The sequence below is a fragment of the Corticium candelabrum genome, chromosome 8 (genome assembly GCF_963422355.1).
Source record: "Corticium candelabrum chromosome 8, ooCorCand1.1, whole genome shotgun sequence".
In the NCBI taxonomy this organism is placed as follows: Eukaryota; Metazoa; Porifera; class Homoscleromorpha; order Homosclerophorida; family Plakinidae; genus Corticium; species Corticium candelabrum.
Genome location: NC_085092.1, coordinates 4,110,692 through 4,182,780, shown reverse-complemented (window position 1 = coordinate 4,182,780; position 72,089 = coordinate 4,110,692). Strand labels below are relative to the sequence as shown.

At 42.9% G+C, this 72,089-nt stretch overlaps 5 protein-coding genes across 5 annotated transcripts; 3 read left to right on the top strand and 2 right to left on the bottom strand.

Annotated features, from left to right (window-relative positions):
- The first annotated feature begins 7,367 nt into the window (after positions 1 to 7,367).
- LOC134183490 (lysosomal-associated transmembrane protein 4B-like) lies at positions 7,368 to 9,058 on the top strand. Its single transcript, XM_062651040.1, has 7 exons — positions 7,368 to 7,497; positions 7,963 to 8,032; positions 8,084 to 8,178; positions 8,245 to 8,343; positions 8,398 to 8,454; positions 8,596 to 8,682; positions 8,758 to 9,058. The coding sequence occupies exons 1-7, from the start codon at positions 7,408 to 7,410 to the stop codon at positions 8,803 to 8,805; spliced, it is 546 nt and encodes a 181-aa protein (XP_062507024.1). The 5' UTR covers positions 7,368 to 7,407; the 3' UTR covers positions 8,806 to 9,058.
- Positions 9,059 to 40,080: 31,022 nt separating this feature from the next.
- Positions 40,081 to 42,132, top strand: LOC134182891 (zinc finger MYM-type protein 1-like). Its single transcript, XM_062650333.1, has 3 exons — positions 40,081 to 40,314; positions 40,436 to 42,074; positions 42,124 to 42,132. Exons 1-3 carry the CDS (start codon positions 40,253 to 40,255, stop codon positions 42,130 to 42,132), a joined length of 1,710 nt encoding a protein of 569 aa, XP_062506317.1. The 5' UTR covers positions 40,081 to 40,252.
- A 1-nt stretch (position 42,133) lies between these two features.
- LOC134183745 (zinc finger MYM-type protein 1-like) lies at positions 42,134 to 42,953 on the top strand. Its single transcript, XM_062651337.1, has one exon. It carries the CDS (start codon positions 42,141 to 42,143, stop codon positions 42,807 to 42,809), a length of 669 nt encoding a protein of 222 aa, XP_062507321.1. The 5' UTR covers positions 42,134 to 42,140; the 3' UTR covers positions 42,810 to 42,953.
- A 3,726-nt stretch (positions 42,954 to 46,679) lies between these two features.
- On the bottom strand, positions 46,680 to 49,826 carry LOC134182890 (uncharacterized). Its single transcript, XM_062650332.1, has 3 exons — positions 49,707 to 49,826; positions 49,149 to 49,655; positions 46,680 to 48,261 (listed from the first exon to the last, which is right to left on the bottom strand). Exons 1-3 carry the CDS (start codon positions 49,824 to 49,826, stop codon positions 47,314 to 47,316), a joined length of 1,575 nt encoding a protein of 524 aa, XP_062506316.1. The 3' UTR covers positions 46,680 to 47,313.
- Positions 49,827 to 65,619: 15,793 nt separating this feature from the next.
- Positions 65,620 to 66,489, bottom strand: LOC134183764 (uncharacterized). The gene has a single exon (XM_062651352.1). It carries the CDS (start codon positions 66,143 to 66,145, stop codon positions 65,765 to 65,767), a length of 381 nt encoding a protein of 126 aa, XP_062507336.1. The 5' UTR covers positions 66,146 to 66,489; the 3' UTR covers positions 65,620 to 65,764.
- Positions 66,490 to 72,089: the final 5,600 nt, after the last annotated feature.

Sequence of the window (72,089 nt, the reverse complement as noted above, 5' to 3'; positions counted from 1 at the left end):
CCTTTGCCCCAATCAGCAGTCTATGGTCACTGACTATCTAGTATGTAAAAACCCTAGTGTGTGTGTGTGTGTGTGTGTGTGTGTGTGTGTGTGTGTGTGTGTGTGTGTGTGTGTGTGTGTGTGTGTCTGTGTGTGTGTGTCTGTGTGTCTGTGTCTGTGTCTGTGTCTGTGTCTGTGTCTGTGTCTGTGTCTGTGTCTGTGTCTGTGTCTGTGTCTGTGTCTGTGTCTGTGTCTGTGTCTGTGTCTGTGTCTGTGTCTGTGTCTGTGTCTGTGTCTGTGTCTGTGTCTGTGTCTGTGTCTGTGTGTGTGTCTGTGTGTGTGTGTGTGTGTGTGTGTGTGTGTGTGTGTGTGTGTGTGTGTGTGTGTGTGTGTGTCTGTGTGTGTGTCTGTGTCTTCTGTGTCTATGTGTGTGTGTGTGTGTGTGTGTGTGTGTGTGTGTGTGTGTGTGTGTGTGTGTGTGTCTGTGTCTGTGTCTGTGTCTGTGTCTGTGTCTGTGTCTGTGTCTGTGTCTGTGTCTGTGTCTGTGTCTGTGTGTGTGTCTGTGTGTGTGTGTGTGTGTGTGTGTGTGTGTGTGTGTGTGTGTGTGTGTGTGTGTGTGTGTGTCTGTGTGTGTGTCTGTGTCTTCTGTGTCTATGTGTGTGTGTGTGTGTGTGTGTGTGTGTGTGTGTGTGTGTGTGTGTGTGTGTGTGTGTGTGTGTGTGTGTGTGTGTCTGTGTGTGTGTCTGTGTGTGTGTCTGTGTCTGTGTCTGTGTCTGTGTGTGTGTGTGTGTGTGTGTGTGTGTGTGTGTGTGTGTGTGTGTGTGTGTGTGTGTGTGTGTGTGTGTGTGTGTGTGTGTGTGTGTGTGTGGTGCGATAGCTCAGTTGGTTAGAGAGTCATCTTATGGAGTGTTTACATCCGGGACCTTAAATGGTCGCAAGTTTAGGTCACAGTGATGGTGAGCTATGGCATAATTTCCTTAAGCAAGAAAATAAGACACATTTGCTTCTCTCGACTCAGGAGTATAAATGAGTACCTGGTCTTTGACTGGGGTCCTAAGCGGTCATCGCCTGTGACGTGGCATCAGCCACTGGGTCCTGGTGAGACTTTGGGTGCTCACACCACAGCAGGCTTCACAAGTCGCTGCTCCTGCGAGTGCCTGGCCCGTCTCCAGGAGTTTGCTACTGCAGGCCCAGAGTTTCCTGAGTAGCGCACAGAGCCCAGCTTAACAGCTGGAGGGCGTGACATCTGAGAGGCAGCTCCTGACATTTAGGCATTTTAGGTGTGTGTGTGTGTGTGTGTGTGTGTGTGTGTGTGTGTGTGTGTGTGTGTGTGTGTGTGTGTGTGTGTGTGTGTGTGTGTGTGTGTGTGTGTGTGTGTGTGTGTGTGTGTGTGTGTGTGTGTGTGTGTGTGTGTGTGTGTGTGTGTTCTCGATATGCGGCCACATCTTTTGTCCGTTCGTAGCCAAAATCGGCACGCATACTCGGCACTCAAAGGGAAAATTTTGCCTTCGCCTCTCCAAATTATGATTCCATTTGCACCAAATCCAACCTAAACGTTTTGTGTACCAAGCACTAGACGGGGAGTGTGTCGATTTCTATCGAAAACAGCGGGAAGAGTAAGATTCAAAACCATTCAACACATCCGGGACCTTGTAACAAAGATTGCACATAACGTGTCCACACACGTTCAAACTGCATCTTCCGTCAGAGTATTACTGTCTTTGGTCCTTACGAAGAACGCGGCACAGATTTAGTAATAACTATGCAATCGGGAGGTGGGTCGCTTGCTTAAGGCTTTCCTTACTCTTCCGGTTAACATTGCATGCTATGGCAGAGCGATTTTTCCGAGTTCTGAGGAGTTTATAAACATATGACTCAACAGTGACTGAATCATGTTCATCTAATCCTTGCTCACGAAGATGTATCATAGAGACGTGTTAGACGTAGTTGACGTAGCTAAATCTGTTATGAAAGCAAATGATTGGAGAAAGTTGTACTGTGGATCATTCGGACAGCAAGTTAAAAGTTTCCATGTGTTTCAATTGTCAGGATCAGCATGGTATGTGTCTGCCAGATTCTGTTGCGTATAATAATCTATTAAAGCTAAACGAAGTTAGTGCAATGTGCATGTATGTGCGACACTCGGTCGCCAGAGGTTACATTCAAGTTATACAATGCCTTTACCACGCATTAAGGTTGGACCCCAAAATGGCTGCTATTCGATTTTATAAGTATATACGCCACTGTTACGTATACCAAGGGTGTCTAGGTTGTCGCCATGTCACCAAAATTGGCGAGGACTTTTCATTTTGGCGACAAAGACGTGAATTTTACGCGACAGACATCTAGAACGACTCAGTCTAGGGAAGCACGCAGGCACCCGTTGCCAGTAGACTTCTGACTCCAATAGTAGCCTTGGCGTGGCTAGACCTGCCGATAACGGTCTGGCCACGTCTGCAAAAGATAATGCTGTCTACTTAGATAATAGAGCGCGAGGTACCAATTGACGGACATGTTGCGAAACCATGCCGTTTTCTGCACGTGTTCTGTGCTAAAAGTATAAGGTGTCTGCACGTGCATGCGGTACAGAAGCTGAGCTAAAGTAGTAAATGTGAGAGAGGTTTTAGCACAATGGTCTCCTAAAGAAAATGAACTAGCTAGTAGAATATCATACAAACTGTATGTATGGCCGTTGGTCTTGAAGAGAGATCGGTTTACAAGTTCCATTTTGTAAACTCTGCGTGAGTAATAAGGTATCAAGAGATATACAAATAATAGTAAAGACATTGTTCTGGTCTCGTGATCCCAACCAAGCCCGGATTATACCTCACTTAATTAAATTAGCCATTTGACGCCAATGTCCATTCTGTCGCCAGTACTTGTCAATTGTTGGGAGTCAGTCCTCAAAACCTTTGACGCCCTTGCATACGTGCATGGAAACTGCTTTGGCGGATAAGAATTAGAACCATATTACTGCTGTTGAGCTGTAACAGAACTAACAAAAAAGAAGTAGCTGAGACATTAACTAGTAAACAAAAAATTGAATTAATCTACATATAGTTACCCTGAATTTGGTTTTTGACTAATCTAGAAAACTCCCTGTTGATGGTACCATAGTTAATTAATTTAACTTAGTTAATAATTAGATATTAAGTTTGTAAAATATTTTCTCTGGCATTACTTTAACCACACAGAATGTGCTCGGATACAGCAACGTGCTGAAGAGGTCATCGTGGGAGCAGTAGGCGTTACGACCTCCCAAATATGTATCAGAGCATAATCCAGCCCTAGAAAGCACACGAACCGTTGCATTCTCGTTAATCAATCAAATAACAAGCAATAAGGAGCACCGGTTCCACGGTAGTTAACAACCGTGTGCAAAGCAATCGTATGCGGAAACTCACGCCTGAAGAAGTCTGTCGAGCACAACGGCGTGGAATTGAAGGTAAAAAGCATTGATCGCCTTCGCCAAAGCAACGGCAAGGCCGTACAATTTTTGTGGAAAGTATCGATGTCTTCTCTTACTTTATACAGAGCAGTCTTGACGCTATCAACTTCAACATAGGCGGAGCAGATGTCTTGGAATCTGCCTTCAACTTCCTTGCAAGGAAACTGTCAAACTCTTTAAAAACCAAAGGAGGCATGTGCTACTCCTAACGCAATTATAAACTCGAACTGCGTGATTGAAGACAGAAGAGCTGCAGCTTTAGTAGATGACTCTGCATTCCAATCTTGACTAGTGCTGACAACTTCCAGTGTAGTGACTACCGAAGGCAATAGTTTCATAAAAACTTGGAAAGACTCAATTCTGGCATCCCAACGAGTTTTACATGTGTTAACCAGTTTTGTTCTTCGACGTTTATCTACATGTAGCTCTTTTATATGTACCTGAAGCTCTTGTACTCGTTTTAGAGACAAACTGAAGAAAAGGTATATATGATCTAGAGTGCCTTGTATATTGCGAATTTCCTGCACCTTACAAGCAGCCACGATACATAGGTTGATGGTGTGAACTGCACAGTGGACATAAATTGCTTTAGGATGATTGCACTGAACGCTAGCAGCGGCTCCTTGATACTTTCCTGCCATGTTCCCAACTCCGTCATAACCTTGTCTACGTAGATTATTGACATCAAGGGAGTGCTTTTGCAAACTAAGCAGTAGATTCTGGGCAATTACTTCGCCACTAACGCCAGAAGCACAACGCAAAAACTCCAAGAAGTGTTCATGAACAAGACCTGATTTATCAACAAACCGAATGATAAGTGCAAGCTGTTCCTTGTTGGCCGCATCAGCAGCCTCGGCTGCACATACTGCAAAGAACCAGGCATATTTACCTTCCTGAACGAGTTTTTCTGTATCCATTGGCCAGTAGCTGCAATTAACTCATTTTGGATAGTTGGAGAATGATAGTGTGCATTTATAGGTGCAGTTGCAAGGTGCTCACTGAGAATTTGATTACCAGCATCCATAACAAACCGAAGAAGTGCTTGAAATTTCCCAGTATTGCACACATGCTTGGACTCCTCATCTGTTGCAAGCTTGCTCTCACGATGACCTCTTAGAGCAATGTTCTGCTACCACAAAATATAACTGCTTTGAGAATACTCCTCAAAATGTCTCTGTTTCTCTGAATAACATCGAAAGCTTGAGTTTGCAACTGCTGCGTAACAGACGAAAGTCCACCCTCCCATTTGACATATGTATGCTGCAGAATCCTTCTTTGCTACTCTGTGAGTCGCCTGCACATTGACTTCTTGAAGAGTTTGTTTCGCAGAAGTAAAACATGTCATGAGATTTCTTAACTTTCTAAGGGACGAGCGGCCCTGGGCAAAGAGAATACAGTTCACACAGTAGCCCCCATCAAAGTTCCGAGAGTAGGCCAACAAGGGTACTCTTTTAACCATGGATGCTGGTTTTACCGCACTCTTTCTTGCTAGAAACCTTGAATTCGGAAGTTGGCCGGAAAATCGTTAATGTGAAGCCTATACTTCGTTTCATCAGTGAGTGAACAAAGATAATCCGTACTATACTTTCCTAGTCAGGGCAATTGTTAGACTGTGAGCAGCAGGCTGCTGAATGAACCGGGTTGGACTGTTCACTGCAAGTCGCTCGAGAAAGGACGGAAGATGACGGGGAAGACAAACGGAAACAACTGCCGAGGCCTGTTGCGACAAAGATTGATATAAACTCTATTTGATGAATGAAGTGCAGGTCAGCTAGCCCGTATAATACATACTTCACAACTGACCGGCAAATAACCTAGTAGCGCAAAATAAGGCAACAAACCAGCGGCGTCGCGTAATAGGAGCTAGAGGGAGCTAAAGCTCCACCACTTTTTTGGGAAATTTTCAAAATTTTTAATATCAAAGACCGGAGCCGAAGTCTCAGCAGCGAGTCAGTCCCGCCAGTATTTGCGCTCACGTGACGCCGCTGAAAAAACGAGTTACTTGTTCTGTCAGCTTCGTCTTCTGTCCTCTTGACAAAACCAAACGACGGTAACAGTGGCAACGACTGTCCTGTTTCTTCATTGTAATTTATTTTTCTAGAGACCTACAGTTTCGCGAATCAGAAGAGGGGCATACGCGGTGCAGTAGACACACCCACCTTCTTGGGGGTTTCCGAGCAACTTTGAAACATGCCTGGCTACGCCCCTGCCGTATCAACAGTTCTTCAAAAGCATGTTCATTTCAAGACGAAGTCAAGGAATCAGTGAAGGGGAGCTACACATTATGGTATTGCAATAGTTGGAAAAATCTACCAAAATGCAAGGAAATCTTTACTAATCTGAAACTTGGATTTTAGTTTATCTAATTAGGTAAGTCAGTCGATCATTGCCATGCTTAACGGCCAAAATTTATTTGTCTGCAACCACCGCGTCTTCCTGGCAACGAAAAACAAAGAAATTCAAAAAAGGTATGACCATTCTGTGTTGACAACCGGAATTTGGGAATTTGAAGAAACGCCAAAGACTGATAAATAGTCAGTCGGATATCTTTCCAGAGTACTCACCAACTCTAGAAATGCAAAATCCGGCGAAAACGCACCAAATCGTAGAAAAGAGACCTTTCTAACTTCTCTTTGATTATATGGGGATTCTGCTTCGACAGTTAAATTTAAATACCGGAAATAACCGCAAACGCCAAATTTCTTGCTTTTGCGACGTTTCGTCACCACGAATTTGAGTTTAGAAGAAGCGACGTTGACAATAACAGCCACATTGAGAACAGGGAAAGTGAAAGTTTTTCTACGGAGGCAAAGTTCTCTCGTTGCTGAGACTAAGGAAATCGTAATTTTTTCGAACATGGAAACCATCAGAGAAAAGTAAAAGAACGTCTCCCACGGTTGACGGCAACTTTTATAAAACATATTGATAACTTGACGGCGATAGTGAAGGTCAGCCATCAGCAAGTTGGTTCTCATACGCAGTCATTCTGAGTGTTTTACTCGGTGTAATATAGCTAAATGTTAAAGATAACATCTGAACTCACGCCGAAGACAATAATATAAACGATGAATTTGGGCTTAGAAAGGAAGGGCTCCATCACAGGGAGCGACCTTGCCTTGAACCTTCACTAGCGTTAGAATCGTGAGAGCTTATGTGTAACTACTGTTGCGTGTACAAACAACTTATGCGTACAAGTTATGTGTACAATACAATACTAAGGTGCATTCTGTTAGCCAAAATCGTTCAAGAGTATAAAATGGCAAACTTTGGATTCCAGATTTGGTGCGGTTTTTGACGTTTCAATTTTTGAAACTTGGCATGATTCAACTCCAAAGATCAAACTATTTATTGAAGTAAAAAAAGAATTTTCAAAAAGATTGTCCATTACAGCCCTATAGCAAACGTGTGGGTCCTCTGATTAAATAAAGCAAAAGAAAACTTCCCCAAGACGAGAAAACTTCTCATACCCAGCTGGGTAAAGTTTTGGTTCGTCTCACCATCTCGAGCTTGATAGTGACAAATCCGATGAAGGATCTTTGTCCGGCAGTGGAGCTTCTTTTGTGTTTAATTAATTTCTATGTCAAGTGACTATCTACGTGTATTAGATAATTATATGATTTGTTGTCTTGTGTTGAGTCAACGACATACTAGTAGAGATTGCACTCGTATATCGCAGTAGTTTTGTGTGTGTTGTTGTTGCTGTTGCACACGTATCGTAATTTGTTTTATTACTTTTGCACTCAATCATGTAGTAGAATTAGCGATGGCGTCCACAAGAACGGGCTGATGTCAGCCCTAAGATTGCTAGCCTCTGTCAGACCGTCGTCCGTGACACCGGGATGATATAGAATTATCAGCCTACCGGCTCTTTTAAACTTTCCTAGCAACGGGATGCACTACAGTCAGGTATTGCTGCGCATGCGTCCAGCAATCACGCGTTTCTTCTGGAGGTGTTTGTGTTGTCACTTTCTTCAAGCGAGATGCAGGTTGTCGTTCTTCCACAAATTCCCACTTGCTGCTTCTGTTTGGATCGTAAGGCTGGATCGATTGGCATAGGCATTTTCTACTTGGTAAGATGCACATTAGCTAATTAGCTAAGAAAACTTTGCGCTCTACTTATGGGTGACGAAAAAGACGGGCAGGCAGTGTAGGAAAATAGCTAAGAAACCAACGTACGTGTCTATTATGAGGTAAGAGCAAACTCCGTTTGCTGCCCTTGTAATCAACAAGAGGTGCTACCGCATAGACCATCGATCATGCGCACATTGTATACCCACGTTGCAGTTACGTTCATTGAAAAACATCGCGTCATGTGTGATTTTCCAAAGCCTTCGGTATGTTCGTCTAAATCAAAATTTGTAGCGCACCTGATGATCACGCGACAGTTTTACTATGAATAGAAGTGGGCGTGCCAGTGATCTGCCATGATAATAATTGCCTAGGGAACACGATCATACGTAACTGTCCCGCGGATAGGACGTTGCATTCCTATGTTCTAGTTTGCATGCTCATTCGGTATTTTTCGTTCGTTGCAGGTTGCATCTGCAGTGGCCATCATTCTGTTACCTCAATTTGCCGCTGCAGAACAATACTCCAGCGTCAACGGTCTGTTGTTATTCTAAACACCAAAGATATTATGTGACGTTTACCTACTAGGTACGGTGAGGTTCGAGTTGTTCGTGAAAATTGGACTGTCCACTAACATCGTCTGTTTTCTTCTGGCGTTACTGCTCATTATTGGTGTTTACAAAGTACCTCTTAAAACATGCTGTTTTGCACGTGTTGGGCTATTTGACTCTTTCTGTCTTGACGTCTAGAATTTTTTGTGGTCAATATTTCCTCTACTCATCTATATTGTTCTAGAGCAGATATCAACTGCTGTCACTTGCATATTGCTACTTCTACACGTTTCTGAGGTTAGTTTCGAGACTAGTGCTCTAATCAACTGACAAATAAAATTGTTTGATCAGGCTCCAGTTCCTGTAATTATAATTGTGTTAGTTCTCTTCGTCTTGGCCATACTCAAAGTAAGTAGCCTCGCGTAGCCAGACCTCTTACCTCTCGCTCTCCGTCCCGCCAAACAGAAGCAAGAGGGGAGTGTGTTCTGGCCACGCGAGACTATATTTTACTTGTAAATAAAACCAGTGCTGACGAGTGTAAACTTTTAGATCTATTTCATCTACAATCTTCAAGCATATTACAAGTTGGCTAAGAGACAGCAGATGATGACACTTGGTGCTAGTGCAAGGAAGATGGTTAGTATAGGACCCAACTTGTCTAATCTGATATAAAAATCTAATCAATTATCTGTGGCTTGTAATTACATGCAGGAACCCCTCCTGAGTCACCAAATGCTTCCAGCAACAAACCTTGACTGAAGAACGTTTGCACACACTTGATGTGTTTAATTCTATAAAGGTAGAGTTGTTGTTGGAAAGTGTGGACCAATGTACGAAGGATCCTTACAGTTAGAATCTGAAGTCTAGATAACTTGCCTGCAGTGGAAACTGCTGATGGTCGTAGTTGCTTTGCTTTAGTAACGTAGCTTGCTAGCTAATGTGCTTGGGTATATAGTAGTGTTGTTCACGTGATTGGGAAAAATGGCGTATGAATTATTGTGTGTAGTTACAACTGGCATATGTGTGACTTACAAATTTCTTGTGGGCGGGCGTCTTATACACTAGCACAAGAGCAAGTAAGACAGGGTACTGATTGAAGCCCCTTCGCTTAGAGAAACACTTTTAAAATTTGTCTGCCACACGCATTATCAACTATGGCTTTCTCTGTACACTCTCAAACCGCCCGCCCCTCCTTACCGCTCCTCCTTTAGCACACAACCTTGGCTACTAAAATATTTAGCCAAGCCTTTCTCGTGCTCACTGAGCGACTTCACGTGCTATTCGCCTGTTTGCGCATGAGAGGAGGTGCCTGAGCCGAAACAGCTGGCTGTTTTCGAGGCGCGACCGGTCTCCTTCCTGGTAGCCGGTGCCCTGTTCTACGCTTTATGCCTGTGTTCGTCTGTAGACAGTGACGTCACCAAATAGTTTGTTCCTTATGCCCGCCTGCAAACCACTGCACTTGTGCCAACACAGTGGCCGTGTCTTGAAGAATTTTCACATATGCTCTCACTACTCTGTTCAAAATAATGTCTTATGGTGTCAAGCTATAGTCGTCCTCTAGAGACATAAGTAAGGCATATAAAGATGTACATAGGATTTGCCATGTGCTGCAACATTTCAGAGACAAGGTATCGGAACCAATGACTGATGGTATAAATGAATATGCACGCGAAATTAGAGGTTCATGAAGCTGCATGTATACATATAGTTGACTGTGTGCCGTCGTTACCCTGTGGTTGTGGTATAGACGAATGAACATCGCAAATGTTTGGTTAGAGACAGTAGAAGAGTACTTTAGAGATGAACTATTGATATTTCGTTCTTGCATAGAACACTTCCTTAAGTTGGTCAATTAGAGTAAATGTTTTGACTCAATTTATGTCGTTGTGACCCTGAATATTTCTTTGTTTGTGCAATTGCGCAATGCTCGGGTTTCTGAAACACAGAAAAGTCGATCAGTACTTGGACTAAGCCTTGTCCCCCTATTTTATTAAGCGTATTCAAAGACACTTTCTTGAAAGACACGCGGAAGACATTGAAGAGTTTAAGTGTCTAGTCCAGTGACTTTTACGATGAGCTGGTATCGGTCAATGGCAGGCTTTTGAAATTGAAGACTTGTCCTCAACTCTGTAGCAGGCTCTAGCAGCCGGCACAGATAAACAGTATTTTCCAATTGTATACATACACTCTTGAGAATTATTTACACATCACCAGTAACCACTTGTATATAGTTGTGAGAGAAGCGTCAGTGAACTACAACGACTTAGATCTTACATGTGATCTACAATGAGACAGACAATTAACGGTCTCGCCTTGTCACACTTTCACTACTACATAGAAAGAGTATACGAGGAATTCTCATCAATGATTATAATTTTGCTAGTAAACTTGCCCAAACAATGGAATTAATTCATATTGTAGACTCAGGTTACTAATTGGTAGCTTAGTGCCTTTATTGCCGTTTTATAACTAGCAAGCAAACGTTTTGTGTTAACATAAATTTTTAGTTGTTGGTACTAATCGTGCATGCCCATGAGGCTGTAGAAACTCGCCTGTAAGTTGTGTACTTGTTACCGGAGACAGGAAAGTGCTAGGTACGTACGTACGTGGAATTTGCAAAAGAGAACGTGCATTGTCCATGGCAGCGGGCGCCTGTTTGTTGGAGGAAGCAACTTACAGCTTTGCACCCTTTGTTTATTAAACGCCTGCATTGGAAACCTTAGACCAGTGGGTTGGGTTGAACATCTCAGCATGCAAACATTATCAAGTAACGAGACATGATTACACACAAAAACCGAGAGTTTAGAACTGCAATGCTTTTCTATTTACTCTAATTAGCAATAGTTCTCCGCTTGTACATATAAGTTCAATTGAGTTCAAAGTAAAGTGAGTAACTTTTTGTCTAAACTGCCCAACTTGCCCGTCTCGTTTCTTGTTTGATAGACAGCGAGCTCCAAAAATATACTCTCGCACAACTAGCCCTCTTTAGCATATTTCTTGCCTCTACTGATCTCATCAATCTTCCAGACTCAGGATCTGCTGCCTTGTGCATCTGGTTGACAGAAAATACTCTCCTCAGTGATCGTCTTAGCTTAAATTTTCTTTGTGTTTTTTTATTGCAAGCGTTGTCGATGTCCACTTGCCCTACTTTTGTAGCACCAAAGACTTTACAATTTTTTGGACACTTTTGGTATGGACACGTTCTGGATTGTTGTTAGTGTCTGCACTGTTTAGATAACTGCTGCAGTTTTTCTGCTTTCCGTTGCAGCCTCTTCTATTTCAATTCGACAAGATGGACAGTTTTCCGTTTTGATTTCATTAGCAGTGCTCGCGTTCCCGTCGAGCGCTTGTTCCAGTTGAGCTTCATTATCGCCGCCAATTCTCAAGGTTTTAGTCACTAGCCTATCGCTACTTCTACCGTTTATTTCATGCTGACTTTTGTTCTTCTGTACTGTCCTATGTATACAAACACAAAGCTTTCTGTAATAGCCAACCCACAGCATTTTGGCTGGTCTTGGAAATAGGCTATATACCATTAGTAGAATACCGAAAGTCGTATAACACACTGGAACGGTGCAATGCAGTACTGCTAGGCCTACGTCATTGAGAAACGACCTGCAGTCACTTCCATTGTTGCTCTGTTGGCACAAGATGAAATTGGTGATGTCTTTGACAGTCTCATCGGACCAATAATAAGCGTAAATCTCAAACATACTTAATCTCAATACAAAAGCAAGTGGAGCCACTGTCATCAAAACTAAAAAATGGCGAGTAATAATAACCCCTGCGACTCTGTTTTTCTTGTTGATTGCTCCATTGTTGATTTGAAATTGAGCAGACTAGAAACCAAAATAAATAAATGTAAGAAATTCTATGCTAAAATTTTGCATCAGCACTCGACATACTGTGAGAATTTCAAGCAGTCAAACAATATGTCACAAATTACTAAGCATCAGTACAAATTTGTTGTGGACATCTTTATAGCATGTTTCGTATTGACAAATAGATGGAGGCAAACCCAGTCGAAACAAAGAAATAGGAATATACAAAGCCCGTGTATGTCATGCGATATGTGGTCATGGAAATGATATTGTGCCTAAAGACAAAGTAGATTGCCAATTATATACTAATCGCTCAGCAAGCTGACATTAAGATCTAGCTGTACACACACACACACACGCACGAACGCACGCACGCACACACACACGCACGCACGCACACACGCACGCACACACGCACGCACACACACGCACATGCACACACACACACACACACACACACACACACACATGCACACACACACACACACACACACACACACACACACACACACACACATACACGTGCACAAATTTTTGCGCATACTAGTTTAGTCTCTACCTGTTTCATGCGTCTAATGATGAGTATCGCCATGATAAAGCCACTCACTGCTACAACTTGTGATGGCACAGTAAAGGAGTAGAAACGAGCGTTCGATGTTGCTGGAACACACAAAACTTGAAGAACGTCGTTGTTATAACAAGAAGTGACTAGAACGGCCGACACGGTTGCTCCAGCTACACCAAAAGCAAAAACGACCTCAATCGCCATAATTAGTTTCGAACGACGTTTCAGAATGCTCCTTTCTCCTGTCTTTTTTAGGTCATAGATAGCAATCAAGACGTTCAAGACAGACGTGCTAAACAATATCAACGCTGCTATAAACGTAAAGTAAAGAAATGATTCTGCAGCAACAACAAGAACATGTCGAAATTAATTAATGCACAAGCAAACAGATGTAATAAGTTAAATATAATGCAGACATATTGTGCAGTGTTGAGTAGTAGAGGGAGTGTTGCTGTTATTATTGGTGTCATACATGCAATTCTCTTCTGACGATATTGCTAGTTGTGTTTACAGGAGGCATAGGCGTATACAGGAGGCACTTAGGCCACGGAAACCATGCCCCACAATGGCGGATCCAGAACAGTTAAGGTGGTGCAAACTAAGATGATTGGACAATTTACAAGGTTTTGCTAAAGTAAGTGGCATAGTGTATTAGCTATATAATCACCAGATGAATTTCATATCCACAAAATGGTGTCATGGTACAATAATATTAATTAATTTGCTAAATTTATATTTAACATACTAATAAAAAACAGCTAACGTACGTTAAGTAAATTGCTCAGTATGTTGATAGTGCACGCATGTTTTCTATCAAACTTTATCCAAAATTGCATCACAATCCTAATTTTGATTTCATTAATGCCTTTCGCAACTCATTTTAGACCTTATGTGGTTCTAAAACGTTTGAAGCCACTGATACTGCGCTGACAGGTACAACTGGTTACAGAGAGTACTGCACATAAGTGATCATTAATTAATTGTATATCTATAGAGTGTGGATGTTTAAAATATATTTTGTAGCATTGTTTGATAGAGCTCTTTGGTATCCTAGAAATGTTCCATTCGTGCTTGCCCCATTTTGCTTTCCAGCAAAGCAGTTCCATATCTACGTTATCTGGTGAGGAAAGTTCATTATGGTAGAGATTTGCTGGTTCAGTGCATGGCATGCACACTGGCATATTTCTACCATGACACGTGCAACCAAAAACAAACCAAACGCAATACGTTGGTGATCCCTTCTGAATCGTTCCTCTAGCTGCCTCAAAAGATGGTCTTGGAAACGAACTGTGCATGATTGTACGTCTAAAATACTCCTTGGCTCTTCAGGTGGAGTATATTCTGTCTGTTCCTCTGTCGTCCACAACATCACGGAATAAATTTATGGTCTATCGGCACCAACTGTATCAGTTATTTGCTTGCCTGTCCCTATAATAGCGACCTGAAAAAGATGGTGCCTATAAGCACCCCGGGCACCACCCTGGATTCGCCTCTGCCATCAGCACTTCATGGTCACTGACTATCTAGTATGTAAAACTCAAATTGTTTGTGTGTGCTTGCGTGCGTGCGTGTGTGTGTGTGTGTGTGTGTGTGTGTGTGTGTGTGTGTGTGTGTGTGTGTGTGTGTGTGTGTGTTCGCGATACGCAGCCACACCTTTTGTCAGTTCACAATAAAGTCGGCACGCACACTCGGTACTCGAAGGCGAAAGTTTGCTTTCGTCTCTCCAAATTATGATTCTATTTGCACCAAATCTAACCTAAACGTTTTCTGTATCAAGTAATACACGGAGAGTGTGTCGATTTCTATCGAAAACAGCGGGAAGAGCAAGATCCAAAACATTCAGCACATCCGGGACCTCGTAACAAAGACTGCACATAACGTGTCTACACACGTTCAGACTGCGTCTTCCGTCAGAACCTTACAGTCTCTGGCCCTTACGAAGTACGAGGCATGGATCTAGTATTGAATAAAGTGGAAATAAGCAAACTATGTTATCGGGGGGGAGGGGGTCCATTGCTCAAGGTTTTTCTTACTCTTCAGGTTAGCACTGCATGCTATGGCTGAGCGATCTTTCCAAGTTCTGACGCGTTTACAGACCTATGACTCAACAGCGACTGAATCATGTTCATCTAATCTTTGTTCGCAAAGATGTAGCATGCAGACGTGTTAGACGTAGTTGACGTAGCTAAATCTGTTATGAAAGCGAATGGTTGGAGAAAGTTGTATTGTGGATCATTTGGACAGTAAATTAGAAGTTTCTATGTGCTCCAATTGTCATGATCAGCATGGTATGTGTCTGCCAGATTTCAGTTACGTATAATCTATATATATATATATATATATATATATATATATATATATATATATATATATATATATATATATATATATATATGTATATATATAAAGGAGAGGTGTCTTTCTGTGTGTCTGTATGCCTGTGTGACAGTCTGTTGGAGCATTTCTCAAAAACGGAGAGTCCGATCTCGGCCGAATTTGGCTCGCGCAGGTCGAATTCATTCGCGTCAAAGTGAGACTGTGCTCGTCTTCCTGACTTCTCCCACAACGACGCCATTTCCCGCCGATCGCATTCGCTTCCGCTCGCGCACGAATATCTCAGGAACGGCGCATCGTATCTCCACCGAATTCAGACTGCCCGTTCCCGACATCCGACGGTACGCGCTGAGGGTATCGTTTATTGCGGGGATGCTTGGAAACGGAAAATATTTTTGCTGATATCGTGGTTTGAAAAAATACGCCCACAGTCGTTTGCCAATCTACGACCGTCGAAGAGCTGCCGTGTTTGATGCACCTGTTCCCCGAAACGCCAGCAACGTCTTCGAAGAGACGACGTTCAGCGGGACTGTCGAAATGACGACAGTCGGTACGAGTCGTGACTTCGTTAGATACGGGGAACGGATTATCCGGGTGAGTACTGCATGTGACTTCCAGTTCTGTCTAACTGCACGTGTCTTTATTTCATTCAACGGGACAGCGCAATATGCGGGAGTGCTACACAATTGCAACTGTATACGCGACAGTTTTATTCACTGCAATCATTCATGGCCAACATCACCTATGATACCATCAAACGCATTTTTAGATACTATCTGCCATAATCTCTACCTATAAATGCGACCTGTCTCTTCTCCACTTGCATGTTGTATTGGCTCTGTGACAAATGTGTGTGTCAACTGCGGCGCTATGAAGTGGAAAGGAGAAGCAGCTGGCATGTGTTGTTCCCCAGGCGAAGCCGGGCATTGGAGCTTGTAATCTATATAGTAAACCTAAATGAAGTTAGTGCAGTGTGCATGTATGTGCGACACTCGGTCGCCGGAGGTTACATTCAAGCTGTACAATGCCTTTACCAGTCCACGCATTGAGGTTGGCCCCCAAAATGAATGCCATTCGATCCTATATGTGTAAACGCCTTGGTTACGAAGACCAGGAGTGTCTAAGTTGTCGCCATGTCGCCAAAAGTGACGAAAGACTTCAAATTTTGGCGACAAAGACATAAAGTTTAGGTGGCAGACATCTAGGACGACTCAGTCTAAGGCAGCATGCAGTCACCTGTCGCCAGAAGACTCCTGACTCCCGTAGTAGCCTTGGCGTGGCTAGACTTGCTAACAACGGTATGGCCACGTCTGCAAAAGATTATCCTGTCTACCTAGATAATAGCGCGCGAGGTACCAATTGACGGACATGTTGCGAGGTCATGCAGTTTCCTGTACGTCTTCTGTGCTAAAGGTATGAGGTGTCGGCACGTGCATGCGGTACAACAGCTAGGCTAAAGTAGTAAATGTGAACGGGGTCTCAGCACACTGGTCCCCTAGAGAAAATCAACTAGCCAGTAGAATCTCATATACAAACTGCTTGCATGGCCGTTGGTCTTGAAGAGAGAATAAGTTGCCTTTGTGAGCCAAGCCCGTGTTAGCCCTCGTTTAATATAACTAGCCATTTGGCGCCAATGTTTATTCTGTCGCCAGAAATTGCTAAGTGTTGGGAGTCAGTTCTCAAAACCTTCGACACCCTTCTATACGTGCATGGAAACTGCTTTGGCTGATCAGGATTAGAATAACATTCCTGCTGCTGTGTTGTAACAAAACTAACAAGGAAGTAGCTGAGACAATTAACAAAAGATTAAATTAATCTACATATAGTTACACTAAATTTGGTTTTTGACTAATTTAGAAAACGCCTTCTAGAAGGTATCTTAGTTAATTAACTTAATCTAGTTAATAATTATATATTAAGTTTGCAAAATATTTGTTCGCATTACCTTGAACCACACAGAAAGTAGTCGGATACAGCAACGTGCTGAAGAGGTCGTCGTGGGAGCAGTAGGCGTCATGACCTCCCAAAATATATACAAGAGCATAATCCAGCCCTAGAAAGCACACGAACCGTTGCCTTCTCGTTAATCAATCGAATAACGAACAATAAGGAAGACCTGTCCCAAGGTAGATAACAACCATGAGTAAAGTAATCGTATGCGGAAACTCACGCCTGAAAAACGACACAAACATCTGCACTAAGGTGTATGTATACAAACGTTCTAAAGCGTCGTACAGTTCTTTGACTCGCATCCACGTATAGATAACAACGAGAGAAGACACAAATACTAGAGCTAATAAGACGAGGTTTGCGCTCGTCAAGCCAGATAGAGTTTCTTCTTTCAGTAGCCAATCAGATGTAGGACAAGGAGGAGAGCATTCGTAGTCTTTTAAGAGTAACGGAACAAGCGGTTGTTTGCACGACATCTCGTTTACTGGTCAGAATAGAAACGTTGGATATTAATATAGTGCATCACATATTTGCGGACACTCGATCAGTTATTCACGCACTCACGCACTCACGCATACAGCACCATGCACTCATAAAATAAAGAAGAATTAAGTGCTAAACCCTCGGCTGAGAGTAGGTAGGTTACGGAACCTCTGCTGCACTCGTCTAGAAGAGTGACTAATGCTGCGTACAATAGCTAGGGGTGCGTTCCTTTCATCTCCACCGCAGGCCCATAGCAAGCTGTCCGGCAGGTCCGGCATTCGCCCGGACCATTTTTAGAAACTGTAGTTTCAGCAGCGGCAGAATAGCGTAGACTTCCGGTTATATAGCTTTAGATGACAAAATATATTATTTACTTTCTATTCTGTCTGCGTTATCAGGCACATATGTACCAGAAAAGCTGGAAGAATGCAGTGTAAGAGTAGAAGGGTTTGAAGCCACATCCGGGATTTGTCCTAAATATTCTAAGTATGGCGACCAGCACATCGAAATTCTTTTCTGATGATTAAGCCGTTCTTAACCAGCCTCACCAACCCCTGAACTTTGATTTTCCAAAGCCCCCCTTTGGGAAGAAGGCTGAGTTGCGTTGCTTCAGGCCGTCTTGGTTTCAGCAGTGGCCATTTCTTCACTACCACGAGGCTGACGACATCGTGTTTTGTCACCTGTGCGTGAAAGCATTGACTCTCAAACCAATCAATTCTAAACCGGATGCTGCTTTTGATAGTACTCTAGAACATACAGAAGTAGGCTGTTGGTCTATAATTGTATTCATTAGTAAGGTTACTCGTGGATTTTCAAACTGGAAAGATGCAGCCACAGGATTCAAAACCACGTAAAGAGTACTTGTCATCTTGACGCAGTTGAAGGTCTGGTCACTCTTCCTGCCACAACCAGGGACGTTGGAGAACATCTTTCTCATGAGCATGCTGTCCATAAAGTCAACAATAAACAAGCGCTTCTTCAAGTAGTGTCGTCTGTGAGATTCTTGAGTAGGCAGGTCTTGCTCTTAGAGGAGATGGAAATGAATCAGATGGTAATCTACAACAGCTGCTTTGTCTACAGAGTGAGAAAGACACTAACCTAGCACACTGGCTGAAACGAAAGGAGAATGTCTACACAAGTCCACAAATTCAAAATGAAATGATCAAAACATCGGGCCTCCAAGTGCTACAAAATATTGCCACAGACATAAATAATTCCCCATTTGTAGCGGTGATGGCTGATGAAACTACTGATGCCTCCAACAGAGCAATTTTCAGTCATCATTCGTAGGGTTTCAGAAGACTTGCAGGTGGATGAAGAGTCTATTTGACTTTACCAAACCTAAACTACTGATGCTGCAACCATCGCAGCTCTGATCAAGAACGTCTTCATAAGACTGAATGTGAGTATGAAAAAGCTTCGTGGAAGTTTTTTTGTGGTGCCAGTGCTATGAGTGGCTATAGAACTGGTGTTGCTAAACGCATTAATGATATTGAGCCAAGAGCAGTCTTCACCCACTGTTACGATCATACTCTAAATCTCACTGCAAATGACACCCTAAAGCAATCAAAGTTGATGAAAGATGTACTAGACACAAGTCGGGAGATCACAAAACTGATCAAATATTCCCCACGTAGGGAGGGGATACTTATGAAGCTGAAGGAGAGCTTGCCAGCTAGTAGTACAGATATCAGAGTACCCTGCCCTACTAGATGGACATTGAGAGCTGATACGCTCTCAAGCATTATCAGTAACTATGAGGCATTGCAGAATACATGGGAGGAGGCCCTTGCAATAACAAAGGACACAGAGGCCAAGGCCAGAATCCAAGGAGTGTCAGCCCAAATGGATATGTTTCAGTATTTGCATGGGATAATGCTAAGTGAAATGATATTAAGACACGTGGACAATCTGAGTAGAACTTTACAACATAAGTCTTTGTCTTCAGAAGAAGGTCAACAAGTTGCTCAGATGACTGTTGATAAAATCACATCACTTCGAAATGATGATGTCTTTGACCTGATGTGGGAGAAAGTGAGTAGAAAAGCCAGATATTTGAATGTCAGTGACCCACAATTACCCCGAAGAAGGAAAATGCCTAGGAGGCTTTGTGAGGGTTCATGTGAAGGGGACTTTCATGAGACCCCAAAAGAACACTATAGACAGTGCTATTATGAAGCAATCGATCTCATTATCAACTGTCTTCAATTTCGATTTGATCAGCCTGGCTACAGAATATATCATTCTTTGGAGACACTTTTGATTAAGGCAGCCAAACAGCAGGAGTTAGAAGATGATCTGAAAGCGGTTTGTGCATTCTATAAAGATGACTTTGACCAGGAGATGTATGCACAACTTCAAACGTTTGGAGTCCACTTCCAACAAACGTATCAACTTCAATCAAAGGAGACCAGCACAAAGATGACCATCTTCGACATAAAGTCTTATTTTCTCTTGTTGTCTCATGGTCAGAGGGTCCATTTATCACAAATAAAACGCCTTTTTCAACTTGTGTTGGTCATGCCAGCCAACAATGCGTCATCTGAAAGATCATTAGTGCGCTGAGACGACTCAAAAGCTACCTTAGAACAGCTATGATGCAAGAGAGGCTACACTATCTCATGCTACTTTATGTTCACATGAACAGGACAGATGCACTGGACCTGAAAGCAATTCTAAATGACTTTGTGGGAGACTCAGAGCCCCGATCAAACATTTTTGCCAATTTCTGATGCATGTTGAGTTTAGGCATTTGGTGTGCGATGTGATGTTCTGGCCATGTATTACGTTGGAATACACACAGTGTTCTGGAACAGTTTCTGTGAAGACTTGACTGCTTTCTAATTCAATGGTTGTACAATTTTGTTCTTTGTTGTTGAATGAAATGCTTTGTCTCATATATTAATATCAATCGTAGCATATAACTATTAATTTTATCTTTCACCGGACCATTTTTTCATGCTTGCTACGGGCCTGCACCAACTCAACCGGTTAAAGCTTTAGAGTTCTGGCACGTTTCTTTTATCTCCACCAGATTAGATGGTAGATGTCTACCGGCTCCACCAGCTCCACCAGCGAAATTTCGGTTGAGCTGGTAGAGTTTGGAGGAGGTAGGCTATTGTGCATGCCCAAGAGAAATGGCGGAAAGCAGACGGAAGTACTATTTCAGCATCAAAACATCCGTTTCTTCAACCATAGCAACAGAAAAACTGACTACAAACAATAGTAGGAGATCGCGTTCTTCGTGGGCATAATCCCTTTCGACCAACAGGTGAGTGCGCATGCTCGTCTCCACTCACGTGTTTCTTTTACTGCCTTCCATCGAGATTACTTCCGCTCAACCAAAGTACCTCTACCCCTTCAAGCGTTTAGCTGGCGAAGGTAAAAGAAATTCGCCCAAGCATTTGCACTACTGTACCGCCCCGACCCTACGTGTACGTAGACTCTGCCTTCTAGACCAGTGTAGAGCCGATTCAAAATCGTCCTCCTATTGAAAACCGATTGAACTCGACACACACACACACACACACACACACACACACACACACACACACACACACACACACACACACACACACACAAACACACACACACACACACACACACACACACACACACACAAACACACACACACACACACACACACACACACACACACACACACACACACACACACACACACACACACACACATTCACACACAGGCGTTCGTGCGTGCGCCATATTAAATTGGCGCTACACTGGTGTGGGAGGCCGAAGCTAACGTATATACGCTTCTGCATGGTGCGACGTACAGGTCACGCCCAATCTGGCATTTGGCATCCCGCACTTACTATAGTAAGTTTACCTTGGTCCTCCCATATTTGGACGTCACTTGGTCCACGGGTCCAAAGGTCTAAAATCTTATTAATTAATTAACAACAGACACACCACTGTAAGCTACGACGCGCTTGCGCACCTCGCGGGTTATAATTTCTGTGTGTTTGTAGTGTGTGTGTGTGTGTGTGTGTGTGTGTGTGTGTGTGTGTGCGTGCGTGTGCGCGTGTGTGTGTGTGTTATAAGTCTCGCCAAAGGCATAACCGTTAGAAAGACCAAGTTTACTTGTTTGCTGCGTTGTTTATACGTTTAGAACGATCCAAACTTCTTGCGTGCTTAGTAATCAGCAACTATCAGCTTCCACCAACGCGAGATCAGTTGCAAAGTCAAACGGTATTTCATAAGCATTGACTGTCAGTGGCAGTACAGGCAGGGTTTACGAACCACCGTCCTTCTGTCCGGAGTAGTAGAAATCATTGTTTCCTGTTAGCTAACATTCGTCTATACCACAAGTGTCTGAGTCACGAACCAATGGTCCACATAGAGACCTCTCAGAAGGATGCAAGATAGGGTCTGGTAAAGCATCCCAACCGCTATGGCTGCGAAAATATTATAGACGGCACATGCAGGGGCGTCGAAAGCACAAAAGCACTGTTCAGCGTAACGCGTGCTAAAACGTAAGGGGTGCGGTCACTGACTTTCTACAAGACCCGCCCCTCTTTGTCATCTTCCTGAAGAGCAACGTGCAAAGCTGCCGATCTGTTGTTACCACTGCGAGTAGAAGAGACACGTACCTATTATTTATAGGTGCAGATAGTGAACTGTAGTACCGTCGAAAGCAAAAACCGGTGGTTGTGCGATATTTGATGGGCGTATCCGATATTTGATAGGGGTGTCCGATATACGAGAAAAGCAGCGGAAGTTCTATTTTGTCACCGTGAACAGCAATACGCCAAGTGATCTATCGGCATCTAGTACTTCGTGTTACCATGTGACTATTCTCTACACTCATGCTTTAGATACAACAAATCTTCGTCTGGTTTCCGTACGCCAGTGTCCGGGAGTGTCTGATAATTGATGTATGACTCTAGTGATCGAGAAGCGGCTAAGACAGTTTAGAAAGTTTTCCTGTTTTAGTCAGCAAAGTGAACCTGCCTATAGCATGCTAGTTTTTGTATAACCACATATCTTCAGCGATTGCTATGCCAGCTGACCATTCTACTTTTGCTTTCCGACCCGCATGAGCCTAGATACGCATGTATTCTGTTTGCACAACCTTCCAACGGCGTCCACGAAAACCCGGTAATAGTTACCTTTTGTTTTCGCCAAATGGTTGGCCATTTGAGACTAGACCACTTACCTTTGACATTGTGATCCTGTACTTCTGCTGCTAATTTTCGACTCAGAAGTTTGTTGGTAATAATTTGCAATTTCTACAGCAATTATAAAAAGCAGATAAAGGCGATATCTAATATCAGATCAAGTTGTAATACTTGCATTAATTGATATAAAATGAGAAATAAGATTTAGGTTATATATTTATTACTGCCTTAATTAAAAAGGTTTATTTAACTTTCAGGCATCAAAGATCTATTAGTACATCTAGGCGTTGATTTGTAACTAATATAGTTAACTTTAATAATTGTATGTATTGCATAAAACGTTTTCCTGAATAGAAACAAATTGAGTGAACGGCTGATCGCGTACAATTATTAGTATTTATATTTTTCATTTATTTGTTTATTTATTTATTTTCTTATTTATTTATTGGCGAGCAAAGCGAGCCTCTCTCTTGTCATGTCAATTGAGCTCGAGATATATATTTTTTATATATTTATATATTTATATATTTATATATTTATATATTTATATATTTATATATTTATATATTTATATATTTATATATTTATATATTTATATATTTATATATTTATATATTTATATATTTATATATTTATATATTTATATATTTATATATTTATATATTTATATATTTATATATTTATATATTTATATATTTATATATTTATATATTTATTGGCGAGCGAAGCGAGCCTCTCTCTTGTCATGTCAATTGAGCTCGAGATATATTTTATTTATATATTTATATATTTATATATTTATATATTTATATATTTATATGCGTACGTCAGCACTTGTCATATGGATTTACGGCAAAACGGAAAGGCGGATCGAAAAAACGACGATGCCAGACGAATGCAATTTTGACTCCGTAACATATGCGCGAAAATTGAATAACGTGTCCCCTTTCGAGGGGTCGACTCGATTGTAATTTCGTGGCGATAAGAGTAAAACGACTCTCGATTTTGCTCCCTTACGCGACTAAAGAGCAAAGGAGACTGATACGTGACAAACGGAATGAAAAGAAAAAAGCTAAAAGAAGGGAAAAGTCTGTTTTTTGAGTTTCCGCGCGTTACTTTGACAGAAATTATTGTGACGCAACCATTATCACGTGACTACGCGACCATTGTTACGCGTCTATCTCAGCTAATAAACGAGTGAGACAATTGAAGCGTGAACGAAAAATTGAAGACAACTATAGTATTTTGCGTTCAATTATCCGATTCAGGCAATCAGTTATCCGAATTGGGCGTTCAGTTATCTCATTCAGGCATTCAATTATCCGACTCAGGTATTCAATTATCCGATGTTCTGTCTTAGAAGTACTAAATTTATAGAAATAATTGTTTCAGTCTGATACGTAAAGTCAAAACCGCGCACATTTCTTTCATGACGTCTTTCGATGATGCTCACTCACGTTTCAGCTGAACAATAAATGATTGATTCAAGAAAGGTGAGAAGGCGAAGCAGTAAAATTCGAGCTCTTGATTAGCTAGGAACCTGCTACAACGCATGATGGACTGTTGCATGGTATCACGCAGGACGCGCTGTTTACAAAGTATGCGGATTACACCACGATTGACGGAGCATGGCGTTGTTGTAGGCTTCCTAGATATGTAGATTTAGTTCACTCACAACAGCTTAGTTAGACATCCGCGGAAACGTGGGACACCAAGATTAGTGCAAAAGAAATTATCGTACAACACTTACTAAATATTTACACTAAAGTCAAGATTAATTACAAAATTATTGCGACTAGACAGCTGATGAATAATGATGTCTAAGCAGCTGCCCAACCGCAGACTAGGTAAGTTTTTCAGTTTTCCATGATATTGCACAACAGGCCCTGGCAACGGGTAAATGAACGCCCAATTCGGATAATTGACCAACGGATTCGTATAACTGAACGCAAAATACTATAAAAGAGCAACTAAAAGTCTACAAATTATTGCGTCTATACAGCTGATGAATGATGATATTTGAGCAGTTGCCCAACCGCAGACTATGTAAGTTATTCAGTTTTCCATGATATTGCACAACAGCGGTAAGCAACGGATAATTGAACGCATGAATCGGATAATTGAACGCATGAATCGGATAATTGAACGCCTGAATAGGATAACTGAACACCGGATTCGGATAATCGAACGCAAAATACTATAGAAGAGCAACTGAAAGTCTGTTTCCTGAGTCAACGCGTTTGTTTGACAGAAACTATTGCTACGTAACGCAACCATTGTTACGCGAATAGGTAAAGACGGAACACCATCACTCGCCAAACACAATGCTAACCGAGCATTTACTAGTATATTTATATATTTATATATTTATATATTTATATATTTATATATTTATATGCGTACGTCAGCACTTGTCATATGGATTTACGGCAAAACGGAAAGGCGGATCGACAAAACGACGATGCCAGATGAATGCAATTTTGACTCCGTAACATATGCGCTAAAATTGAAGCAAGGGACCCTTTTCGAGGGGTCGACTTAATTGTAATTTTTTGGCGAGAAGAGTAAAACGACTCTCTATTTTGCTCCCTTACGCGACTAAAGAGCAAAGGAGACTGATACGTGACAAACGGGATAGAAAGGAAAAGCTAAAAGAAGAGACAAGTCTGTTTTTTCAGTTTCCGCGCGTTACTTTGACAGAAATTATTGTGACGCAACCATTATCACGTGACTACGTGACCATTGTTACGCGCCTATCTTAGTAAACGAGTGAGACAATTGAAGCGTGAACGAAAAATTGAAGACGATTATAGTATTTTGCGTTCAATTATCCGATTCAGGCAATCAATTATCCGATTTGGGCGTTCAGTTACCCGATTCGGGCATTCAATTATCCGACTCAGGTATTCAATTATCCGATGTTCTGTCTTAGAAGTACTAAATTTATAGAAATAATTGTTTCAGACTGATACGTAAAGTCAAAACTGCGCACATTTCTTTCATGACGTCTTTCTATGATGCTCACTCACGTTTCAGCTGATCAATAAATGATTGATTCAAGAAAGGTGAGAAGGCGAAGTAGGAAATTCGAGCTCTTGATTAGCTGATAACCTGCTAAGACGCATGATGGACTGTTGCATGGTATCACGCAGGACGCGCGGTTTACAAAATATGCGAATTACACCACAATTGACGGGATAAAACCGTTGTTGTAGGCTTCCTAGATATGTACATTTAGTTCGCTCACCACAGTTTAGTTAGACCTTCGCGGAACGTGGGACACCAAGATTAGTGCAAAGAAAAATATCGTTCAACACAAGCTAAAAATTCACGCTAAAGTCAAGATTAATTACAAATTATTGCGTCTATACAGCTGATGAATGATGATATTTGAGCAGCTGCCCAACCGCAGACTATGTAAGTTATTCAGTTTTCCATGATATTGCACAACAGCCGTAAGCAACGGATAATCGAACGCCTGAATCGGATAATTGAACGCCCAATTCGGATAATTGAACGCCAAATACTATAGAAGAGCAACTGAAAGTCTGTTTCTTTAGTTCCCGCGTTTGTTTGACAGAAACTATTGCCACGTAACGCAACCATTGTTACACGAATTATCACTCAATAGGTAAAGATAGAACACCATCGCTCGCCAACACACAATGCTAACCGAGCATTTACTAGTATATCTCTAGATATTTATATACGTACGTCAGCACTTCTCATATAGACTTACGGAAAAACGGAAGGACTGATCGACAAAAAGACGATGCCACATTAATGCAATTTTGATTCCGTAACATATGTGCTAAGAATTTAAGTAAGGGACCCCTTTCGGACCCCTTTCGAGTGGTCGACTCAATTGTAATTTGTTGGCTAGAAGAGTAAAACGACTCTCGATTTTGCTCCCTTACGCGACACAAGAGCAAAGGAGACTGATGCGTGACAAACGGAATAAAGAGGAAAAGCTAAAAGAAGAGAAAAGTCTGTTTTTTGAGTTTCCGCGCGTTACTTTGATAGAAATTATTGCTACGCAACCATTATCACGTGACTATGCGATCATTGTTACGCGACTATCTCAGTAATCAAGTGAAACGATTGAAGCGTGAACGAAGAATTGAAGACGACTATAGTGTTTTTCGTTCAATTCTCCGAACTCGGGGTTCAATTATCCGATTCAGGCAATCAATGATCCGAATTGAGCATTCAGTTATCCGATGGTCTGTCCTAATTAAAGTACCAAATATAGAAATAATTATTTTATTTGCCCATTTCTTTTATGATGTCTTTCTATGATGCTCACTCACGTTTCAGCTGAACAATAAATGATTGATTCAAGAAAGTTAGGAAGGTGAAGAAGTGAAATTCGAGCTCTTGATTAGCTAAAATCCTCTACGACGCATGATGGACTGTTGCATGGTATCACGCAGGACGCGCTGTTTACAAAGCATGCAGATTACACCACGATTGACGGAGCAAGGCGTTGTTGTAGGCTTCAGAGATATGTAGATTTAGTTCGCTCACAACAGCTTAGTTAGACCTTCGCAGAAACGTGGGACACCAAGTGCAAAGGAAATTATCGTACAACACACACTAAAAACTCACGCTAAGGTCAAGATTAATTACAAATTATTGCGTCTAGACAGCTGATGAATGATCGTATTTGAGCAGATGCCCAACCGCAGACTATGTAAGTTATTCAGTTTTCCATGATATTGCACAACAGCCGTAAGTAACGAATAATTGAACGCCTGAATCGGATAATTGAACGCCGAGTTCGGATAATTGAACACCGAATTTGGATAATTGAACGCAAACTACTATAGCAGAGCAACTGAAAATCTGTTTCCTGAGTAAACGCGTTTGATTAATACTTTGTTTGACAGAAACTATTGCTACATAACGCAACCATTGTTACGCGAATAGGTAAAGACAGAACACCATCGCTCGCCAAACACAATGATAACCGAGCACTTACTAGTATATTTACTGAGCGCATACTTTATCAAGATCGACTACTAAACACAATAATACTATTAGTAAAACCTGTTCAACACCAAGTTCATGCATGCGCACTAAACTATACACATACACAAAAATAACTACCGAGCTAATATTGTGTTAATATAAATTTTCAGTTGTTGGTAATAATTGTGCGTCCCCATCTTGGGGCGCTGGATCCTCGCCTGTAAGTTGTGTAATTGTTACCGGAGACGGGAAAGTGCTATGTACCGACGTACGTGGAATTTGCAAAAGAGAAAGTGCATTGTCCATGGCAGCGGGCGTCTGTTTGTAGGAAGAAGCAACTTACAGCTTTGCACGCTTTGTTTATTAAACGCCTGTATAAGAAAACTTAGACCAGCGGGTTGGGTTAAACACCTCAGCATGCAACCATTATCAAGTGACGAGATATAATTACATACAACGGCCGAGTGTTTAACGCTGTAATACTTCTCTATTTATTCTAATCAGCAAAAATCCTCCGCTCGCACATGTAAGTTCAATCGAGTTCAAAGTAAAGTGAGTAACTTTTTGTCTAAACTGCCAAACTTGCCCGTCTCATTTTTGCTTTGGTAAACCGCGGGCGCCAAAAATATTCTCTCGCAGAAGTAACCCTCTTTAGCATATTTGTTGCCTCTACTGATCTCACCAATCTTTCAGATTCAGGATCTGCTGCCTTGCGCCACTGGTTGACAGAAAATTCTCTCCTCAGTGATCGCCTTACTTCCAATTCCTTTTGTATCTTCTTATTGCAAGCGTTTTCGATATCCACTTGCCCTTCTTTTGTAACGCCAAAGACTTTACAATTTTCTTGAACATTTTTGGTATGGACACGTTCTGGATTGTTGTTAGTGTCTGCATTGTTTAGATAACTGCTACAGCTTTTTCTGCTTTCTGTTGCAGTCTCTTCTATTTCATTAGCAGTGCTCGCGTTCCGGTCCAGCGTTTGTTCTAGTTGAGCTTCATTATCGACGCCAATTCTCAAGGTTTTAGTCACTGGCCTATCTCCACTTCTACCGTATATTTTGTGCTGACTTTTGCTCCTCTGTGCTAACCTATGTATACAAAGACAGAGCGTTCTGTAATAACCAACCCACAGCATTCTGGCTGGTCCTGGAAATAGGCTATATACCATTAGTAGAATACCGAAGGTCGTATAACACACTGGAACGATGCAATGCAGTACTGCTAGGCCTACGTCATTGAGAAACGACCTGCAGTCACTTCCATTGTTGCTCTGTTGGCACAAGATTAAATTGATAATGTCTTTGACAGTCTCATCGGACCAATGGTAAGCGTAAATCTCAAACATACTTATTCCCAATACAAAAGCAAGTGGAGCCACTGTCACCAAAACCAAGAAATGGCGAGTAATAATGACTCCTGCGACTCTGTTTTTCTTGTTTATTGCTCCATTGTTGGCTTGAAATTGAGCAGACTAGAAACCAAAATATAAAAATGTCAGAAATGTTATGCTAAACTTTTGTATCAGCACTCGACACACTGTGAGAATTGCAAGCAGTCAAACAATATGTCACAAATTCGTAAACATCAGTACAAATTTGTAGTGGACAACTTTGTAGCATGTTTGGTATTGACAAAAAGATTGAGGCAGACCCAGTCGAAACAAAGAAATAGGAAAGGAAAAAAGTCCGAGTACGTCATGTGAAATGCGGTCATGGGGATCATATTTAGTATACAAACAAAGTAGATAGTCTAGTTATATATTAGTCGCTCAGCAAACAGACATTAAACGATCTATGTATACACACACACACACACACACACACACACACACACACACACACACACACACACACACACACAACGCGCGCGCACACGCACACGCACACGCACACACAGACACAGACACAGACACAGACACAGACACAGACACACACACACACACACACACACACACAGACACACACACACACACACACACACACAGACACACACACACACACACACACACACACACACACACACACACACACACACACACACACACACACACACACACACGTTAAATCGTTAATAACTGTCAGGTACTGGTTACGCCCAGCTAACAGCTGGGGTTGTGTGCGCTACTCAGAAGAACTTTCGGCCTGCGCTAGCAGTCTCGTGAACCCAGGCCAGATACTCACAGGAGCACCGGCTAGTGAATTCAACTGAGATGTGAGCACCCGAAGTCTAACCTGAACTCCAGTGGCTAATGTCATGTCACAGCTTAGTCTTCCATGCAGTCAGAGACCAAGTAGACATTTATACTTGTGAGTCGACAGTGGCAATTGTGTGTGAGTCTCTTGCCCAAGATAATTATGTTGTAGCTTGCTACAACTGTGACTTAGTTAAACTTGCAACAATGTAAGGTCCCAGATGTATATGCGTTATTAGATGACTCTGTAGCCAACTGACATATAGCACCACACTAACTCAATCACGCACGTACGCACGCACGCACGCACACACACACACACACACACACACACACACACACACACACACACACGAATTTTACGCATATCAGTTTAGTCTCTACCTGTTTCAAGCGTCTAATGATGAGTATCGCCATGATGAAGCCACTCACTGCCACAACTTGTGATGGCACAGTAAAAGAGTAGAAACGAGCGTTCGATGTTGCTGGAACACAAGAAACTTGAAGAACGTCGTTGTTATACGAAGAGGTGAATAGAACGGCCGACACGGTTGCTCCAGCTACACCAAAAGCAAAAACTACTTCTACCGCCATAATCAGTTTCGAACGACGTTTCAGAATGCCCTTTTCTCCTGGCTTTTTTAGGTCATAGATAGCAATCAAGACGTTAAAAACAGACGTGCTAAACAACATCAACGCTGCTATAAACGTAAAGTGAAGAAATGCTCCTGCAGCAACAACAAGAACATGTCGAAATTAATTAATGCACAAGCAAACAGATGTAATACGTTAAATATAATGCAACCTGATTGTGCAGTGTTGAGTATTAGAGGGAGTGTTGCTGTGCCTATTGGTGTCATACATGCAATTCTCCTCTGACTGTATTGTCCATAAATGTTTACAGTCTAGGTGTGCTTGCATGAGGCATAGGCGTATACAGGAAGCACTGGGCCACGGGGACCATGCCCCACAATGGTGGATCCAGAACAGTTTAGGTGGTGCAAACTAAAATGCTTGGACAATTTACGAGGTTATACTAAAGAAAGTGGATGGCATAGTGTATTAGCTATATAATCACCACATAAATTTCATATCCATAAAATGGTGTCGTGGTATATTATTATTTATTAATTTGCTAAATTTGTAATTAAGCTAATAATATAAAAACAGTTAACATACGTTATTTAAACTATTTAGCATGTTGATATTGCATGCATGTTTTGTAGCAAACTTTATCCAAAATTGCATCATAGCCCAAATTTTGATTTCATTAATTCCTTTCTTGACTCATTTTAGACATTATGTAGTTCTTAAACGTTGAGGCCACTGATACTACGCTGACAGGTACAACTGGTTACAGAGACTACTGTACACAGATCATTATTAAATTAATAAAAAAATTTAGTTAATTGTATATCTATAATGTAGATGTTTAAAAAAATTATAGCATTGTTTGATAGCGCTCTAAGGTTTCTAGAGAATGTCTCCCTCGTGGTTGCCCCATTTTGCATTCCAGCAAAGCAGTTCCACATCTAGGTTATCTGGTGAGGGAAGGTCATCATGGTAGAGCTTTACTTGTTCAGTGCATGACATGCACACTAGCATATTTCTACCATGACACGTGCAACCAAAGACAAACCAAACGCAATACATTGGTGATCCCTGCTGATTCGTTCTTCTAGCTGCCTCAAAAGATGGTCTTGGTAAAGGATTGTGCATGATTGTACATCTAAAATACTTCTTGGCTCTTCAGGTGGAGTGTATTCTGTCTGTTTCTCTGCCGTCCACAACATCAGGGAATAAATTGATGGACTGTCTGCACCAATTGCATCTGCTTTTTACTTGCCTGTCCTTGTACTAGCGACTTGATAAAGGTGGTGCCTATAAGCATCCCGAGCACCACCTTGGATTCGCCTCTGCCCCAATCAGCAGTCTATTGTCACTTACTATGTATCCAGTATGTAAAAATCTCAAATTGTGTGTGTGTGTGTGTGTGTGTGTGTGTGTGTGTGTGTGTGTGTGTGTGTGTGTGTGTGTGTGTGTGTGTGTGTGTGTGTGTGTGTGTGTGTCTGTGTGTCTGTGTCTCTCTCTGTGTGTGTATGTGTGTGTTCGCGATACGCAGTCAAGTCTTTTGTCAGTTCGCAACCAAAATCGGCACGCGCACTCAGCACTCGAAGGGGGCTGTTTGCCTTCGTCTCTCCAAATTATGATACCATTTGCACCAAAACAACCTACACGTTTTCTGTACCAAGCACTACACGGGGAGTGTGTCTATTTGTATTGAAAACAGCGGGAAGAGCAAGATTCAAAACCATACAGCACATCCGAGACCTCGTAACAAAGACTACACATAACGTGTCCACACACGTTCAGACTACGTCTTCCGTCAGAACCTTACAGTCTCTGGCCCTTATGAAGTACGTGGCATAGATCTAGTAATGAATAAAGTGGAAATAGGCAAACTATGCTATCGGGGGTGGGGCAGGTCGCTTACTCAAGACTTTCCTTACTCTTCCGGTTAGTACTGCATCTTATGGCCAAGCGATCTTTCCAAGTTCTAATGTGTTTACGGACCTATGACTCAATAGCGACTGAATCATGTTCATCTCATCTTTGTTCGCAAAGATGTAGCATGCAAGCGTGCTAGACATAGTTGACGTAGCTAAATCTTTTATGAAAGCGAATGATTGGAGAAAGTTGTATTGTGGATCATTCGGACGTTAAGTTAGAAGTCTACATGTGCTTCAATTGTCATGATCAGTATGGTATGCTTCTGCCAGATTTTAGTTGCTTATAATAATCTATTAAACCTAAATGAAGTTAGTGCAATGTGCATGTATGTGCGACACTCGGTCGCCGGAGGTTACATTCAAGTTATGCAATGCCTTTACCACGTATTGAGGTTGGCCCCCAAAATGAATGCCATTCAATCCTATATGTATATACGATTTTGTTCCGTATACCGCAGGGCCGGAGGACAAGGGTGGGCCAGGTGAGCCATGGCCCACCATCATTCGAAAATGGGACTTTCATCAACAGGCATTTGGCGAAAACTTCCGGAAAATGGTATAGATGATTAAATATATTAATTATTGTTTACCCCTAAACATGAGACAAACCAACCATAATTCGGAAGTTTACAGCAGGAAGTGGGGACGGGCACAACATGCCTTGCAAACCCAGTCACTCGTCTTGATGCGCGTTTACTGTTTGCAGTAGAGAGACGCTACGAATGATTTCTCTCAGAAGACTGAAGACGTACTTGAGGTGTACAATGAGCCAACGTCGCCTAAGCAACCTGCTGGTACTGCATGTACATAGTGACCGACTAGATAAGATGAACCTTTTAGAAATCGGGAATGAGTTCATTAGTGCTAATGACCAACACAAGTCAATTTTTGCTCTTTTCAGTCTCTAACTGATGACAAATTCTTGCGTGTAGTTTAATAAATAATTAAATATTCTCAGAGTACAATACTAATAGTAGTTAGACTACCCTCTAGTAACGCTGTCTTTAGCCAGGCTTCACCCTAGCTCTAAGTCTTTAGTCAAAAGTTGTCAAGTGAGCGAAGTCTAGCTAAGCAAGGCCCGGCCCACCCAACATCAGGAAGGCTCCGCCGGCCATGTACCAGGAGTGTCTAAGTTGTCGCCATGTCGCCAAAATTGGCGACAGACTTTTAATCCTGGCAAAAACGTGAATTTTAAGCGACAGACATCTAGAACAACTCAGTTAGAGCAGCATGCAGGCACCTGTCGCCAGAAGACTCCTGACTCCCGTAGTAACCTTGGCGTGGCTAGACCAGCTAAAATGGTCTGGCCATGTCTGCAAAAGATAATCCTGTCTACCTAGATAATAGCGCGTCAGGTACCATTTGATAAACATGTTGCGAGGCCATGCCGTTTCTTAAAAGTATAAGGTGGCGGCACGTGCATGCGGTACAGCAGCTGAGCTAAAGTAGTAAATGTGAGAGAGGTTTTAACACAATGGTCCTCTAGAGAAAATGAACTAGCTAGTAGAATGTCATATACAAACTGTATGCTTGGCCGTTAATCTTGAAGAGAGATCTGTTTATAAGTTCCCTTTGTGAACCTTCTGTGGGTACTAAGGTATTAAATAATATGCAAATAAGAGTAAAGACGTTGCTCTGGTCCCATGACCTCAATCAAGCCCGGATTATTCCTCGCTTAATTAAATTAGCCATTTGGCGCCAATGTCTATTCTGTCGCCAGAACTTGCCAAGTGTTGGGCGACAGTCCTCAAACCCTTCGACACCTCTGTATACGTGCATGGAAACTGCTTTGGCTGATCACGATTAGAACCACATTCCTGCCGTTGTGCTGTAACAGAACTAACAAGGAAGTAGCGGAGTCAATAAACAAAAGATTAAATTAATCTACATATAGTTATACTAAATTTGGTTTTTGACTAATCTAGAAAGCACCTAGTTGAAGGTATCATAGTTAATTAACTTAACTTAGTTAATAATTATATATTAAGTTTGTAAAATAGTTTCTTAGGCATTACCTTGAACCACACAGAATGTGGTCGGATACACCAACGTGCTGAAGAAGTCGTCGTGGGAGCAGTAGGCGAAACGACCTCCTAAAACAAATACCAGAGCTAAATCCAGCCCTAGAAAGCACAAGAACCGTTACCTTCTCGTTAATCAATGAAATAACGAGCAATAGGCAGCACCTGTCCCAAGATAGACAACAACCATGAGCAAAGTAATCGTATGCGGAAACTCACGCCTGAAAAACGACACAAACATCTGCACTAAGGTGTATGTATGCAAACGTTTCTAAAGCGTCGTACAGTTCCTTGACTCGCATCCACGTATAGATAACGACGAGCGAAGACACACATGTTATAGCGAATAAGACGAGGTTTGCTCTCGTCAAGGCAGATAGAGTTTCTTCTTTCAGTAGCCAATCAGATGTAGGACAAGGAGGAGAGCACTCGTAGTCCTTCAAGAGTGATGGAACAAGCGGTTGTTTGCACGACGTCTCGTTTACTGGTCAGAGTAGAAACATTGGATATTAATAAATTACATAATACATTCGCGGACACACCATCAGTTATTCACGCACTCACGCACTCACGCATACAGCACCATACACTCATAAAATAAAGAAGCCTTAAACTGCTAAACCTTTGGCTGCTAGTAGGTAGGTTGCTGAACCTTTGCTGCACTCGTATATAAAAGTAACTGATGCTGCATACACCAGGAGTGCGTTTCTTTCACCTTCACTAACTCAACCGGTTATATAACTTAAAGCGTTAGAGTTCTGGCACGTTTCTTTTATCTCCACCGGATTAGGTCTACCGGCTCCACCAGCTCCACCAGCTCCACCAGCGAAATTTCGGTTGAGCTGGTAGAGTTTGGTGGAGGTAGGCTATTGCGCATGCTCAAGTAGAGAGAAATGGCTAAAAGTATACAGAAGTACGATTTGAGCATCAAAACATTCGTTTCTTCAGCTATAGCAATAGAAGGACTAACTCCAAACAATAGTAGGAGATCGCGTTCTTCCTGGGCCTAATCTATTTCAACCAATATGTGAGTGCGCATGCTCGTATCCACTCATGTGTTTCTTTTACTGTCTTCCACCGAGATTACTTCTGCTCAACCAGAGTACCTCTACCTCTTCAACCGGCTGAGCTGAAGGAGGTAAAGAAATGCGGCCAAGCATTTGCACTACTGTACTGCCCCGACCCTAAGTGTACGTAAACTCGGCCTGCCAGACACGTGTATAGCTGATTCAAACTAGTCCTCCTATTCAAAATTGTTTAAACCGACACACACACACACACACACACACACACACACACACACACACACACACACACACACACACACACACACACACACACAAACACACACACACACACACACACACACACACACACACAAACACAAACAAACACACGCACGCACGCACACACATACATTCACACACAGGCGCGCGCGCGTGCGCCATTATGAATCACACAGGCGCGCGAGCGTGCGCCATTTTAAATCGGCGCTACACGGGTATGAGAGGCCTAGGCTAAAGTAAGGAAGATCCTGCATGGTGCGACATACAGGTCACGCCCAATCTGGCAATCTGGCAATCCTGCACTTATAGTAAGTGTCCCTTGGTCGTCCCATATTTAGCCGTCACTTGGTCCATGGGTCCAATGCTTTAGAATTTTAATTTATTAATTAACGACAGACACACCACTGTAGGCTACGACGCGCTTGCGCACCTCGGGGGTTATAAATTGTGTCTGTGTGTGCGTGTGTGTGTGTGTGTGTGTGTGTGTGTGTGTGTGTGTGTGTGTGTGTGTGTGTGTGTGTGTGTGTGTGTGTGTGTGTGTGTGTGTGTGTGTGTGTGTGTGTGTGTGTGTGTGTGTGTTATAAGTCTCGACAAAGACATAAGCGTTAGTAAGACCAAGTTTTAGTTGTTTGCTGCGTTGTTCATACGTTTAGAACGATCCAAAATTTTATGCGTGCTCACTAATCACCAACTATCAGCTTCGGGCAGCGTAGAATCAGTTTCAAAGTCAAAACGGTATTTCATTCAAAGTCAAAACGGTATTTCATGAGTGTCGCACGTCAGTGGCAGTACAGTCAGGGTTTTTGAACCACCGTTCTTCTGTCTCGTGTAGTAGATCTCATTGTTTCCGGCTAACATTCGTCTAGACACAAGTCCTACAGTGTCTGAATCTCGAACCAATTGTCTACATCGAGACCTCTCAGAAGAATGCAAGATAGAGTCTGGCAACGCCACGCAACAGCTATGGCTGCGAAAATATTATGGACGGCTCATGCAGGGGCGTCGAAACAGGAAAACATTGTTCAGCGTAACGCGCGCTAAAACGCAGGGGCGCGGTCTACAAGGCCCGCCCCTTTTCCTTAGCTTCCTGAAGAGCAACTTGCGAAGCTGCCGATCTGTTGTTATCACTGCGAGTAGAAGAGACATGTACCTATTATTTATCGGTGCAGACAGTGAACTGTAGAGTACCGTCGAAAGCAAAAACCGGTGGTTGTCCGATATTTGATGGGCGTGTCCGATATACGAGTAATGCAGCGGAAGTTCTATTTTGTCACCGTGATCAGCAATACGTCAAGTGATCAAGCTGCATCTAGCACTTCGTGTTACCATGTGACTACTCTCTACACTCATGCCCTAGATACAATAGATCTTCGTCTGATATCCGTACGCCAGTGTCCAGGAGTGTCTGCTAATTGACATATGACTCCATTGACCTAGAAGCGGCTAAGACAATTTAGTAAGTTTTCCCTGTTTTTTAGTCAGCAAAGTAAACTTGCCTATAGCGTGCACTTTTTTGTATAAATACGTATTTTCAGCGGGCGCTATGCCAGCTAGACCACTCTACTTTTGCTTTCCGACCCGCACGAGCCTAGATACGCATGTATTCTGTTTGCACAACCTTCCAACGGCGTCCACAATAACCCAGTAATAGTTACCTTTTGTTTGCGCCAAATAGTAGCCACTCGAGATTATACCACTTACCTTTGACATTGTGATCCTGTACTTCTGCTAATTTTCGAGTCAGCAGTTTGTTGGTAATAATTTGCAATTTCTGCAGCAATTATAAAGAAGCAAGTAAACGCGTTATCTAATATTAGATCAAGTTGTAATACTTGCATTAATTGACATAAAATGATAAATAAGATTTAGGTTATATATTTATTACTGCCATAATTAAAAAGGTTTATTTTACTTTCAGGCACCAAAGATCTATTAAGATCTATTGGTACATCTAGACGTTGATTTGTAACTAATTATGTATGTATGTATGTATATATGTATGTATGTATGTATGTATGTATGTATGTATGTATGTAAGTACGTTTGTGGCTCAATTGGTTAGAGTGGGCAGTTGGAGATTGGCCACATCAGTGACCTTTGGGTCAGAGTTTGAGCGCGGGAGGGCTACATACATAACTTTCCTTGGGCAAGGAACTCACATACAATTGCCTCTCTCTCCGGAGTGTCAGTTTCTGTCTACAGCAAGTATCTACAGCAAGTACAGCAAGTGTGAAGTACATCCATCATAGTGTCTTCTAATAGAGACTTTTGATACACTAGTGTTAGATTGCAGAATAGTGATTACAGTATCGAACCTGGGCCTTAGGGGTTCTTGTATGTACGTATGTACCAAAAAATGTATGTATGTATTTATGTATGTTTGTATGTATGTATGTATGTATGTATGTATGTATGTATGGATATATGTATATACGTATTTATTTATTTATTTACTTATTTATTTATCTATCTATCTATCTATCTTTTTTTTGAGACACGGGTTGAGTGCACCAGCACGTCAAAATCACCCGGAGACCGAACCCGGCCATTCCGCCAGCCACAAGAATTCCTTCTTGTGACTCCTGTCTGAGTCGTATTTGGACAGGTCTCATGTATGATAATCATTAGTGTTGCACGAGAAGTAAAAACTGACTAAGTGAATGCGATCTATGGTGCCCCGGCCCGACTCACGCCGAGGTGCGAGGTGTACATGTGAAGTCCATCACGACCGTTTTTATGAAATGTGGACGTACACACAGACTGACTACACGGTTATAAATGACTGACTGAGTGACTGACTAGATCACCTTTTTTTTTTTGGGGGGGGGGGGGTTATATTGGTATACCCAACAGAGGAGACAGGCGGATGTCAAGGCCGCCATCGCCATCCTCAAAACACAAAGCGCACGACCTATCCGGTGGTCTCCATTGGCGAGAAAAGAAATCAATTCTCGGCGGACGGTGAAGGCGGGCTTCGTGCCATTCCTCCACGATCTGCCGCCTGATGGCCGACGCTGTTACACTCAATATGCTATTAGAATTTAAAGAATTACGATGTTGCCAATAGGATGCGATGAAGGTCCAGACGATAAACGATGCGGGTGATGATAGCGATAGACCACACAAAAACGGAGCAGTCAAAAGAGTCACATCGGACGTAACGTCAAACAGGAAGCAGGTGAGAATACGTCGTAAAGAAGGCTGGAGAGACCTCACCGACGGACAACGAGCGAAACTATGCTCGAGATCAGCCCGTCCGTCGCCACACGAGTTACAAGAGGTGTCGTGAGAAGGTCGGAAGAGTGTCAGACGGTCTGGAGTCGAAAGGACGCGATGGAGAAATTTGAAAGCAATATCGTTGGAATACGGGGTGTCCAGTCTTGCATCCTGAAGAGCGGAGCAAGCTGTCGACCAGCCCTCCGACCAAGAAGGGAGCGTCCACTTATCTTCGGCTAGTGGTGTAACATCTCTGCATTTTTCCATCTGAACGTACATTCTCTTAGAAGAAAGAGGAATCGGCGTCTTAAGTGGAAAGGAAATCGATAACAATAACGAAGTGGCTTCGGTGTCGGGCAATGTAAACCAGACGGCTGGTATGGCAGTGTGCAGTATACGCACAAATCCTTTAAGAAAGTATGGTCCGACTTGATATCGTTGTTGTAATTGTGCGATCTCTTTCCACCTATTGTTCTCTCGTAGATCACCGACAGTGCACAGTCCCGCGGTCGCCATGGAACGCGAATAGAACGGTCTGCCGCTCGGATCGGTGATGTTTGGGTTGCCGAACAGAGACTGTGAAGTCAATTCCGACAATGTAGACGGGCTCGTCCTGTCGGCACCGTTGAAGCGTCGATTGGTTTCAAGCAATGACAAATAGAAAGGTGGTATGGCCGAGGAAACGGGAGATCTGTTTCCTGACAAGAGGCCACGATGGTCGGTAAAAGGACTGGCTGCTCGATCTAGCCAAAATCGCGCGAAGTACTTCCAACTGTCGTCGCCAGTACTGGTCAGTCTAGAGATCCACTGTAATTGTATAGCAGCGACTTTGTCGTGGATTACGATTCCGGCCAACCCTCCGTTGCGCCTGCTCCGACAACAGACTCGTCGGCTTACGAGTTCGGCGTGATCTTTCCAGATAAATTTCCACATGGCCGTGTTGATCTCGTCGATCATTCGTGGTGGTGCCGGGACTACCTGAGCCACGTACCACAATTTGGACGCCGCTAGCGTACGTGCCACATACGAACGTCCGGCGAGGGAAAGATCGCGTGGTTTCCAAAAGTGAAGTACAGCCCGCATCTTGTCGATTGCTACTTGCCAGTTCGTTTCGTTTAGGGAACGAGCGGCACCGACGTGTATGCTTAAAAGTTTGAGGCTGTCTGTCGTCCACGACAGAGACTTGGGCCGGTCTGTGCGCTCCCTCCAAGGACCCACAAACAGACCGCGGGACTTGGAGATATTTAGTCGTGCCCCACTGCCGTCTTGATACAAAGATAAACACTATTGAAGGATACGGAAGTCGCGGTCAGAAGTCGTAACTACGGTAGTGTCGTCTGCGTACTGTGCCACTTTCAATACTCTGTGGGTCTGCGGCAATTGCAAGCCTGCGATGGCAGTACTTCTGATAGTAGAAGATAGCATCTCCGCGACTAACACATACAGAATGGGTGATAAGGGGCAGCCCTGACGCACTTCTCGTGTCGGGTGGATCTTTCGTGAAATCCAGCCAGGCGCGTACCGTGGCATGGGCTAAATGGGCTATAGCCCCCCCAGTTTTTGTGGGCGTTTCCCATTTTGTCAGGTGAAAACTAGCGTTACGTCGCTTTTTGTAAACGTGCGCGTCTGTTTACAGTCTGGATGTTCGAGGCCGAGCATGCGTGTCTCACACTAGGCTGCAGACATCGGTTTCCGTGATCAACACTACTTCACTGACACCATGTCGTCTCATCAGCAAAACCAGAAGTACAAAAAACAGACGAAACTGTCTCACTGTTTTCGGTAAGATCTATGGTCCACGCTGATATGTGTCAAACAGAGTTTACGCAGTAGTGGGTGTGTTACAATTCTTTACTAGAGTATAGTTCTAGTAGCGAGTATAAAATGTCAATTTCTGTGTTAGGTTAGTCCAGCCGGCTATGCGCAGTTTGCCAGAATCTGAACAGCAAGAGGAGGGACTTGAGGAAGCAAATGACTCTACTACCAAACTGATGCCAGACACTGCCATTGCAGCGTCAGCAGACAGTCATAACAGTGAAGAGATAGCGCCATCGACTCTGTGCAATATGAAAGATCCCTGTCTAGGAGCAAAGACAGCTGACGTTCTTCGAGGTCCTTTTCAGCCAACAGCTGATTCTGTGATTGGTGGAACATTTCCTAAAAGACAGTTTGGTAAACAACAAAGGTGCTTTCAGTCATCTTGGTATGACAAATTTGTATGGCTAGAATACAGTCCACAGTTGGACGCAGCCTTTTGCTTTTCCTGCCGTTTTGCAGAATGCAGTGCCAGTGGTACAATAGGTTGTCCTGATCCATCCTTTACACGGAAAGGCTTCAGAAACTGGAAGACTGCTCTTGATGACTTTAGAAAACATGAATTGAGCTCAGTTCATTCCTTGGCTTCTGGGATGTGGCATCAGGCTAGGCATGTTGCGGCTACAGGTAGTTCTGTGGCACAAAGCCTTAGTGACGACTATGCCAGAAGGGTAGAGCTCAATAGACGAAATCTCAGCAAAATCATACACACAATTCTCTTCCTTGGTCGCCAGAACATACCTTTTCGTGGACATCATGAAAGTGAGGGTTCCTTAAACAAAGGGAACTTCTTAGAGCTACTGAATTTGAGAGCATTAGATAATCCAGACCTTGCTTTACATTTGAAAGGAACATTTACCTATACGTCGCCAAAAATACAAAATGAAATCATTGCATTGTGTGGAAGAAGAATTCAGCGTGGAATAGTTGAGGAGGTCAGGAAATCCGGATGCTATGGTTTAATATGTGACGAAACGACTGACATTTCTCGTCAAGAGCAACTCTCAATTTGTCTTCGATATGTTGACGAAACAGTAACAGTGCACGAACGTTTTCTAGGATTTTGGCCTGTTAAGGAAACTGATGGTGAGTCATTGCATAACTTTCTCAAGGACGTACTGAAAGAGCTCGGTATTCCAGTATGCATGATGAGAGCACAATGTTATGACGGCGCTGCAAATATGAGAGGACGATATAAAGGAGTTAGCACTAGGTTTCTACAGGACGAGAGCCGAGCCATATACATCCACTGCCATGCTCACGTATTAAACCTAACCCTTGCCAAAGCTTGTACTTCTGTTCAGGATGTTCGGAACATTCTCGGTGTAGTGGATTCCTTATATAAATTACTGGAAGGGTCAGCAAAAAGGCACATGCGATTCAAGAACATCCAAGAATCCGTGGATTCAGAAAACCCGGCTACCACTCTGAAAAGAATTTGCGAGACTCGTTGGTCTTCTCGTTACCAAGCAGTTAAAGCCATTAAGGTGGCTTTTAAATCCATAGTTCAAACCCTTCAAACTATTGCAAGTGATGATGCAGAATTAGGAGCAGACGCTGTGTCTCTTCAGAAGTCGGTTGAAACGTTTCAATTCTACTTCTATATTTCTGTTCTAGAGGCAACTTTGGGGAAAACGGCTGTTTTATCTGAATTTCTCCAAGCAAAGCATGTAGAACTATTTGGAGTAAAGGCCAAAGTTTTGGGCACAATTGAGGCGTTGAATTGTGTTAGAGGAGACTTCGAGATGATTTGGAAGCAAACTGAAAAGCTTGCAGAGGAGCTAGATCTAGAAATGCCTCGTTTGGCTCGAAAACGGAAAGCATCTGAGCGCTTAGAGTGGGGAAGAAGTGAACCATATTATCCAGCAACGCCAAAAGACCAGTTCAGAATGACTGTTAACGAACTTGTTGACACGATGATAATGGAGTTGAGAGAAAGATTTAACGAAAACGATTATGACGTTCTCACTGCTGTAGAGACTCTTTTAGCAGATGCCTTGACAGAGACCAAACCAAACTTGAGTCTTCTTCAGACAGCTTGTCAGTTTTATAGAAGTGATTTTGACTATTCCCGTCTACACCACCAGCTTACTGTCTTCTATGGTGAAATAAAGGCGATAGCATCTTCTCATGGAAAAAGACAAATAGAGTCCGATTTACCGGCAATACAGCATATTAGGCAGCTGTTTGCTGGAAAGGGTCTTAGAGACAGCTATCCAGAAGTTTTAAGGCTTTTGCAAATATATCTGGTAGTTCCAGTCTCATCAGCAGAATCTGAGCGTTCCTTTTCTACTCTCCGTCGTCTAAAGACTTGGCTTAGGAGTTCTATGGAAGAAGAAAGACTTGCAGCTCTGGCCTTACTAACAGTTGAGAGAGAAGAGGTATTGAAGTTAGAGGAAGCTATTGATGAACTCATAGAAGAGTTCTGTGCAAGAGGAAACCGCAGGATGATTTTTCAGTAAATAGGTGCTTGTTTAGTCTGCTCCATACTGTATATATGTATACGAGTAAACGTAATACTTTGTGGTCTGCATTGTTGCTACTAATACAATTTTTGTCAAAGGGGCGTGTCAGTGTTCGGGTATTTCAGCCCCCCCACTTCCAATGGCCACGGTACGCCCCTGATCCAGCCGTTGACAATGACACGACTCGACACGTCTCGATACAATGTCGAAATGTATGAACGAAAGATCTCGCCAATATTCATGGCTACCATCACTTTGTCGAGAAAGGACCATTCGACTCTGTCGAAGGCCTTCTCCTGATCGAGGCTGACGAGTCCGGCTCCCCTGTCTGTCGCCTCGCAGTAGTCGACCGTGTCTTGTAAGACGCGACAGCTGTCTCTGATCGATCTCTCCGGTACGCAACACGTCTGGTCTTCGTGGACGATTGTCTGTAGAACGCTCGTCAGGCGAAACGCTAATAGTTTCGTTAAGATTTTATAATCGACCGATAGCAGTGACATCGGCGCCAGTTCTTGAGGTCCCGCCTTTCTCCTTTTTTGTGTAACAGTCTGATCACGCCTGTCCGCTGACTCGTGCCGAGTCTACCGTTACTTAGAGCCGCATGATACACATCGAGAAGATCTGACTCGAGCAGACTCCAGAAGCGACGGTAGAATTCCACAGGGATGCCGTCGACGCCAGGAGATTTATTGCTCGCCATTGAAGCCAGCGCCACACGCATCTCTTGCACAGTAATAGGTCTATCTAAGTATGCGCTGTCTTCCTGGGTCAGTCTTCGATCGAGGCTTGCGGTCAGTCGATCGGCTGATTGTTGGCAGATAAAGGAGGCAGAATACAAACGTTCATAAAAGGAAGCCGCTGCTTCTAACATGCCCTCCGTCTCGCTGTAAGTGTTTCCTTCGTGAGCCAGCTCTGTCATCGTATTGTTCGTCTGTCGTTGCCGTTCTAAACGGGCATAGAAACGTGTCGACTGTTCTCCTCGTTCGGTCCATTGTAGACGAGAGCGCACCCTGGCACCAGCGGCATCCAAGCGGTCCAGAGCGCGCAACTCGTTTTCGGTTCGACGCAGACGATCACGTGTGTCTATATTACGATCCTCTCGTTCGGCCGACAGGCGGTTGTGACACTCGAAGAGTGTGGCTTGGAGATGTCTCCTTCGGCTTTGCCTACTTCTCGCACTTTCTTCACAGTGAGCGCGAGTAAGGTCACGCAAGTAACACTTACCCACCTCCCACCAATCGACGATCGAAGGAAACCGTTCTTTTTCAAGTCGCCACTCAGTCCAAAAGCTCTCGACTTTGTCTACAAATTCGCCGTCTGTTAATACGTCTACGTTCATGTGGAAGTAACCAGGACCTCGGTTCGTATTGGTTTCCAGAGGTATGGAAGCGCACACCGCTGAGTGGTCCGACCACTGCCATGGGTCCATGCGGACCTCGCTGACGTTGAGACAATCGTCGCTGCAAAATATTAAGTCCAAACGACACATCTGTGTAAACTGATCGTTATGTCGTTTCCACGTGAAATCTCTACCGTTTGGATACCTAGACCGATAGACATCTTTATAGTTAAAGCTCTTGATCAACGAGCTTAAACGACGGGCACCGGGATCGGGTCTGTCACGCGAGGCATTGAATTTGTCTAAGCGCGGATCCATGACAGCGTTGAAATCTCCCAGGATCCAATGGTTCGACTGTCCCACGAGAGGTTCTACTCGAGACCTAAGAAATTGTACTCTGTCGACACTCGCACAGGGGCTGTATACACACGTAATGTGGTAGACACTTCCCTCTATTCTGACCGATGCCGATATCAGTCGTCCGTCGTTATCTCTGCCAGTACAGGAGAGTTCGGAGTGAGGGCGCTTGGAGAATAGGATAGCAACACCATTTTGCTGCGATGTTCCCTGATTGCATAAGATATCATAAGAAGGAAAATCTTTACTATATTCTTGAGCTTCCTCATCTGTAGTCCAATGAGTCTCTTGAACACCAAAAATATCAACGTGGAGAGAACAGAGAAAGCGATTTAGAGCAAAACGCTTGGACGGGTTACGAAGACCATTGACATTTAAGGTAGCAATAGTTAAGACCGACATGAGGACACTTAAGACGAGGGGAAGGAGGAAAGATGACTAGACGGAAAGAGTGGGACAGAAGGGAACAATTATTGGGTGTCGGGAAGTGTAGCGATCGACTCCGGAGCATCGCTACTCTTTCTGAAGTATGGGGAATCACTTCGCAGCTTTCTCATAACCGTCGTACCGTCGCGCATGCGATAAGGCATCATCGGTTCTCCCTCGTGAATGATTACATTCGGTTCTTTCGATCGTGATCTGCTCCGCATCGACCTGCCCGGCGATGAAGAAAGGCTTCTCGCATATCTCTGTGTCTGTTTCCTGCGTTTACTTCTTTTGGGAGGTGGTTCGACAAAGACAGGGTTGTCCTTATCGCCCGTGTCGAAGTAACTGTGATCTCGGTTAGCCGATAAGGTTGCCTCCGCCCAGTCGGCTGTTCCGGAGGTCTGAAGACTAGTCGTAGCGACGGAGTGGGAAGAGTCAGCGGAAGGGTTTGTAACTTTGTCGTTTACGTGAGGATCGGGCGCACAGTGCGAAGTTTCGTCGGGAGTGCTATCGTCAGCCAGAGTTGGTGCTTGTGCAGGGAGCCTGCCTTCTTCATCGTTCTGGGAAGTCAACTCTTCCCCTACCACTTCTTGGACCCCAGAAGAAGGTCCGAGTTGTCCACTGTAACAGAAGACGAGGGCGCGCCCAGAGAAGAGTCGCGTTGTCCGTCGCCGTCTAGGATGGGGTTGTCTACTTCTAGATATGGCAGTTCGGGTGTGCCAGCACACGATCTACCGTCGTATGTCCAGGGCGAGTCGGCTCTCTCGCGCAAGGGATAGGGTTCCGAGGCATTTGTGTCGGCATCCATCTCTTCCTGGTAGTCGTGTGAACGAGTGTCCGGTTCGGGACAATCTCTGACTAAATGTGATGCACTCTTGCAGCGATAGCAATGCCTCACCATTTTTCCGCACACTCTCACTACCAGATTGTAGTGACCGATCGTGATTAGACTAGGAGAGTCGTCGGTCGTACAATCCTTAAACTTAAATAATCGGACACCCGTTTCGATGGTCGGGTGTTTCTTACTGGTTAGCCTTCTAGTCGATATAAGTGTGCCCTTCCTGCACAGTATGGAAGTCACGTGACTATCATCCATTTCAAATGGCATCAACAACGTTACTGCTGTGTACTGAGTCTTTGGTTATGTACGCATTCGCAGGTGAAATACCTTGCTTTGACGTCTACACCGTGTGTCAGGAGGGTCTCTTTTGCTGTTTGGTTCTTCAGTGTGACTTGGTAGTGATGCCGTTGCACTCTGGCAATGCAGCTTACTTCGTCGACGCGTACGTGTTGCAACACCGCCTCTTCTACTTCGTCATATGACACTGCGAGGCTTTCGTCTATTCGAATCCTCAGTGACATGTCGCGTACAATGTGCGCCGCCATGTTGACTTTGACGAACACCAGCGCAGTCACTCGTACGGCAGAGAAACTCTGCGCACAAGATACAAAACGACGAACAGACACGCAACAGACCTGAAAAGGTTGGTTGGCTGTCTGTCTGCACGACGTTTCCTCGTAGACTGAGACTTCTTGATCACGTGTTACTCGATCAGTGAAAGACAATGAATGAAAATTGACGTCAAATGACGCGTTCTTTGTATCAAACGGTAGCTAGAGACGTCAGCTACTGAAATGCGATCGACAGCTGAAGCGAAAAACTCTCCAAAGCAAGAAAAGACGACAAAATAGGGAGCTCACAGAATACGTGCACACCCTATCTATCTATCTATCGCTAGCTCATCCCTACAACAAGGAGGTGGTTAGCTCTAGTGCTAAAGTGACTGGCCATGCCTCCCTTGTTCGAGAACAACACAAGAAAGAGAAGTACAAGCAATTTCACCATCCAGGAGGACAACGTCCAGATGTCATCCCCTTGGTACATGAACATTTTGGGAGATGGGGCAAGGAAGCCATTAACTTCCTCAAGTCCCTAGGGGATCGCTCCAAGGATGAATATGGTCAATACAACAAAAAGGATTTTATGTCAGTGTCTAGACGCCGGATTAGCGTTGCACTTCAGAAAGGCAATGCTAAAGTTATTCTAAGGAAGCTGGAAAGACTAATTTATGCTTTTTCTTCGCTTGACCTTGCTTTCACAGACGTTCAGTCTTACGTTCATTAGAATAGACAGCAGTTTTCATTAGTCTTTTGTGCTAGAGAAAGAAATTATTCAATAAAATCTATCTATCTATCTATCTATCTATGGAAGGTCCTTTATTGTAATATACCGAACGATACAGTACAATAAGCGTCTACAGGACTGGTAGCACTATAACAGAAGTAGAGTTCTGGAGTGCTATGTAGAGGTCCAGTCGAAGACTATACATCACAAATGATTAAAAGCAGAAATTACAACAACAAAAAAACACTTTTAAGTTAAGAGATGTTGTCTCTTCTTGCCAACCAGCATCGAAAAGAGTCTTTCAGGGTGGAATGAATGACAGCTTGAAACAGATCGTCCAAGTCGCGTTGAAGAGGCTTGCACAACATGCAGACTGCTCGTCGAGTTTCAGGAAAAATCAATCCTCTCGACCCAACCAAGAGATGCAAAAGCTCCGTCTTATACTGATGGTTAGCATCTTTGACAAGTTGAGCATAGCGGCGTTCTTTCCGGGCCTTCGTTTCTTCCACGACTGTTTCGAATGGGACCGACAGCTCAAGCATCCAGGCCTTTTTGAGGACGGCATTCCAAACAACAATGTCTGGACGAAGGCAGGTACAGGTTATATCGACAGGAAAATTGTATACTGATTCTGGTAGGTCGGCTACTATGGAAAACTGTTGACTAAGATGACGTTTTAGAAAGTCCACAAATAGTCTCAGCGTATTGTCGTGTCTCTGTTTGTACAAACCTCGATCAAGTAGACTGGGACATGCATTTAGCACGTGGCACAGCGATTGGGGTTGGTGACAGAGAGGACATTGATTGCACGAAATTTTCTTCCACAACTGTAAGTTGGTTGCTGATGGGAGGGTGTCCTGGAGCCCATTTATTGCCCATTTGAACAAGTCATCGGGTAGAGATTTTAGGGACAAGGCAAAGTGCTCAGCTTCCACGTCCTTGAATCGAGCCGCTTGACCTTGTACAGACAGGGAGGTAAGATGTGACAAATGACGATTATTTGATGATTCCGTAATCGTCTTTTTGATGTTCTTTATTTTTGATTGCAGGCACCCAGGCGAAGTATCAAGAGTTGCCAAGAAACTGCCGGCACTAAATCTGGTTGATGACAACTCAGTCTCTCTTGAAATCTTTATAGTTGCCAGGGCTCTCAAGCATTCGTCATTTGATTTAGTAAATCGAAGCAGGTTGCAACTATCTATCTATCTATCTATCTATGGAAGGTGGAAGGTCCTTTATTGTAATATACCGAACGATACAGTACAATAAGCGTTTACAGGACTGGTAGCACTATAACAGAAGTAGAGTTCTGGAGTGCTATGTAGAGGTCCAGTCGAAGACTATACATCACAAATGATTAAAAGCAGAAATTACAACAACAAAAAAACACTTTTAAGTTAAGAGATGTTGTCTCTTCTTGCCAACCAGCATCGAAAAGAGTCTTTCAGGGTGGAATGAATGACAGCTTGAAACAGATCGTCCAAGTCGCGTTGAAGAGGCTTGCACAACATGCAGACTGCTCGTCGAGTTTCAGGAAACCAAGAAACTGCCGGCACTAAATCTGGTTGATGACAACTCAGTCTCTCTTGAAATCTTTATAGTTGCCAGGGCTCTCAAGCATTCGTCATTTGATTTAGTAAATCGAAGCAGGTTGCAAGACTGTAGTCTCTTAATCGATAGTGATAACGGATGGCTGTGACGTCTTCTAAGGGCAGAACCACTCAGAAACCAGAGACGTTAGCAAGCATGACCAGCTGCCATGCCACATCCGGGATCTAAGATCTATCTATCTATCTATCTATCTATTTATTTATTTATATATTTATATATATATATATTTATTTATTTATTGATTGATTTATTTATTGACTTATTTATTGATTTATTGATTTACTTACTTACTTACTTATTTATTTATTGATTGATTGATTGATTAATTGATTGATTGATTTATATATTGTAGCATGCAGTGCTGTGCTGCCGCTAATAATACAGCAATTTTATTAAAGAGTGCCTATAGTCTCTACTTAATAACTCTGGAAGGACGTTCGTATTGCGACAACTAAAATTAGAAATTCAATTTTATTACCTTTCTTTTGGGTTCACTTTGATCTTGACCTTGCAAATGTCTGCAATCAGGAAGTGGGATACAGAAGTCAGATGACTGCTGCAGACTTTCTAGGATTTTCCATTCTGATTGGCAGTAAACTGTCTTGACTGCAGTACATTGGTCTCTTGTTGGCCAATGCTCGTTGCACAGCGTGCCATTTACCAACGGTCTGTAGAAGTAGCTACAAATGAAAGGAAGACCGTAGTCTAGACATCTTCTACTGATAAGACTCGTTAGACCAAGCAGACGCGTCAAGTCCATTTCTGTCTTTTGCAATTTGCATCCTTCGTCAACAGCGATGATTCTACTGAAACTGTTCTCTTTCTGCTGGTTTCTGAGTTGAAAATGGTTTATCCATGGAAGGTAACTTTGGCAAGCAGACGATAGCAAGAAGTCGTGTTCTATAAACTGGAACCGAAAGTCTGATTGCACTTTCCTTATGTCGCATACCTGAGAGCTGTTGTCTGTTGACTCCATGTTAATACTCTACAAAAAAGACACAGCTAGATGGGATTAGCTAGATACGACGTCGTATACCTCTGGTTCACTTTCACTTGATGACAACCCGAAGAAGATGGCAGGAACGGCATTGAAGACAACAACAACGACAAGAAGAAGACTGACGAGTGGGCAAGTAGACGTATGACGGTCAGCCATTCTTTGTTCAGGTTAGAGTCGCGTGGACGTGGACACCGCCTAAAGGTGGACAGTTGAAGTTTCACTTCTTAGTAGCTTACCACGAAACAAATTGGTCATCAACCGCGACACGATTTGTTGTAGCAGCAAGCACTGCGTCGTACCTTCTCGGAATAGGACGCTCTTCCAGTTGACGCCGCGTTGTCTCACTTTCTTTCTGTATGTTTAGACCAGAGCCGTGTTTTAAGAGAGAGTTGCGACATGACGATTTGGTCACGTGATACTTGGTGCGCCATTCTATTTTCAGGTACACTGAACGGATTCAGGAAATACAAGAGATAGTCGCTTTGTTTATTCACTGCTTGCAGAATGCCTTGCTGTTGCGCTTGGAGATGCAGCAATACAACGAAAAAAGGGCACAAGCTGTGTCGCTTTCCAAAGAACCTGCAAGAACATTCTGTCAGTCGAGTCTCGTACTAGACCCTCTCGCGCTGTCGTGCCAGGTTTCCGTATAACACGACAATACAACAAGTGGCATTCCTAGATATGAGCACACGACGGTCTTAAAAAAGCTAGTTTCCTGACAACACCGTATGATGATAGCATTCTAGACAAGCTGCTAGTGAGAAAGGTATGGCGTGCCGTTTCCGCCAAAACAAGTGCCTAGTGACTATTGCTCATCATAGCAAGTGTATAGTGACGTTTGAGGTGGTCTAGGCGTGCTGTTTCTGTCAAAACAAGTGCATAGTGCTGTATGGTTCTAGAGTTACATCTTATAGCAAGTGCATAGTAACGTTTGTTCTATAGTTATACATCGTAGCAAGTGCCTAGTGACTGATGATTCTACAGTGCGTTTCAGTCTTCTGAATATTCGACTTAGCTTGCGAAAGAAGTTTGCAAACAGACCGTTGTGAAGCTCTGTGGCTTCCGGTTATCATTGTCGTGGTTTACAATTAGCTGGGCGTATGTTATGCTACTGTTAGGAGAGTCAGTTCCTGGTAAATAATGTGATTTTGGGAGAAGCTGAGCATGGCGTGCTAGATGCCATAGTCTTACGCAACATAACATGGCCTCTAACTATCTCAACAGCTATCGGTTTCGCAAGCTGTTCTCACGCTGTCAACTGTAACTGAAAGTAAAATTCCTTCGAGAAAACACTACTGAGACACCAATTAGTAGATGGTGAACTTCTGTTTGGATTTGGATATTTGACCTCCTGTTGAGACCAAGGTGTACGTTCTCTGTGGTCACGCTTTGGGGTTAGTAGCGACTCCCCAGATTTCCGAGAACTGCAATCCTGAAACGAACTCGTGACTGTACTGAGTAGTGACCATGCATTGCTATTTTTTAGATCGAGTTACATAGTCTAGAGCCATGTCTATGACGACGCACTATGCGCGATCCAGCTGTGGAACCAAACGTCACTATGCACTTGCTATGTAGTAGCTATAAAACCAAACATTACCATTGCACTTGCTATATGATGTAACTCTAGAACCAAACATCACTATGCACTTGCTATGATGTAACTATAAACCAAACATCACTATGCACTTGCTATACGATGTAACTCTCGAACCAAACATCACTATGCACTTGCTATGATGTAACTCTAAAACCCAAAAGTTACTAGGCACTTATTTTGGCAAAAAAGGCACGCCATACAAAGGTGTCTGGTGGTGTGTCGACTCAACGGTGTTGCAGTTCCTAGTTGAGTTGCCACTTCCGGCTTAGCATAGCGTTCAGCATGCAACTTTCCTCTCTCCAAACAAGGTCTCAAATCGTACTGTTGACTGCGCAAGCGTTCGAACAACGAGCCCTTATGTCACACAATGTAACATATCTTCCGGGAACGCCAAAGAGTCCTAATCCTAAGTATTGCAATGAAATGCCTATTTCGTCGTGGCAGAGCACGTGGAGCTCTATCCGGGTGTGTGGACCGCAGGCTAGAAAATAAAAGCGAAGCCTTACGGGACGTCGACTGACATAGCCTCGTACCAGACCCTCTCGCGCCGTCGTGTCCGTTTCTCGTATAACACAACAACTCCGGAGAGGGTCTGGGATCGTACCGCCTACTTTCTTTATCTAGCGTCACCCCACGTCATCTAAGTGTCACGTCACCAACGTCAACACTTTTATGCTCTTAGTTAATTATAAAGCTATCCTTCTATCAAAGATAATATGCTATCCCTATCTATGATATCCAATTGCATACATTCACTGTTTACAATTTGTTCCTGTAGCTGCATGGAAAGGGATTAATTTAACTGCATGGAAAATATTCATTTACACGATTCTGAGTTCGATTCACGTTATCTGAAGCTGTGTGCCGGCGTTGTCGTGTTATACGGGAACCGGGCACGACGACGCGAGAGGGTCTGGTACGAGCTTACTAACGTCAAAGCCACGTGACTGTGATGTAAGGCTACTGTAAACTGTGCAACTTGCCAAACTACTTGCTAGCGTATTTTACTGTTTAGCTTCTAGCTAATTAGATGTTGATCTGTCTTGAAAAGAATTGTCTAATGTAATTAATACACAACGCGTGTCTATATCACAGCAACAAATTAGACTCCTGAATGTCCAGTACAGTAAATTCAGGTGATGACTGTGCTATAATTAGTCAACTAATCAATTAATGTAATAAATATCTATTAATAATAAACTGCGGTTACATGCCTTTATAATTATTGAAATATTGATTTTATTTTCATATACTTGTAGTGCATACCCATTATTTGTCTAGTAAGAGACTCTCTCTGATCAATTTATGGTCGTATGATAATGATGTTTGATAATAATTAATACTATGAGTGATTATTAGACAAAGTGACAAGCAACAAAAGACAATCATCGTCTTCAACACTAGTCAAAGTCTTTTCCAGTCTATTTCTCGTTCTATCTACAGTTTATTTCCTTTTGCATCTGAACTTCATCGGGATCACTCTCATCACATCCAGACTGGCGATTAGTACATTGTACACACTGGCATCCAGGATCACAAAGATGTCCCTTCTTAGCACATTGACAACGTTTCATTCGACATCATGTCTTGTATGCACATCCTTGGCATAGCCATGCAACTCTCTCTTCAATAAAGGCAATATGCTCAGGAGTTTCCCAAACTACTCTCAACTGGCCTAATTGAATCATCTTCCCTGACAAGCGTAGATCACTGACAACAATCTCTTGCAAGATGGCTTGAATCCACATCCTGATCACCCAAACTTTGCTCTCTTGGCACTAGATACTTTTGTTGAACTATCCGATTCATCTCCATGTTTGGTCATCCAGTGGCTCCTGACACATTGTTCACATTTGTGACACAAGCAAGATTTTGGGTTGATTTGATTTCAAGAGCAGATACTACCCACAGTTTAATTTTATGGATCTCTGCAGTGGTGCCACACTTTTTCTCTTTCCATATTAGATGTATAATACGTAAATGCATAAACAGTAGACGACATTTGGGGGCGGAGCTTCTAGAGCATGCACAATCTCGATCACCTTTCGCCGATCTTGCTGTACACAAAATCCACGTTTCCGGGTCTGCTTCTGGAACGTGGATCATCTTGCCGTTGACTAGGCTTTGTGAGTAAGTTCACTACCTACCATTCCCTGCATCTTGTGAGAAATTTCGCCTGCGTACAGTAGAGACGCGTAGAAAGCCATTTCTTGAGTACGGCTTCTCGAGGGTAAAGAGACTGCTGTTCACGCTGAAGACGCCTGATTTACAGTCTGAATAGATACACGTGGAGTGGAAGCACAGGCTACTCATTGTGTAGTGATGGATTAGTTTTAGCGAGTGAAATCATGCCATCGGGGAACCCATTTAGAGTAACCAGACATGTAGGACGTTTAGCGTTGTTTCTGGGCAGTCTAGCTTGCTTCTGTATATATGTGATTGGCCAAGTCAAAGATGTTAATGTGATAACTTGCACTCGATAGGTACTGACGCAGATCAGAGTAGAGTACACGTACACTACAGTCTGTTTACTAGCACTTTTTATAGCTGCAAGCTTACCAGTCCCAGCAACAGTTATGTCTACAGTAACACAACACACACGCACTAGCTATTCCATAGCTGTAATGTCTAAATCAGAAAGCAGACGCTGTTCTATTTCATTCACAGATGAAGTTGATCAAGACATGTTTAGAATATAGTCTATTGATCCTAGAGAAGTGAAGATGTTGATTGTCGAAAATGTCACCGAGGCTGAAGCTGATGGTTTACGTCGGATAATTGAGCAGCAAGCAAATGAAATAGTAGAACTTGAAAACAAGGTTAGAGTTCTCGAGTAAGACCTTGCATCTGCAAAGTCTTGAGTTGCAAGAAATCGCCCGAGATCAACACATTGCCAAATGATAAAATTAAGTTTTACACAGGTTTTTTTTCAAGAAATGTGCTTGATACAGTGTGGAGTTGAATTGAACCAGCAGCCAAGACTATTAATCTGTATAGCAAACAAAGAATCAAGCCAAGGTACATCAAGTGATGTAAGCTCATAAGCTGACCGCCTTCCATGAAGGGTTGAATAGGCTAGACGAATTTTGCTGACTCTAGTTCGACAAGATACACAGTTTCACAGTTCAGAAACGCTAGATGGGGAAACAAGTAGTCCTATTGATATAATTCAGCCACACAGTGCGTCGCGTTCGGTTAACCGGAATGGATTCCCCTACCGAAAAATCTTCACCTGATAAAACTTCCATTGCTAGGCAATGAGTAGTCTGTCTTTCCACTCCACGTGTATCTGTTCAGAATGTGAATCAGCTTGAACAGAAGTCTCTTACCCTCGAGAAGCCGTACTCGAGAAATGGCTTCCTACGCGTCTCTACGCTATCAAAGTCTCTCACATATGCACGAAATGGTAAGTAGTGAACTTTCTTACAAAGCTTAGTCAACGGCAAGATAATATACGGTTCAGAAGCAGACCTGGAACGTGGACTTGTCTACAGCAAGATCGGCGAAAGGTGCGTGTTACAATTAAGATTGTGCATGCTCTAGAAGCTCCGCCCCAAATATCGTCTATTGAAACAGTTCAGCCTGTACACATCTCTAACATCAATCCAATTTGCTAGCTATAACTCGGTAGCTGTGTGTTGTGCGTTACTGCCTTAGTTACTGTGATGATAGCATAGAAATATTATTGCCGATCTTAGCGAGGCTTCTAATCCGGGTCGCACAACAGAAATGGGCATGATACTACATGGCTCTCCATCGAGTTTTTGGTGTGTGTGTATGTGTGTGTTGTGTGTGTGTGTGTGTGTGTGTGTGTGTGTGTGTGTGTGTGTGTGTGTGTGTGTGTGTGTGTGTGTGTGTGTGTGTGTATGGGTCTGGGTCTGGGTCTGGGTCTGGGTCTGTGTCTGTGTCTGTGTCTGTGTCTGTGTCTGTGTCTATGTGTGTGTACACAAATTTCAAATTTCTCCTCCACACAATCACGTTTCATGATAAGACCTACATTAAAAAATCGTTTTTGTGTCCGACTACAGATGAGTCTAGGAACGATTCGTGCAAGTGACAAAACGGCGAAGAAAATGCTTTATGAGATTTCGTCGCCTCATCCTTTTGTATTGTAGCTGGGGACTGTGTACTTGACAACCAAGAAACACCTTCATCAGTGGCGGATCTAGGGTAGTGACTGTGGGGGTTGCAACCCCCTTTTCAACCTTGGAGATAAAGCGCAAGGTCTTGAAGCCGAATTGTGCTTATTTTCAGTAATTAATTAAAAATAACTAAGCGAATTCTTGACAAAGTGAGACATCTGGCAGCGAAACTGCAGACTCGTGACCAAAATATCTTTGTTACGTAGGCTAGGGAATGGTTCATTCAGTACGTAACTGAAAGAATGAAGGCAACAAGGCAGGATATACACAACCTCTTTGACATCTGGTATCAAGGCATTCGGCAACTCGCAGACTGGATTGGATTCGTTGAATCTGTTCCAAGAAAAACGAACTTAACAGCGAAACCGGAGCAATACACCTACTAGTAGTCGGAGTGAGATTGAGCACTACACACGATCCATTGCGATACCCCTGCTAGACTTCCTGCTTCTTGATATGCGCGAACGATCTAATGGTGAGCAAGATAATGTCCCCGCATTGTTGAGTCTAGTGCTTTCCCTTTTGGTTCGTTCCGATGTTGACCCAATGAATGGAAAGCCAATCTTTCATTCGCGAAGTCTCTACGAGGTGAAGCGAGGAGGTGGCAGTCAGTATGGCAAAGTAAATACCAAAAATGCAAGAAGCAAGGAAAAGAGAGCAAAGTGCAGGAAGGCCATACCAAACAATTAATTAACTTTCTCCTGGCCTTAGGAGCCTATGACTCTCGGTTGTACCCAAATTTTCATCATCTGCTATTTACAGCATGTACACCTGTTTATCACAAGTGCAGACGAAGAGAGGTCATTTTTTCTACTGAGGAGATTGAAGACTTATATGCAAGGTCTACCATGACAGAGGAGCGTCTTGCACACCTATCATCGCCATGCATTACAAAAACCGGGTACCAGCAGACAAAATTTGTACAAAATCATCAAAGGAGATTTGTTAATACAGTCTTTTTTTAAAGAGACATAGTTGCACCGCAGTTTACTTAAAGGGCCACTGACACGCAGAAATCGAAAAGTATTTTAAAATTTTAAACGATAGTTCTAAAGGCGTACATACCTGCAAAAATAGTTTTAGATTTTAATGTTCGGGTTTATATGAGAAAATTGCCTGCAATGTGCTTCCGGTTTGGTGCATCCGGTTTCGATCAGTAGATTCGGAGCGTGTACATATGACGTCAAGGCGAGAACGGATGTCGTGTTAGCGCAAAGTTTATTGCTAACGTACAAGACTCGGGCTTGCTCTACGTCGAGAATGGTTAGACGATGTGTCGCAGCATTCTGTGATAAGACTGCTAAGGAATGCGTAAGTCTATTTAAATTTCCGAAAGACCCTGAAAGAAGACGAAAATGGGCAGAACAAGTGAGAAGAACGAGAGCTCGCTGGGAAGGCCCAAGTGATTCCTCCGTGTTGTGCAGTCGCCATTTTGAAGTAGACTGCTTCTAATATCGACTAGGGCTGTACGAACAGTTTGTTATAGGCTTACGCGCTCCAAAATTAATTGAAGCAGAACGCTGTACCAACTTTGTTCAAGACGACTAGCAGCAGCGTGTGTAGCAACGACGGAGACAGTGCGCCGAGGGCTGAGCATTTGGAACCGCCAAGAAAGAAGAGATTGGGGTATGAAAAACGCGAAAGAATAAGAGTAGGTTTTATTTGGACTTGTAAATCTAGCGATGAATTAATTAACATTTCTAAGGTGGTACAGAATCTTCTAACTGCAGACAGCGAGTTTGACAACATGGAAACTACCAATGATCATACTATGGGCAGCAGTGACGACCATATGGACAGGAAATTGATCAAGTAGGCACATATCAGTTTTCAGTTTAATTAATAAAAGTTCAATGTTTATATATTTACTAAATCACAAGGAAACATGTTTCATGAAAGGCATAAGAATCCAAACTGAGAGAGTGGCCACAAATGACGTGAAAATACAGGTTCGACTTGCTACGAGGACTAGAGGTATAGTAGTGATAACGTGATGTCATTACGTACTACTAATAAAGTATTCCACAGGGGGGATACAAGCACTAGAACAGCCAGTAATGCGAGAGGTCTGTGTTCAGTGCTCTCTTATGTCTGCACCACCATTGCACACCGCACTGCTACATGCTGCAACAGATATTTGTGATAATGTCAGTGACATTAAGGCAACAAGGGCATGTGAGACAGAAGTCACAGAAGTAGAAACAGAAATTGAGACTGAAACAGACATTGACACTAGGCAGCGAAACTCTGCTGTAGCCATTGGTTCCACTTAGGGTGCGCCATGTGTTACGTATGTCTATGGGGTTCAGCAATGGAATTATATTTTTGTAAAATATACTCTATATATACGCACAGACAGGCTAGGCACTGTGAATTTTTTATTCTGAATCCTTTGTGCAAACGGGATCCGAAAGATTTCTTGCAAATGAGATCCGAGCCGCTTGCTGATACCGACCGCTTCAACCTCTTCATCGATATTCTAGCAGTATTAGTTAAGCCCGGTTCACAATACTACGCTGGCACAGCGTCCTGCGAGCATCCTGGACGCTGACAAGGACGCTCACACGTGCTTCGGCGAAGACGCTAGCGCTGTACTATTTACAGTATTGCGTCTGACGAGTGTCTATCGCACAAAGAACACACTGCGACAGTGGCCTGGCGCTGGAAAGTCACCATGTCTGTACAAATTATGTATTTGCGACAAACATGGACGACGACATTTTGATTTCGTTGCGTTGCTGCGCCGTAGTCTTGATCAAGCGTTTTCGTTTATCCCTAAAGTTTCTTGTAGTCCTTTAACTGAACTTGCCAAACGCAGGGAAAACCATGCCCAAACTCAATGAAAACTTCCATCGATGAATCAATGATCGATGCCATAGAATATCCCGGATACGTCCAGTGACTGACTCGATTGGTTGATCACGTGATGTCATCGGATGCTGGGTCACTTCCGGCTAGGACGCTCAATTCAAACTTTTCTCTACTCCAGCGTCGTGAACGCTCGCCTAGGGTCGTGCGAGCGTTGCGCGGGCGTCGCAGACTCTGGCATGTTCTCAGTGTGACGCTGACGCTCGCTCATCGTCAGCATCCAGGACGCTCGCACGACGCTCGTGCCAGCATCGTACTGTAAGCCGGGCTTTACGGCCGCTCTCTATACGGAGACGTGGAGGTTGTCATTTGCATAATGCCTTTCTTGTGCCAAATCAGTGGCGTAGGAAGCGGAGCGGCTTGGGCGGCCGTGGCCTCCCACTTTTCAAAAAGTGGCTTTCCGCCAGCTTCTCATAGCCGGTAACTTCTGTTATTTAGTTGTGCCGATTAAATAAGTAATATATTTTAGCATAATTTGAGCAAAACTAACGTGCGCTAGATTGCTCGCTGTATAGAGCACAGGCGCTCCCGTTATATACACGTGATCACCGCCACGTGGCCCTTCAGATGGTGCTGGCTACGTGTAATCCTGGACTAATAGTAAGACTCTGAATGACTGTGTGGAAGGAGCGGCTAAGCTTCGTTTTGGAAACACCAACGTTTTAGGCTGATAAGCTTCCTGTATGTTGGATACATCTATATGACCGCTCATTGCAGCTGTTTACGTTCTATACAACAAACCCAGACAAGTGTAGATGTCGAGCGGCAACGCATGCGCAATCACTCCTATTTTAGTAGGCGCGGTTTGTTTGGACTGTAGTGGAAGGGTCAACTGGATAAGTGATAAGTAGGGCTGCAGGGCATTAGGTGCTGCGAGTCGGTGCGACCAGAAGCTGCATGCGTGTACAACTACGACCACACCTTTATATGCTAGCGCACCTTAAATGACCACGTTTTCTAACGCGCGTTAGGCCGCAACCCTTTTTAATTGCTTCTTGTGCCACTGCAAATGAACCGAAACATGTCACAAATCGCTTTCCAACTATTTTCTGCATGCTCTAAAGTAAAAGCTTTCCAACTATTTTCTGCATGCTCTAAAGGTAAAAGAACAAGTTTAGAGTCGCTGCGTTGTTTCTTCGCTTTACTACAAAAGGATCTGCTTTTACACGAAATTTCTTGCAAATGGTATCCAAAATGTTATCATGTAGGATGTAAGTGTGTTGTTCAAATCTCAGTTTGTAGTCGACAGTTTTAGTCTTTCGTTGATGCACATGTGACTCAATCTCTTCGATAACCTGTCTGCAGTTTGCAGCAATTGCCAACCCCTCTCTAAACTATCACACGGACTCTAGCAATATGATATCTAGTCTCGTGCAGATCTTGATGTTTGTTTGTGTCTCCACAGGATATTGATAATGCAGTTATCGGCAGGTATAGGTTTGCTCATTACCCGAGGCCCGGATATCCGGGTTAAGGGTATAGTAATCGTTCGACGACCAACCGACCGCATTTATACTCGATTAGCGCAGATGCACATGAAAATATTCCGACTAACAGGCGAGAAGTGGTGTCATTACTGACCAATAAACGAACGTGATGTTATTATAAGGCTCTACCTCTCTTTCTTTGGTAGCTGCTAACGAGAATTCGGCTATCGGGCGTTTGTCCTGTACATATTGTGTTTAGTCCTTTGGTTTACGGGTTTCGCACATAGAAACAACGCCTATAGTCTACATTTGCACGTGTATGTTTCCCTAACAACAACAAGGCGTCTAGGAAGCGAAGGTGCATGTGTAGCTGTACCCGACTTGTAATATTTTGCTTGTTCCACAGTTTTTCTGCATAGTGGCTCTGCAGTCCGACAGCTTGAAGTTGTGCTGTGCGTGGCTGAGCGTCCGCGGTATTGTTGCAGGAATGAATATAGTGTCGTCTTCAACAGAAATTTGGCGCATGACGGCAATTTGCGAAAGGAAACGTGCATTGTCCATGACAGCGTCTGTTTGTCGGACGAAGAGGCTCTGCTGACCTGTAAGTACGCTAGTGCGTCTCTATTCATTTTTATCACGGCATCCAAATTCAGAGCGAACGGACGCCGAATCTATATGTGCACGTGCATGTTTTCTCACATTAATGTTTTGTTTTAGCTCCGGAGTCACCTCATTACGACAACCAAAATTGCGGTTAGACGGATAGCTGTGTAAATACGGTAGGCGTAATAACCAACACGTGAGGGAATTTTTAATGGTACCAAATGCATAAGCGTTTGTGTCTCTTGCCTTACACTGCGTACACATGTCTGAGTGCCATGTGGTGTGCATGTACATCAGCCGAGAATTTCGCACTGTATAATGCTTCTCTCTTTATTATGTCTTGACCGCTTCCTTTTTGCGTATTGCTTTGATACTTCTTGTTGCTACATCTTCTAAAAGGACTCGATTTTTTTGTTGCTGCGCTTCTATTTCATCTGCGATGAAGGTAGTGGCGTAGGATTCACTGAGGCGGATACAGAATGGGGCACCTGAAGCACCTGGGGCACTTGTTGCACGTACCTCTCCCCCCCCCACCGGCAGTGCAATACTAGACTAGAGTGATAGCACTGCAATTTGACTCTTTAGATACGTGAATGCAATTGTTCTATTTTAGTGGTAGAAGGACCTTAGGTATATGTACCGAATGCATGTCCTGGTCTGGTAGAAACCAACAGGGAGAGCTGATTTAGTAAGGGAGAGGTGACGATCTACCCAGGTGAGTCCAGCCACCGCATGACATGATCTGGTCTGCGAGGAATTATCGGGACAGGTAAATAACTATTTGGTTGTCCCCGGCAAAGGTGCTCCTGTATCTGACCATGAAGAAGATGTTCACGAGCGGGGTCTGTATACGGTGGGTGTCATCATGTGAGCAAAAAATGTATTTCGCTGGCCAGACTATACCAGCACAGAAAATGTTATTTCTACACTAAGCCATGGCCTCGAGACCCCCTAACTTCCGCTTCCTACGCCGATGGAAAGTACGCATAAAGCTTTCGTTTATTCTTGAGCTTGTAATTTGAATAGAATTTTTAGTAGACACAATGCCTAATCTACATTTGCAAGTAATTTTATAGCTTTTCTCTTTGGCATTGGGGTCAGCTATGCCACGCCTAGAGACGCCCATGGTAGCTCATTACAATTAAATGACATTATTGCGGGCAAGTGTATGCTGCTAAGGTATGCGGAACAAGTACATGATGGGCTTTTCAATAGCGTCAAATTCATGAGCGTATAGGTGGTCTAAGCATGACCTGCCAAAGAAGTGCCTCAGCTACTTTTAGTTTTAGAAGGCATTGTAGTATTGTTATTTCGTATGCCGGCCAACACATCAATATTCAGTGCCGTTGAACACGATATGGTGTCTCATTACGACTGCGGTGTGCACTCAGTGCCACACCCATCCGGGACTAGACTGTACAATCTAGTGGATTAGGTAAATGAGAAAGCGTCAGAGTTGTTCAAGTCTTTGACCTCTGCTTGCATTGCGTAGTGTTATGTTACTGTTACAGTAAACGCTAGATAGGAAATTTAATGTTATCAACATATTATAGAGAATACGATTAATTAAGTTCCTGTTATAAATACAAAGTACGAAAAGCAATCATCAGTGCTAGTGACTGTTTCTTATAGTGATTATAAAAAGAAATCTGTACCGTTACTACTACCATGACATTCCTCTTCTGAATTGTCTGGCTCCAAGATGTTGTTGGGCAGGCAATCTAGTTGTCATATGTCGCAGGCATTATTACGCACATTCTGCATAGCTCAATGGTAGTATCTCTGCGTCTAGGTGGACGTTGCTTAGTAGATATGTTAGTCTCTGGTAGAAAAGGTGTCAATGATTTTCTTCTAAAGCATTTAGCAAGATGTTCTCTCATTTGCTGCTGCTCAAATTTCACGGTGATTACGTCTTCTCCACGTGCTAGATGCACTGCAAATGCGTTGACAAAATGACCAACGTCACTTGCTCCTGCACATAAGGCAATTCTATTTGCAAGCTTAACTGGTCAAAACTCGGTTCTTCATCATCCCTGTCCTCTTCCAACGCAGCTAGCTGGTAGATAACTCCAAGTTGTTGACTAAGGTGTAGGTCAAACTTGAAATCTTGGAAAATTATTAAAATAACTGAAAGGGCAACCATTTGCCCTATGTTGCTAGACGTTACCAACTGTTAATTTTTTGGAGGTTAATTAATTTGTATACTTTCCTGTTGCACCGTTCTGATATCATCAACCCTTGATGGCAAGGGAGATTGAAGGCCGTCTATGTGGGAAAACTGTGCTTTAGAAGTCGAGCCAAGGAAATGTGTTCAGCTGTAAGTTCCTCTCTAGTTTTAGACTGTCTTGCATCCGTTTTGTAAAGGCAAAGGTTGGTCGTTTGGAATGCCATAAAAAGTATAGAACAGCATTGTTAGCCTCCAGCGCCATTTTTTGACTCTAAGTACCGTCTTTATACTAACTATATAATTAATGTTGTTAATAAAAATATTTTACATTAGATTTTTTAAATTTTTAGTTTAATTTTTATCTTCAAAATGTTGTTTTCAACAGTGCAAAGCTTTCTACATTTGGGTTGTGCTGTCTTCAGCGTTCTTCTAAAAAGGTGATATTAAATCAATATATATTTGTGTTTTTATACATTGCAAATTTATGTAACATGTAAGTGATCTCTGAAAAACTGTTAACTCAAGTGTTTGCAGTAAAACAGAAATTTCTTGTAGAAAATGTTCTCTTCTTACACCGTGAACTCTTTGTCACAATATTGGAAACACCGTGACAAACCGCGACCATGCTCATTTATACGTATTATAATATTAGTAGCTACATACCTATAAGCGAAGAACACGTAAAAATCAACTTTCGCCAGTCGTCCATTATTTGGCACGTAGAGTAGCCACCAAGTCAGAATTTCACTGTACACGCGTCCTATTGCTTTAGTTAAACTATGACTGCAGCGGGTACATCTTGCACTTTAACTATACCATTAGAGGATGGCGTGACTGGCGAGCTCACGTCCCATCGTCCCGGCCTATGAGCGGTTGCAATTTACTTTCGCGCGTTTACAATGCACGCTTCCTATTACTCTATGCATCTTACACACTCCAGACAACGCAGTTTGGGCTATATGCATGCCCCACATCAGACTCTTTCCACATAAAACGTCATAATCTATTCGTGGAGAATGACGCCACTTCCGCAATAAAGACGCAACATACCTACACATATACGGACGGACGCACGCAAGAACACGCGGCTCGGTGAGCCGGCTTAATTAATTAAAACCTCTTACTGCAACGGGCGAATCTTGCACTGTACTCTATACCAGAAGATGGCATACCCTGGGCTTGTGATCATACGTCACATCTAATAGGCGGTAGGAATTGCGCTAGAACCTAGATAGTATCTACCTAGACGAAGAAAACGTAATAATTAACTTTCGCCAGTCGTCCAATATTTGGGTATTCCTATCTCACAATCTCACTGTAGGGCGGGTCCACGTGTGTTATTACTGTGGAGACAAAATGACTGACAGCGGGCGGGCGGGCGGGAGGGGTACGACGGCGACGGCGGCGGCGGCGGCGGCGGCGGCGGCGACGACGACGACGACAGACACACACGCACACACACGCACGCACGCACGCGATCACACACGCAAACACACACACAAACACACAAAAGTTGTATTCACTCGAGTCAGAGTTCTGTCTCATAGCATCCCATTACCTACGGAAGACACGTCTTGTAGGCAGAGAAGAAGACGAACCGGCTTACTCCGACTGCAGCGGGTGCAGGATAGCGTGGCTGGCTAGCTCACGTCACATCCGCATACAAACTCCAGCCAGGCTGACAAAGTCTGGCAGCGGCACTATACCGGTTGTGAGAATGGCGTACTGCGGCCGGCGATTGCACGGCGCATCTGCATACTCCGCACACTCGACTAATTTTGAACAAACGAACTCCGGCGCATCTCATTTCAAACCGCAATTCGGCGAAATCCTATTCGACCGTTCGTCTCGGACGGCCGAACTCGAACGGGCCGCCGCGTTTAGCGATGATCCGAGACCAGCGTTCTGTCGATCGGCGCGTTAGAGACAGACATTCATTTAGAAAGACGGAAGCGTGGGTTGATGTAGTATAGTATAGGATAGATAATTAGTATAATGCATTAATTGATATCAAAGTTATAATTGAAAATATTGTATGTGTCTCCATGAAACTGCAAATAAAACCGATTATGAGTCATTTATTACAAAAGTTCATAGCTGTTTCAACCTGTTCATATCTTTTATAGACGATTCTTCTACAAGGTTGGCAATTGATTCAGTTTGAAGAAAATCTAAATATTGCTTGCGACAACGTCAAATATGTATATACAGCAAAAACCAGCAAAAATCGCACCACTTTCGATGAAGTATCAGAGTTAGAACAATTAAGGTATCGGAGAAAGTGTTATATCATTATGCTAAATAAATATATAATTCTGATTTAGCGCATCTGTATAATAGACGAAACACACACCTGTGAATACTTCTTCAAACGGGTCGTGTATGGTCTTTGAAGTGCTTTCTACGAGGTATTCTGGTTCATGTTCTTGGTTTTCTTTGTAGTACTAGCTATAGTACTAGGCTAGTACAGCTCTTCTAATCTCTAACAACCAATACAACTTACATGTCTTTAGTAGTAACTCAATTCATAGTAATAACTGCTCCTACTAATTAGTCCCAATACACCACACCTTAACTTCCTTATTGTTTACTAGTACCTGTAACATTGTCTACAAATCTAATCATTTGGGAGAACGTCTATTTCTGGCCCGTCCTGTAACATCGTGAATTTTACCCTCATTTTCGTGGACGGCAAAAGCTTCTTCCTCTTCCTCGCGCGTGATTCACTTGAGTACATAGTTCAGCGACAGAAGCGGGAGAACTTGGCTCGCGAGGCTAGTCCAGAGATGTTCTTGTGTACTGTCCTTCTGAAGTTATAGTCCAAAAAGTAGTGTGGATATACATGTATGAGTAATGCTCAAATACCGTTAGCAATGATACCGTATACGTTCAAGGTACTGCACCTCAATAAATTTTTGGTAGGGAGTATAGTTCGTAAATACCGCCAACTCTACTGCAGTTGTGTAGTCAAGTCATTACACCATTGCCCAATTAGCATGCATCCATAATTATAGATCTACAACTCTGTGCATGAAATCGCTACCGAGACTGGTTTTTGACAATGATTACATAATTATGCTCAGGAAGCGTTTGCAATTTCTAGCGCAACTCACTTGCATCAGAATAAGCCACGTGCCTCACGTTTTTATAGTTTAATCCTGAACGCACCAACTACGTTTAGCAACAGTCTAAACAGTATCAACATCAGCTGTGTTTAGTTATATAATAGTTGCCACCTCTGTAGATCAACAACTAGCAACTAAGGCTATTATAAGTTCCACAATGTTTCATTGTTGTGTTGCCCACTGAGCTCTCATAAATTGTTCGGAGACAGGGTCTGCTATCTTGCACATTTGTTTGACAGGGATGGTACTTCTTAACGTTGGTCCTGCTTTAGTTCTCGTTTTCGTGTTCTGTTCGTAACCGTTATTGACTTGGTCTTCCCACTGTTTCAAAAAATTAAGATTTTTAGTATTTTCGTCGTATTCTATAAAATGACATTTTTCACTGGCACTATTTTCTGTATACTTTGGACGACTCCTGCTGCTTTCATTGATCTCTGTCCTGCCATTCTGTTCCTCTATTCCTTCACTAACAATGTCGTCTCGTTGGTCTTCCTTTTGTTCTGAATCAGTTTCTTTATGAAGGTGGATCTTGCAATTGTCCATCGTCAGCCTTTCTCGACTCCCATCGTTCTCTTGATTGGATTCACTTTGACAGTTAGTCTTCCTTTTTGTCTTAGAACAAAAACACTGTTAAAAATATCCGGCCCACAGTCTTCTGGCTGGTCCTGGAAAGAGGCTATAGATCATCACTAAAACAACGAAGACAGAAAAGGACACTGGAATGGTGGCATGCAACACTGCCACACCCACGTCATCGAAAACCGAGATGCAGTCACTGCTGCTGTTGGTCTGTAGACACAACATGTAGTTTCCAATGTCTTTGAGATTTTCATCCAACCAGAAGTAGTCGTAAATCTCAAACATACTGACTGCGAATACAAAGACAAATGGAGCCACTGTCACTAGGACTAAATAATGACGAGTAATAATGACTCCTGCCACTTTGACTCTTTTGTTTATTGCTCCATGCTTGGCTTGAAATTGAGTAGACTAGATTGTGAAACATAATTGCACAAACCGTATTCACTATGCAACATTCATATCATGCAAGACAAGACACTCTGGAAAAACAAACAGGCAGACATTAATAAGGTAACAATCTAGTCAAACTTGGACTTGCAGAACCTATTCCGCATTTTCATTCTAGATAAGCAAGGTCTACGCATTTCTTTACCTTCTGGCTCTTCTAGAGTGACTCGGGGAAAGTCAACAAAAGAGAGCCTTACATACGCAGTTTGTACGCATTTCGCGCTTCTCTTGCACGTTTCTGCATGTCCACGATGAGCAAGAATTCTGTCTAGTAACTTAAATCTGCAGCGGTAATCTCTTCCAATTGTTTGTATAAAAACAGTTGTTTTGACACTTTCAGCTTTGCAGTTTTATTGTACGTATTTCTAAGAGAGCCTTAAGAAGGGACAGAAAGTTTAAGAAATGTGCATGCCCAAAATGCTAGAATAACCAGACCAATACAAAGTCAGACAAGCAAATAAAATTGGCAGATTATGTGCGACTGGAGTGACTTGAGAACGCAAAAGTCATCATGCGATCTATTGACGTGAAAATCTGCTGACATCGCTCCACATCCATGTGCACTCACACATTTATGTAGCAACAGATTCCTCTCCTAGGCAGTCACAAATTCACACACACACACACACACACACACACACACACACACACACACACACACACACACACACACACACACACACACACACACACACACACACACACAAAACCACACACATGCACACGCGCACACACACAACTAAAAATCCTAAATATCAAGAGCTGCCTTTCAGAGGTCACGCCACCAGCTGTTAAGCTGGGCCCTGTGCGATACTCATGGAACCCTGGGCATACGTTAGCAAACTCCTGGAGCCGAGCCAGGCACTTGCAGGAGCACCGACTTATAAAGCCAACTCTGGTGTGAACACCCGAGTCTCACTAGGACCCCTGTGGCTGATAACACGTCACAGCCGATTGCCGCTTAAGACCCCAGTCAATGACCAGGTACTCATTTATACTCGTAAATCGAGAGAACACACACACACACACACACACACACACACACACACACACACACACACACACACACACACACACACACACACACACACACACACACACACACACACACACACACACACACACACACACACACACACACACACAACACACACACAAACACACACACACACACACACACACACACACACACACACACACACATGCACACACACGCACACTCACGCTCACACACACACACCTTCTAAGTATGTTAGAGCATATACCTGTTTCATGCGCTTTATGATAAGTATTGCCATAATAAAGCCAATCACCCCTATGATCTGAGCTGGTACCGTGTACGAGTAGAACCGACCACTTGATGTTTTCGGAAAACATATCATTTGACTGACGTTACTTCCATAAGATAAAGTGCCGAGCACGGCAGAAACGATTGCTCCAGCAAGTCCCAAAGCAACGAGTATCTCAACAGCCGAAAGCAGTTTTGAGTGACGTTTCAAAAATCCACTTTGACCAGACTTTTTAGGGTCATAGATAGCCACCAAAAAGTTAAATACGGACGTACTAAATAGAATGAAAGACGCCAAAAACATGAAATATAGAATTACACCTGCAAATAAAAAGTACAAAATATATAAAAAAATTAAACTTTCAAATATAATTAATAAATTAAATATGCTTAAATAATTGTGACAAGAACATATATACAGGTGTGTCAGGTCAAAGGATGGCTCTGCACTGTCGGCAACCATGAAATCCTGTACTACTTGCACGTGGCATGGGTCGGGCCTCAGTCTACCAAACCCACAACGCCACAAGAGTTTTCCGTTGTGAAGAGTAAATCTTGGCATCCTTGCAGAACAAAATAAAATATCTGTTACGAGGTCTGTGGTGGACCACGTCCATGCAGATGATGACCTATGGCATATCATTCAAGGGCGTAGATAAACAAATCTATCATCCGAACTTTAACAGCTACTGCAGTATGACACCGAATCCAGCATGTATTACCTGTCTTTGCCCGCTGGACAGCACTATAGTATTGCACCGAGAACGCTATGCTATAGCCAATTGCAAAGCTATAGATTTACATGATTTAGCAAGCATTTGTATAGTAAATGACAAATTTAAGAGTTTTCCATACTGGTTCAGACGTCGACGGAGTTAACGGTGGGCGCTGCATGGCTTCCTCCTCTTCGCAGCCAGTGGGACACAGAAAGTTACTGGATATATCTCCAAAAATGAAATGTTAGAACAATACTTGATACTAGACATTCCCAAAGACATGAACATCAGACTGCTCAAGTTGCAAGGGAATTAGATAGCAGTGGCGTAAGAAGATGTTCACGAGCGGGGGTTGTACCGTGAATATCTTCATCAATAAGCAAACACTACTTCGCTTGCCAGACCGTAAAAAAGATTTGCAAAAGCCACTGGTACAGAAACTTTTAATTCCTACATTGAGGTAGGAGTTTCAGCCCACATCCTCCCTTGCTTTCTATGCCGGTGAATAGATACAACATCGACATCGCCGTCCTGAATTTGTAAAACGCTTACTTGAATATGACAGCATGGTAAGTATACGGCTAGTCAAACTTATATAGTGGTAAGAACGAAGAAGAAAGAAATCAAGCTGATGTTGGCCTTGAAATAAGGATTTCCATCTCTTTACAACTAGAGGAAAACCGAACACCAGTTATTGAGAGAATTATGACAATGAGATTGCCACTACACGATGATGTATACGCTATACAACTGTCAATGCCTATACACGCGCTTATGCACAATGACTAACCCTCACAAAGTAAAACATAAATTCTATGCCAAGCTGAGAGACGTTCACAGCAAAGAAATGTTGATAATTGCAGGAGATTCCAATGCAAGGGAAGGAAAAGATGCGGACGAATGGCCTGGTGTAGGCAAATATGGAGTAGAAAAGTGCAACTCAAACGGTAACTTCTTCAAGCCCTCTGCTCCGAGCTCAACCTGATAATCACAAACACTGTTTTCAAACAGAAACAACATCAAAAAAGAACTTGGATGCACCCTTGCTCCAAGCATTGGCAGTTGTCAGACTACATCAATTGCCTGGAAAAGAGATCAAAATGATGTTTTTGGATACAAGAGCTATGAGAGGTGCAGACTGCTCTACCGAGCATCATATAATCAGACCAAAGGTCGCTTTTGCCATCAGGAAGCGAAGCATGAACACCAAAAGACGACCAAAAATAAGCTAAACGTTAAGAAACTCAAAGATCCCAAAGTGAAACAGGAATTGCAGGAACAGCTGGATAATACTTTAGAAGAAAAACAAAACATCAACTGCTTAGAAGTAGAAATTTGAGCTAATTTGATAAGGCAAAGAACGGGATAATGCGCTAGCAACGGCGGCAACATCTTAGAAGTGACGGCGTCAAACGCTAGTGTCGAAATAGCTGCAACAGTAGACGTGATTTAGTCACGCATAAAATGCTATACAAAAAGAGACTATCCAGGTTTTTGTGTTTTCTCCGCCCAACAACCGCTAAACGCGGAAATTCTTGTTAATTAATTAATTAGTTTACCCGAGCAAAGAACTGGATAATCAGCTACCATATAACAGTTGGATTGTTGGGTATAGCGATTGAGCGGGGAAAGCTCATCACTTTCTTGCCTATGACGTATGTTATACTCTTATAGACATTAAGTAAATATATTAAATTACTTGTATTGTTTGCCTTGCAGTAGACAAAGTGTGCTTGGATTCTCCCACGTGCCAAAGGCGTCACTGTGCGAGCAGTAGCCACCACGGCGTCCCACATTAAATAGAAAAACATAGAGCAACGCTAAAACGCACGCACCATTGACTGTACATTACTCCTTTAAACAAACTGGATAAGGACTATTTGGTTCACCTGTCACCAGCAAGAAAATTGCAGTGAGCAAAGTAATCGGATGCGGAAAATCACGCCTGAAAATCAAAAACATATTAAGTAAAATTTTACCAGCAATTCGATCCTAAAGCGTCGTACAATTTCTTCACTTTGGCCCATGTGTAGAAAACGATGAACGAAGCTATGCATATTACGACTAGACATATGTAGTTGGTGAAGGCAATGATAGTAAGAGTTCTGTCTCTCAACAGCCAATCAGCTGTAGGGCAAGGAAGAGAACAGTGATGGTTTTCCGACAATGAAGAAACAAGTGGTGCTTTGCAAGAGTGCGTATCGTTTGCTGTTTCAAACAGAAACAATGGCGTTTATAAATTTATACATGCACACGACAAAAATGGGCAGATACTAAATCAGACACTCACGCACTTTTATATACACACTCACACACAAATATGCTCCATGGGCAGGCGGAGCACTCCAGATGTTGGGTGGGCCTGTACTTACGTGGGCAAGCCCCGCCCTCAGTAAACGTAAAATAGCTAATATATTTAAATATCTGAGCCAATATTTCCGAAAGTCCTCGTCAAAATACCATTAACATGACAGAAGTCTCATTTTTAAAAGTTGGGTAGGCCATAGCCTATGCATCTGGTCCACCCTGCTCCGCCGACCCAGCGCTCAGAGTACTACTGTCAAACCAATTGACATTGATATCACTCACATAGTGCTAAATCTCGAGATTCATTTTTGCAAAAGCCTCGAATTCTCTAGCAATGATTTACAAAATTGCATCAATTTAGACAAGCAATGTTATTAATACGTGATCATAACACCATAATTATAAGTTTTAAATAACCTAAGACGCTCATGCTCTAGCGTTGGAGTAATACCTTTGTAGACAGACGGCCCAACGTACGACCAATGGACGGACAATTAGAGTGCAAGGAATGCGTTCATTTTTATCTCTGGTGTTAGATAGTATGCCAGTCGATGAGATGATGTATTTGCATACTTTCATTTAATAGCAATTGGATGTCGACAATGTCACGTAAAAGTCGGTGTCCAGCCCCCTTTTCACACTCTTTATTGGCTCTGACTAATGAGATTCAAGGTGGATAAACGTTTTGTAACTTAGTAAAATTTAGCACTGTGGTGCTTCTTTATTTAGAAAGAAGCTACAATTTGGGTTAGTTTAGTATAGTATCATATATATAACAGTGAAATTCAAGTAACCCTCTTGCTGTTAGATTTTGATGATGAGCTGGCAGTTGTGTACAATCAGGGAGGCGGATACAGCTATTGCGTGACTTTTGAAATTCTTCTACAAAGCTCCACTCTTGTCGACAGTGTTCTGACCTGACGGCAGTACACTGGTCTCTTGTTGGCCAATACTTGTTGAAAAATGTACCATTTACCAAATGTCTGTAGAAATAACTGCAAACAAAAAGTAAACCGTGAGACAAACAGTCTTTACTGATCAGACCCTTTCGACTAAGTAGATCTTTCAAGTCTGATTCTGTTCTTTCCAATCCGCAGCCGTCCACGAACGCGATGATTCCGCTACAGTTGTTGCTTTTCCGCAGATA

Excerpts from the sequence above, each read along its gene's own strand:
- LOC134183490 (XM_062651040.1), top strand. The coding sequence starts at position 7,408 with ATGCAGGTTGTCGTTCTTCCACAAATTCCCACTTGCTGCTTCTGTTTG. Across the intron at positions 7,498-7,962 it reads GCATAGGCATTTTCTACTTG|GTTGCATCTGCAGTGGCCAT; the intron begins GTAAGATGCACA and ends CGTTCGTTGCAG. Across the intron at positions 8,683-8,757 it reads GTGCTAGTGCAAGGAAGATG|GAACCCCTCCTGAGTCACCA; the intron begins GTTAGTATAGGA and ends AATTACATGCAG.
- LOC134182891 (XM_062650333.1), top strand. The coding sequence starts at position 40,253 with ATGTCGTCTCATCAGCAAAACCAGAAGTACAAAAAACAGACGAAACTG. Across the intron at positions 40,315-40,435 it reads AAACTGTCTCACTGTTTTCG|GTTAGTCCAGCCGGCTATGC; the intron begins GTAAGATCTATG and ends TTTCTGTGTTAG.
- LOC134183745 (XM_062651337.1), top strand. The coding sequence starts at position 42,141 with ATGCCTCGTTTGGCTCGAAAACGGAAAGCATCTGAGCGCTTAGAGTGG.
- LOC134182890 (XM_062650332.1), bottom strand. The coding sequence starts at position 49,826 with ATGGCTGACCGTCATACGTCTACTTGCCCACTCGTCAGTCTTCTTCTT. Across the intron at positions 49,656-49,706 it reads CAAGTGAAAGTGAACCAGAG|AGTATTAACATGGAGTCAAC; the intron begins GTATACGACGTC and ends TCTTTTTTGTAG. Across the intron at positions 48,262-49,148 it reads AAAGTGAACCCAAAAGAAAG|ATAGATAGTTGCAACCTGCT; the intron begins GTAATAAAATTG and ends ATAGATAGATAG.
- LOC134183764 (XM_062651352.1), bottom strand. The coding sequence starts at position 66,145 with ATGGACAATTGCAAGATCCACCTTCATAAAGAAACTGATTCAGAACAA.